Consider the following 71,302-nt stretch of genomic DNA (forward strand, 5'->3'; position numbering starts at 1 on the left):
TGTAAAAAAACAAATGGAGGACGTATAATTCCCTTAATTTTTATCACTTTCGTTTTCTTTTAAAATTTTACATCAATATTAAAATTGGGGTTGTCTAAATGACCATGATAAAGTTTGGGTTAAATAACCCACCATCCAATCACATTGGAGATAAGTGAGTTGAAATTTCTATATTTTATTTATTAATTTATTTTCAACTCATTTATCTCAAATGTGATTAGATGGTGGGTTATTTAACTCAAACTTTATTATGGTTCAGTTAGACAACTTCTAAAATTAGGTGTGTAAAACATAATCTCACGGTTAAATTGCTAAATCAAATAAAGAGAAAAAAAAAAGGGGAAGAGTCATGAGTGTCAGGGTAGTTTAGCTTGTAATGCCTGAACCTTGAAGGAAGCTGCTGAGTTCTCTGCATCCTCCAACCAAGACTTTTTCAACCATGTGTGGTGTTTGACATTATGAACAGAGCATAATGTTGCATTCTAGTTTGGACCAATTTTTCATCCTACAATTTAAGCTCATGTAACTTTTGTTTAATTGGCTGCTTCCATCTCAAAGGTGCTTCAAATACACATTAATAAGTATATGCACACAAATTGATCGCATTTGTATCAACCCAAAGTCATTCTTTAAGCTTGTTTTCCATTTTCTTACTAGTTTCATGCAAATGCAATTGTTTTATATAATGTGATAGTTCCATACTCGGTACTTAAATAACTAAGGATGAGGTTATGTCCTCTAACTCCCTGCCTCAAGAAGTAATTACCTTAATTAAGTGGCACTTAGCTATTCATGTTCTTGTTGTTTATTTCCTTTGTATCCAAAAAAAATTTACATGCTCGAGAGATTTTCGGACATCGGGATAAATGTTTGAAAAAAATGTCCTTCTCATATATCTCCGCGTAACAGGTACTCTGAAGGGTCATCACTTGTAAGAACCACGCATTCTGCAGGATATATGCAGCAACCAGCAAATGTAAAATCTTCATACATGCCTTGATAGCTTCCAATGGAGCATGTTTTGAGATGCAATAAAATACATTCTGGAACAGGTTCTGTGTATGCCCATTTCTTTTTGTAAAATTCCCTGTAAGCACTCTGTTAAACATAGAATAATATCAGATTAATGAAAAATATGCTCAGAAGAGGGCAAACAAAAATGACCATAAACGCCAGAAACCTTTTCAATGACAAGATTTTGAAGCTTGGGACAATAACGGAGCACTTCCCCTACCCCATCCCAGCCAGGAAAGCAACCAAAGCATATCTCAATTTTGATTAAGTTTTGAAACACGGGCATTTCTATGGAGTAGGAGTTGATGTATTTTTCAATGGCCCGACGCTCCATCTGCAAAATTTTGCCATGATCTCAAAATGAAATAGAAAATTATGTGATCACATCTCATACACACACCCAATATACATATATATATATATATAGAAATAAAAGAGAGCGAAATGAGTGATATCAAGGAAAAAAGAAAGTAGATATAAGAAGAGAAATTGAGTGAAATTAAGATGAACGATCGAGAAAGTCAGATATTGTTGAATAGTGCTGCAAATTTCTAGAGAATTCTGGTTGATTATAAATAGGTTGATTATAAATTTCTAGAAAGCGGCCGGAGAAAACTCTAGGTGACCTGAAAAGGAGGAACCATTGTTGGCGTAAGGAACAACCGTTGGCGTCTGAGAGCTGGAATGGGAGTGTGGTCGGCCATAGGATGGATCAAGAAAAAAGAAGAAGAAAAATAATCATAATTAAAAAAAAGTTTTTTTTTTGGGATTGCTGTTGAACCGGTCTGAAGAGCGGTTCAGGGTTTGCTGATTGAACCAGACGAGGTTTGGCTGAACCAGTCTGGAGAAGGGTTCAGGTTTTTTTTTGGGTCAAACTGGGCTAGGGTTTGGATGCCTGGTGGGTCGGGTCTGGGCGAACAAGATCCGCTGGAGATCTGGGTCGTTTGCGGGTTGATCGTAGTGCTGCATGCGACTGGGTTGGTCGCAGACGGCGGGAAGACCAGTGGAATGGCGGCGATGGTGGTGAGGCGGTGGCCGGTGTTGCAGGCGAGATAGGGTGGCGAGCATAGAGGAGGAGTGGGCCGGCGGAGCTTGCAAGAAGAACCCTCAGTATAGGATAACACAGACTGAGGGAGCACGCGAAAGGAGAGGCTTGCTAGGGCGCAGGCTGGCGGCGCGATTGGGCGGCGCGGCGGCTGTCGGTTGAGCGACGGCGGCGCTGCACTCAGAGAGGCAGAGGGGCGGCAACTGCTTTGTTGTAAGAGGAAGGATTTTTTTTAAAGAGAGAAGAAGAAGAAAAGAAGAAGACGAGAAGAAGAGAAGGGTCGGCAGCGACGGCTCTCTAAGAGTAGAGAGCGCTAGTCACGGCGGCTCAATCACGGCGAGGATCGCACGTAAGAGCGGCTCAATCACGACAAAGATCGCACGTGAGAGCGGCAGCGGCACTCAAAGAGGAGAATGGCGAGGGTCGCGCACATGAGAGCAGCGGCGGCGGCAGCGCTCTAAGGATAGCGGGTGGAGGCGGCACGTTCAGGAGAAGGTGCGGCGGCTGCCAAAAGAAAAAAAATAACAATAAAAGTAAAATAAAAATTAAAACTAGGTCATAGGATCAGAACTAGCTTCTGATACCATGAAGTAATTGTATTCCGTGAATATTAGTTGAACAAACACTCTATTTATACAATTACATTGGTAATCAGGTTTAGATTTGTTTAGCTTTTATTATTAATCAACTATGTAATTGTATAAATAGAGTGTTTGCTCGACTAATATTCTATTATATTCTAACACGTGCTACCAGATGAAGCAACTAAGGAGATCCAGCTCAAGTATGCAAGTCAGTAGAGCACACTAATACTTGGAGTCATGGAAATTTGCATCAAGGAGAGGGGTGAATGGTGCTGCAAATTTCTATGCTCTATCTCTAGCCAATGTGAGACTTCTAACACACCCCCTCACGTCCAGGACTGAACAACCTGGAACGTGAGATCAACAATAACGGGTGGCCCAATTATGGGAGGTCTCCACAACAAACAACAAATGGATCTAAGATAGACTCTGATACCATATTAGAAATTGGGAGACCTATACTCAACCACAAAAGCTAGCTCAAGAGTTGAGGGTTGCTCTATCCTTTATAAGCACTTGGTTGGCCACATCTCTAACCAATGTGGGACTTCTAACACATCCCCTCACACCGAGGGCTGGAAAAACAGAGGACAGCAACAGAGAAACATGGCAAAATGCAGGAAACAGAAACAAAACGGTATAACCAAGAGCAACCAAAAGGAGCAAGACAGCAGATATTGAATTTACCTATATATGTAGGCCATTTGGAATCACTAATAGTTATTCTTTGGTACATCATCAAACTTCATCAGTTGTGTGAAATGAATTAATTCTATAAAAGTAAAGAAATGAATCTAGATCTATAGAGAACTATTTCATAGACCATATCATATGAGATCATTCTCTTAAGCCACAAGAGACCGCTAACAAACAAGAGGAAACCCTCTATGGATTTGAAAACCCTATCTTTCACCAAAAACCTTTAAGCATTAGATAGATGTATGAGTCCTCTTACTTATAAAGTGCTCAACACTCCCTTTTTTTCTTTCAATGTGGGACTTACTCATACATAATATTATCACAACACTTACTCCTTCAAGTTTGAGTCTATCTCAAGGGGAAGCATCTAAATACCTGCACTGTTGTTGGCTCCTCATGAACGGAACACGCCGCGTAGCAATCATTGTCAGGAAGACTTTAAACACAAAGAGTTGTCATCATGGTCAAATCAACCATGGATTCTGATACTGCTGTTGCGAGATGAATAAAACTCCCGGGGATTGGACACCACATCTCCACCTAAAACCTTAAGGCATTAGATGTATGAGCTCTCTCACTTATAAAATGTTCAAAACTCTTTTTCTTTCAATATGAAACTTAATCACACTTAATATCACAACACATTCACTTAACCCAATTAAAAATGGGGGGCATTGTATTATACTAGCATTTTTATTAACACAAAATTAATTCATTAACAAGAGAAGTTTGGCGAAGCAATATATAGTCAATAACTAAGTCCATATTATATGATAGTAATATAAGCATTAAGCAGCATCATCATTCTCCAAAATTTGTATAAGGAGACGAAGACCTTATTCTTCAAATCATCAAATCTAGCATTCAAAATTACATGCTCAGGATATTAATCACACTTTGAGGAAGGAGTGGGATATACAGCTTCCTCATATCAACATTGAGTGTTACTATGCTCCTGATTGGCTGGCTAAGAATCCGTTTAGTGAATACATTAACTCAGGGACGGATCCAGACTTTAAATATCAGTGAGACTAAACATAAAAGCAATTATAGACTAAAAGAGAAATATTATAGATAAAGAGATAATGAAACCATCAAAAACCAAAATAACATAGCAACAATTTGCATTAGATGTAATCAATAATGGAATGATAGCTATATTATGTTACATTCCATCTCATCTTATTTTATTTCATTACAACTATAGCAACAATTTGCCAAAACAGCACCTTGCAAAAGTCCAGCAAATTACTTAAACCAACAATAACAAGAGTCCAACAATCCTGTCAGTTCTACAATAATGAAAGAGATCCCACATTATATTCATCCATGTAGAAAACAAATTCAACATAACATTCATACATCCCCTGCAATTAATCACTTTAGCCGCCAAGAGGATCAAATGAATAAAGTGATAAAGTAACCTTGGTCACATACTATACTCTTCACCACCATATACAATCTTTAAACAATAACAAGATACTCCCAAACCATCCACGAGTTAACAGCCACCCCAGTGGTATCAACAGACAAGAGAAATAATCATTTTGTTTATGCACACTAGCAAGGAACAGAAAATAGCACCCACACCAGTTGAGAAAACATCTCATATCAGGAACTTTAAGTGGCATCCTCTAAGAATAGTATTTCAATAACTATTTCTGCAACCCCAACATACGAAATGCAAGACAAACCTCAAACATAATCACACCCCAAAACCAACACCAAACATCAGACAAGTAGATGTCCAACAATAATTCAGAAAACCATTTTCCACATATCAATTTCAGTTTCCACATATCAATTTCAATTTCCTCAAACCCTAGAACAAGAATCCAAAGTCCCAAACCCTTTGAGTGACTGAGAGTGAGAGACTGAGAGCATTACCTTTTGAGTTTTGACTTTGAGTGAGTGACTGAGAGTGAGAGCTTCAATCAGTTGAGAGGGAGAGGCACTGTCGTTGTTGGTTCGTTGGAGAGCACTGAGCACTGAGCTTCGTTGTTGGTTCGTTGGAGAGCAGGAAGAGGCACGAACGAGAGAGAGATCCAGAGGCGTGCGCCGCCGCCGTGCGGCCGTGAATCGACAGAGAGAGGCGGAGGCGTGACTCGCGTGAGAGAACAGAGTGCTGCGTGTGAGACTGAGAACAGAGAAGAAGCGTGCGTATGTGAGTGGTACTGGTGATAGAAAACAAATAATTTTTCTTTTTTTTTAACCATATAAATTTTTTTAAAAAAATAATAATAAAAACCGGTGTGGCCAATGCCACACCAGGCCTCTGAGTGGGTCCGCCCCTGCATTAACTCCTTTCACTATGATTGAGTTACCTCCGTTAGAACTTGCTAGGAATACCTCAAGTGGCACATATTAGCTCTTCAGGTTCTTGTTGATTTATTTCTTCTGTATCTAAAAATATTTTACATGCCGGAGAGATCCTCAGACAATGGGATAAATGTTTGAAAACCCGCTTGCTTTTCATCTTCCTTCGTATAACGCTCATTGTGAAGTGTCATCACTTGTAAAAAGCTCGCATTCTGCAAGATAAATTCTACAAATTTAAAATCATCATTCCGGCTTTGATAGTTCTGAATAGAACATGTTCTAAGATGTAATGAAAAACATTCTGGAACAGGCTCTGTAAATGCCCATTTTTCTTTGTTATATCTCTGGCAATCATGATGTGGCTGTTAAATAGAGAGAAAATAATAAGATTCATGAAAAGATATGCCATGAATATGAACAAAAAATGACCATAAACAGCACAAACCCTTTCAATTACAAGAGATTGGAGCTTGGGACAATAAGGGAGCAATTCCACTACATCATCCCAGCCAGTAAAGATATAAAAGCATAGCTCAATGCTTATTAAGTTTCGCAACACGAGCATTCCTCTGAAGTGGGAGTTTAGGTCTTTCTCAATGAATCTCCGTTCCATCTGCAAAATTGTATACCAAGGTCATACTCAAAATGAAATTGAAATTGAATGAATATAAGAAGTAAAGAAGTAATTAGTAAAGAACTCATGCTATCATATTTGATTTCATACCAATTCTATGCGTAGAAACTCAACATTATAAATTGTAGTGAAAGGAACATCCAATGCATGGAAACATGCTTTCTCCAACATGGGCAAGGTTGCATACCCTCTAATGTAATTGTAGTCTACAAAGAGAACTGGAGCATACAAATCCACAAGGTTGGGACACCCAGAAAGAATTTTGTTGAAATCCTCCCTTTTATTAAAAATAGCCTTTCTCAAATGAAGAGTTCTGAGGTTGGGAAGATGAATCGACCCAAAATCAAAATCACGAACACCCATGTGAAACCGGTTTATCTTCAAAACCACTATGTTTCGTGAGGTGAAAATGCTGGGCGACAAGGACACTGGCCACTCTGTGGTCAGCTCGAGGTTCTTGACGCCCCGCCGTTTCGCGGCTTCAACCCACTCGTCCACATTGAACCGGTAAAGGTCAAAGACTATGTGTCTAGACCAATGCATGAGGGAAAACGTTTCGATGGGACGGTGCCGGGCGTGCGGGGAGAGCAGAACTGTGTCCACGAATTGACAAAAGCGACGGTAGTCCTCTTTGTCTTTTACACCTTTATCATCAAAGCGGAGGCTCGTGAGCAAGTGACAGAGTGAGATCCATCTCTTGGATAGAATGCTTGTTGTGAATGCAAACTTAGTTGGGAGAAAAGAGAGTATGTGTATTAGCATTTCGTCCGGTAAAGCGCTGATCCGATCAATTCCCGGTGGCAGCATGATCTCCTGCCGTAGAAGAAGATGAGAGCTAAAGCTGTAGATTTTATTCAATTTAGATCTTGGAACTGGCTAAGAGCGAAGCGAGAATGAAGGGATTTACATTGGGGTTCTGTTACAAATTGGATTCAATTAGATGCGCTGTACCAGGATTTCTTATTGCTATTTTATAGAACTTTCTCAAGCACATGTGGTGATGGTGTATCACTTTGTTGTTATCATCTGTATCAGTTTGTTACATTTTGTTTCAAGCACGTATGGTTCTGTTATCACTTGTATTAATTTGAAGTACCTTGTACTTCTATCTAGTATGTTTTGAATGTTTAGTCTGGTTTGATTTAAAAAACTACGATTTGTTCCTTAAAATCCTTCTAATCCTTTTCTTTTTTCTGATGGCTGTTTCACACTTGCAAAGTAGGCGTGGCTTATTGGAAAATTGTTGAAAAATTGGTGGGTCTGAAATTCCCATTCATGGCCACAAGGAAGCATTATATTATATAAGGGAGAATTGGTCAGCCTGACTTTAGGGATCACTGCCTTATAATTAGAATTCTTTTGTTGTTTTCTTTTGTGAGTTAGGATCTTTAATTTATCTCTATTTTTGTTTCCTTTTGATGGGATGTTTTGTTGTTGTTGTATGCGGTGGTTTCTTAGGTTTTTTTTTCTTTCTCTATTTTCCCTTTTGAGGGGTTGTCCTCACATTTTGATTAATAATAAATCACTTTATTTCTATTTTTTATTTCAAAATGATAAAATACAAAATTAAAATGTTAAATACAAAGTTATGGATTTTTTTTTTGAGAAGTAAATGAGATATATTGAAAACTGGGTAAAAACCAGTAAAGTCAAGTACAAGCAATAACTGGGCAAAACTGCAAAGGCTAACAAATGAAGATAAAGAAGATAAAAAAGAAAAAACTTAAAACTAGTAAGTAGTTCACATAACAGCAAGTTGCAAAATAAGGGACAACAGAAAAACAGAACACGTGGAGTAGAGAAGGAAGGCTGATGCTCCACGCACAAGTTCTTTTTGGTATTGATAAGGACAAGATACGATAAGGAAAAATGTATCAAATTTATATTTGAATAAAAAATACATTTAAAAATTGATCATTTCTATCAGACTATTTACAATGGTTTGTTTAATTTAGGCCCCGTTCGGGGTGGTTTTCGGTTTTGAGTTTTAAAATTTCTACGAACCGAAAACAGTTTTTAGTTTTTAATTTTTGATTTATAGCTTTTTGGTTTTTAAATTCAAAAAGGTGTTGCAAACTTGATATGATGAAGCTGCTCTACATAAAGTATCATATATTAAGCCTATTTTTAAGGAAACCAACTCAACGTAAAAGTAACAAAAAAATACTAGAAATCTATAGTACTGGAAAAGATTAAAATAAAATATAATAATATTAATAATAAAGTTTATAAAATATATAAAAATACAGTACAAATATGAATAGTTTCGTGTGAGGTTTGTCTAGATATAAAAGATTGCAACATCACAATAAAATACTAGACTAGTGATAAAATCTAAAGGGAACCAAATACTGGTGTATATCAACACTGAAGACGTCTGAAGTTCACTTATGATATCATAAAAAGATTGGACACACCAAAGATTTTATGTAATTGGCATATTGACATACATAGTCTGCTAATGAGAAAAAATCAATCACCCTGAATGTCCATAAATCACAACACAACCAAATTTATAGATAAATTATTGTAATGACACTTAAAAAAAATCAAAAACTGTTAACGATCCAAGAAAGAGAGAAGTACATAAGGCTAATGAAATGCCATAGTTTTTCAAATTCACTCCAATATAGCTACGATGTTGCATTAGTTGCATCCCATAATCGTTGAGCCAAACGATCTCGAAATGCAGCCATTTGACGAAAAGATGTTGTAGTCACCTGTGGTGGCACATGTTCCTCTGTGTTTCCATTTGCCGCTTCATCTTCTAATTGAACATTTTCATCTGCATATTGTGTAAATAAAGGATCGTCCTGCATCTTCATTTTAATAAAATTATGAAGAACACAACATGCAAGTGGTATATACTTTTGTCTTTTCAATGCGTATGGCATCATGGACTTCAGGATAGGAAAACGTGCTTTTAAGACCCCAAAACACCTTTCAATCACATTACGTAATGAAGAATGAATGTAGTTGAACAACTCCTTTGGTCCTTGCGGTGCTCGTTGACCTCTATAATCACGTAAGTGATATCGTTCTCCACGATATGGTGAGAGAAACCCAGGCATATTGGCGTATCCAGAGTCTACAATGCAATATTTACCTGTTGGGGGAAAAGGGCAACAACACATCATATTGATAGTGGGATCAATTTTTCTCCCACGATATGGAATCTGCTCATCTTTTGGAATGCACGCTGAAATATGGGTACCATCAATTGCTCCTACACAATGCTTTATAAAATAAAAAAAGTATTAATACATAATTTTAAACAACACTAAAACATAATTTAGCATAATTACCTTGAAAAAAGGATAATATCTTGGATTGAACCGTATCTCTTGAGCAACTTCATCAAAGGAAGGAGGAACAATGAAGTATTTGGAAAGAGAGCAAATGGCTTTTAGAACTCTTTTGAAATGCCTATGAATAGTGTCCCCTGAGTGTTGAAATCGATCAGCTGCAAATCTAGTTCGCACTGTTTGGCAGATAATGAGTAGAAATATTGCAACTTGCTCTTGAACAGTTAAGAACCTAGTATCCTTCAATTTATTTCTTTCTTTCAACAAATCACACAGTTTAATGAATTGAGGTGGTGTCATTCGAAATGTATCATAACAGTTCCTTGGATGGCCAGTTAATATTTCAACTACCCATTCATGTCCTTTCAATTTTGAAAGCCTTTGAGGTTTGGGTGTTGATTTAAACAAACTATTATCTTCCATGCTGATATAAAAACCAGCACTAGTTAGAAACTCTTCTTCCTCATCATCATCAGAGTCATTAACAAAGTTCTTATTTATCACATCCATCACCACAATCCTGCAAGTTAACAATATTTTCATAACAGGTCATGAATAATACAAATTATTAATTGTCTAAACTAAAAAGTGACACCATGAATAAATAAGATGAATAATTCTAACAATCCATGTCATCATGTTCACAAAAGGTACCGGCAATTATCCAACATGTCAAAATCAAAAGAAAAGCATAAAGATGCAAAATGTCAAAGATCATAGCCAAAGAAAATACAATGAACAAACTAAACAAGATTCAGAACAAAGTCTTTCTTCCGGTCATCATTTAGTTCCATAAACAAAGTTCTCCACATAGCATCTTCTTTCAATAACTTCAAAGCCTTCGAAAAAGAAGCACCATCAATGCCTTCAAGTCCTTGAAGGACCCTTAAACAAGTCACCGTTTTTTCCATATCCTGCTCACTACTCTGGCCAACTGCTTCTGTGGAATTAGTTGATGGTCCAACCTGACTCTTGTCCATCCTCTCCATCTTCTTTTTAGTATGTTCTCCAAAAATTGTCATAGCATTAGCAAATGCCACTTGAGCATTCTCTCTTGCATTCCTTTTCCTAGTGTCCTTACTAACATGTGCTTTCTTTTTAGGTTGCTGGTCATCTTCATCCTTGTCAAAGTCTCCTTCACTATCATCATCATTACTACTTGAAGGACTTTTGGTAGAAGGGTGCTGATTTGCACCAGTAGCAGTAGTGTCCCCATAAATGACACACAATTTTTCATAATTCAAACAACCTTTCTTCTTAAATTGCTTTGCAAACTTGTACTTCTGAAAAAGAAAAATAATCACTTCATTAGTATATTGTAAAATGATAACACAATAATTTATCAAAATAACTAAATATCAAATTGGAACATACCTCACACAGTTTCTTCCACTCATCATCTGTGGCAATAATTTTTCCAGTGGCTGAGTTGTATCCAAGTCCAGTCTCCATTTTCAACAGATTATTAAAATCCTTCCATTTTCCCCTTAATTGATTGAATTTGTTCTTAAATTGATCATATGTGTATTCCTTGCCAAATTGGATTTTCATCTCCTCCTTGATACGCCTCCATGCATCCCTTGTTAGAGTAGTGGTTTGTCTATTACCCTTCTTAACTTCCTCCTCCATTAAACCAATAAAGTAGGATTCTATGTTTGGAGGCCATATATCTTTTTTGCATCCTGTAACGGTAACCTCAACCACCTCATCCCCAACATCTTCATTCTCATTTGCCATCTATCAAAAGTATAATTTAGAGAAAGAACCTAGCCTAAACAAAAAAGAATAGTTGAACCTAGCCTAAACTAAACCGTTATGTTTCATCACCAGTTAGAAATAGAAAAGAAAGCAAATCATCATATCTCTAATTGAATGTTCAATAAAATTTGTCTTATCATTAATATTATGCAGCTTAAAAGTATAACTACAATCAGTGACATAATAACACAAATTTGATCAAACAAATTTGGAGGAGGATATTTCTAAGAAGCTGTGAAATGAAAGGATAGTTTGACCGTGGAAAATTTGCCACCATGTACATTGTTAGAGTATTTTTTTTTTGTGGCGGTTTTAATTAATGTTTTTGGGGGTCAAAGCTCGTGGGTTTGACTGGATGGCGGCGACACTAGGATATGCTTCTTTTCTTTCTTTCCTTTTTGTTGTTGTGTTTGTGGAAACTGCAATATGCAAGGTGCAAGAGATTTCCTTTTTGCAAATTAGGCACGGTTCATATATGTCTTCTTCATTCATTCCATAGTGGGTAGGACTTAGGAGACATCCAAAAATATGAGTGCAGCTTTAGCAAAGAATAATTTTTTAGTGACGATTTTAGAATGTACTTCTAGATGCAAAAACATTGTCTGGGGTTACATTTAATTTTTGGTGTCACCCATTTTAGGACTCTAACCAACCACTTTTATTTACAATGGTTTGTTTAAATTACACACTCTCAACACCACTTTTTCTCTTCTCAACACTCCACATCATCTTCTCTCTCCAATTCAACACTCATTCAACTTTTACCCACTCCAATGGTTTTTCATTCAACACCAACACCCTACCCCACCACTTTTTTATTTATATTTTTATATAATTTTATATTTTTGTTTTTATGATTTACATAAAATTACAATTATCGATTTAAATTAAATTAAAACAATAAACACTTAACAATTTAATTTTTTTTTAAATATAGACAATAATTTATTTTATTTCCTTAACTTATTTTATTTAATTGTTGGGATCCATTTCAAAACAAAGGCTAATAGAAGATAATAAAAATAATGAAAAATTTGGTTTTTTTTTTTCTGTGTCCAAATCAAACGAACCAAGTCTCTATTTATAGAGGAAAAAAAATCATGAATTTTGGTTAAAAAAAAAATTTCCATAAATTTTTATTGCAATGAAATAATTGAGTTCAAAAGATTAAGATGATAAAAATCCGGACAACGAACCAGAACGCGCCACATGGCACCTATTACCCCCTCTCAACATTGTTGAGAACTCTCAACACTTCTCTCCTCCACCTCATCTTCAACAAACCTCAACCAACCACTACACACCCTCAACAAAATTCAACCCCCTCTCAACAAACCATTGTATTTGGTCTTAAATTTAATTTTTTATACATTTTCATGAATGAGTCTATATTTGAAAATAGCTAAATTAATTTGAATACTATTAATTAGCCTATTTTTTTTTTGAAGATAGCCTATATTTTAAATAAAATTATACAATTAACCAATTGGTTTTCGCTTAGTTGTGACACATGATAATTAACAATATAAAAGTTAACTAAGAATATTATTATTTCAAAAGTACTTTATATTTAAATTATAAACTATTATATAAGTAGATAAATAATTTTAAATAATAGGAGATGAAAATAGAAAATTAGTTTATTACTATTAAAAAATCAATATTTGTAACCAATTGGTTTTCACTTAATTGTGACACGTGATAAATAAGAAAAATTAAATAAATTAAACATACGAGAGCTTCAAAAGCCAGCATAAGATAACCCAGGCTTTGGTGGCCCAAACAGGGGCAAATCGAGCCCATGAGCAGAAAACCGAGAGGACCAAAAAATCTTATCGAAATTTTATTAGAGAAAAGTGTGATGAAGGGTAAAGGATTTTGGCCCCGTTTAGAAGTGTTTTTTTTAGCTTATTTGATAGCATAAACGCTTGTGTAAGTGTTTGGGAGAGCTTATGCAAACCGCTTATGATCTGTCATAAGCTGTTTTGAGTTTATTTTCATAAGCTACATGTGCGTCTGTCGCGCTTTGTGTTAGAAGTCTCACATTGACTAGAGATAGAGCATAGATAGCCTTTATAAGGGTAGTGCAAACCTCAATTCTTGAGCTTGCTTTTGTGGTTGAGTATAAGCCTCCCAATTTCTAATATGGTATCAGAGCCTATCCTAAATCCATTTGTTGTTTGTTGTGGAGACCTCCCATAATTGGGCCACCCGTTGTTGTTGATCCCACATTCCAGGTTGTTCAGTCCTGAACGTGAGGGGTGTGTTAGAAGTCCCACATTGACTAGAGATAGTGCATAGATAGCCTTTATAAGGGTAGTGCGAACCTCAACTCTTGAACTAGCTTTTGTGGTTGAGTATAAACCTCCAAATTTCTAATACTTTGCTTTACTAAAAAAAGAATATAAGTCGTGTTAGCTCTTTAGTTTCCCAATAAGAGAGGAGCTTGAAAAAGAGATTATGTTTATATGTAGTTTATTTTCAATTTATTTCAATAAATTTTAAAAAATAACTTATAAATAATCGCTTATGTCATAAGCACTTTTAACACTTAATTAAGTTGTTTTTTCCAAACGGACCTTTAACATTACAGGCAACACCCAATTGGAAGTGTTCATATTTATTGGTAAAAAAGATAATAGACAATATCACTTTATATTAGGAAACAATAAATTTAGGAATTATATTCATATTTCATTATATCAAGATGATATCCCTCATGTTATTCATGGGATCCGATCTCTCCTTTGACTATGGAGTTGACCCTGGTATTGTAACTCTATATATGCTGTACAACAGTACACCAATATCATATCTTTCTCCTCCATTTTTACAAAGGAACCCTACGTACCTGTGTCATCGTATAATCAAACTCTTCATACTTCATTTCATATCCTCCTCCTCCGAGTCCAAAAAGTGTCACAACCAGAGATGATGCCACCGATGGGGGTTGATCGAATCAGCGCCTTATCTAACGAGACGTTAATACACATACTCTATTTTCTCCCAACCAAGTCCGCTTTCACAACCACCGTTCTTTCCAAGCGCTGGACGCCACTCTTCCACTCGCTCACAACCTTCTACTTTGACGACGAAGCCGTACAAGACAAAGAGGCCCACCTTCGCTTTCGTAGCTTTGTGGACTACACACTTCTCTCTCGGCGCCACCAGCATCAGCCCATCAAAACATTTTTCCTGGTATCTCGGTCTGAAGTCTGCGTACGTCTTCCCTAGCTCAACGTGGACAAGTGGGTTGAAGCCGCGAAACACCGCGGCGTCGAGAACCTTGAGCTGTCCACCTCGCGGATGATTATGGCCTTGTCGTCGACTAGCTTTTTCACCTGACCTCACTAACCCTCGTGGTTTTGAAGCTGAATCGATTTTACATGGGTGCTCTTGATTTTATGTCGGTTGATCTTCCCTTACTTAAAACACTTCATTTGACAAAGACTTATTTTCGACAAAGGGAGGATTTCTGTTCGAAAATAGAAAATAGATTGGGTTGTGAACTTAGTCGTGTGGCTTTCATCCATTATATAGAGCAAGTACACATGGTGGTGGGGATGGATTAGTGATTCTCCACACACTCAATTGCAATGCTTTGATCCCATAAATATAGGCAGTGTTCTACCGACTTAGACATGTCGGTTTACATTTTTTTATTTTTGGTTGTTTCTAGTTGTTTAAACAACATTCTAGACTAGGTAGCAATCTAGATTTCTCTAGAAAATTGCAGCACTTTCTAACACTCCTCTTTGATGCAATTTTCTTGTGACTCCAAACATAGCTTGTAGCTCTTCAAATCTTGCTCTGGGCAATGTCTCTGTGAATATATCTGCTAGCTGATCTTCAGCTTTGCAATAGTTGAGCTTGATCTCTTTAGTTGTCTTTGCTTCCACCGTTGATGGTGCAATTTTAGCTGGCTTCACTTTTGAACCATTCTTCTTGCCTCCAACCCATTGATGTGAGACTTGTTGTTGGCTATTTCATCACTCTCATCAAATCCAACTAGAGTCATTTTGTTGGACATGGATTGCCTGGGCATGTACTCAAGCGGAGCCTCAGAGGTCGTTGTCATAGTCAGGCTTGTGCTCCTTCTAGATGAACTTGAGTCTCAGAGGCATGTGGCTAGTTTTTTTAGATGATAGATTTCACCAAAAATAGAGATGGTGATAGATGAAGGTCGAGTGATATTAGCCAAAGCTTAGAAAAAGTATAGAGATGGGTTAAGAGTACAAGGGTAGTTTTTAAAATAGTAGGTGAGTAGTATCACTATGCCCAGTGTATGACCGAACGCAGCTCTGATACCACTGTTCGAAAATAGAAAATAAATTGGGTTGTGAACTTAGCCATGTGGCTTTCATCCATTATATAGAGCAAGTACACATGGTGGTGGGGATGGATTAGTGATTCTCCACACACTCAATTGCAATACTTTTGATCCCATATATATAGGATGCTAAGGCACTAGTTAGAGAGGAAGTGGCTTTATTAGTTTGCAGTGATTCAATTACAAAGTCTGAAGGCCTATTTATAGGCTCTTCATAACCGACTATACAATGTCGGTAAACATTTTTAATTATTTACATACTTTTAGATAGTTTCTAGAATTTACAAGAGATTTTAATGTCTAGATTTTTCTAACCCTATATGATGGTGTCCTATATGATGGTGTCATGTAGAAATTTGTAGAAATTTGCAGCACTTTCTAACAATTTCAAGAAACTTCTTTCTGGATGTCCCAACCTCGTGGAATTGTGTGCTCCAGTTTACTTTCAAAATGGTGACTTCAACTACACTAGAGGGTATAAAACCTTGCCCAAGTTGGAGAAAGCATGTGTCAGTGCCAGTGCATTGGATGTTGCTTTTACTGTGATTGATAATGTCCAGTTTCTACGCATAGTGCAGGTATATATGGAAATTTGGTTACATGATCAGTTCTTAATTACTTCTTATACTCATTCAATTTCATTTTGAGTAAAATTTTGCAGATGGAGCACATGAAAAGTGGCACAATTTTGCCCGTGTTTGTGTTTCGAAACTTAATAAGCATTGAGCTATGCTTTGATAACTACTTTTCAGTCTGGGATGGAGTACTGGAAGTTCTCTCTTACTGTCCCAAGCTTCAAAATCTTGCCATAGAAAAGGTTTCGGTCTCTTATGGTCATTTTTGTTTGCTCTGACCATATTTTTCATAAATCTTACTAGTTTGTCTATGTTTAACAGCCTGCTTTCAAGGGACTTTACAAAGATGGGGTACTGGTAGAGCTCCCTTATCGTCCCATGCTTCAAACTCTTATTGATATGGTTTGTACTGTACTGCTGTTTATGGTCATTTTTGTTCGTCCTATTCTAGCCATATCTTTCCATGAATCTTATATATTTTCTTTATATTTAACAGCAATTTCACAAAGAGAAGTGGGCAGAACTTGTTCCAGAATGTGTTTCATTACATCTTACAACATGCTCTATTCGAAACTATCGTGGCTGGGATGATGATTTTAAATTTGCTGAATTTATCTTGCAGAATGTGAGCTTTTTACAAACGATGACACTTCACAGTGCCCCTTCCAGAAAGGAAGAAAAGCAATGGGTTTTCAAACACTTATCCTGGTGTCCGAGGATCTCTACCGCATGTAAAATATTTTTGAATGCAGAGAAAGTAAACCAACAAGAACATGAAAATCTAATAATTGCCCCTTGAGGTATTCCTCAGCAGAACAGTTTCAAGTTCAACAAGAGCTTTATCTTTCTGTACATGTTCAATTGGCTTTTGTTAGAGGAAAAGAATATTTTTTTTGAAATGATTCAGGAGTTCGTCTAAAGAAATTGATCTAGGAGAAAAATAAAGAATTTAATTGGAGTTACATTTTTAGTATATTTACTGCCTTTGTAATTTCTGGAAGTAGTGGTTCATGGTGGAGCTTAGTCAAAATGATAAGGTAAAATGCTCTTAAAAATTGACATATGTTTGCATCATAGTAGTAATGCAGAGTATAGTTAAAATGTTATCTTTTCCATCTATCTGGATTATGGGTGTATGCCATTTTCTAATTAGTTTGATTTGGATATATATATTTGGTTTTGTTTCCTCTAAGATTTGAATGAAGATTTAATATAGTGGCCTAAAACATGGTTGCCCTGTATCATCATACTCGCTCTGCCTATTTATTCTTCTAGAGGAACATTAGATTTCTATAGCATTCTCAAAGTTGGCAACAAAAATATACTCTTCTAGAGAACTAGCAAATATCTATTAAACCAAATAAACTACTTTCATGCTGAAATATGATCTAGTTGGGGTATATTGTTTGCCACTATTTAAATGGCCGAATTATGAACTCATGATATGATATGTGCTTGAGAACTACTAAAAACAGTATTTAACTTCTATGCGATTTTGGGTTCATTTGGCTTGTTTATGCTTGATAATTATAGGCTATAGCTCAAATCCATTCTTATGAGATTTATAAAAGTTCTTATGTGTTATGGGAATGGATGATTGTGAGTTCCTGATTTTACCTTTGTATACATGACATTAATCTAATCTAATCTCTTCAGCCTTCTCCCCTATATATATTGCCTTTTCTGTATAGAAATGTGCAGCTAGCAAAGAAAAGAATTTTCCTGTTGAGTGGATTTGATTATCCTTTTTGTATATAGAGATATGATTATTCCTTTGTTGTTATACACTAATTTTGTTGACTGGTACAAGGTCTTCTTTTTATTGGTTTATGAAAGGTCTTTTTACACATTTCTTTCCAAAAGGCTAAAGTAGAAAACCAAATAAGTGTGAAAATAAAGAGAAAGCAATTATTTATGTTGTAATTCACTACTTGCCAAACTGGAGAAGCTGAAAGGGAAATAGAACATTGAAAAAATGATGAATGCAATATTGGTAAGTACTTTGACATTTGATAACTTATGGTGAAAGGCTATTTTAACTGCATATGTCTACTTTGATTAGGATTCCTCTATAAGAAAACGAAAAAGACACCCTACGAATTTTTGAAAGGCCCTGATTGAAATATTTAAAAATGTTGGGGCTGTGCTGTTTCAAATTTGTAGGACTGGTATTCCTCCTTCTCCACGAAGTTCCTTTTCTCATCTTGGTCATGACTTGGGATTTGCTTTTGGTTGCTGAATTATTATTCTGCCTCTGCTAGGCATATTTGTTTCTTCTACTACAGTGGCTGCAGTGGATAACTGTTATAAAATCACACTTATCTAGAAGTCTTTCATCCAAGACGCGGCTGCAGTGGATGTATTCCCATGGAGTCTGCTTTTACCAATTGCGAAGAATTTCCATGGCTTAGACTGCAACAATAAAGAATGAAATTGAGTAATTTAAGTGGAACTAGCTGTGCTGGCTGTTGGTTCTTTTTGCTACCTGTGAACATAATGCTATTGCGAATGATATTCAAAAGTCACACGGCGACAATATCATCTTTAACGGTTGAGTGAGTGAGTCTTGTGCATGGAGCTTTTGGAAGTTTGGTCTTGTTTTGCACTTGTTGCAAGCATTTTATATATTTGCACATGTTGAGTTTGCAGCGGTGTTCGTGGAAGTTGCAATGTTGCACAGAATACTCTCTTCTGCATTGGGTCATAGATGCACCATTAATGAAATAGATCAACATAGTTTAGAGGTCCAAGATTGCTTCAATTTTTTTGAAAGAGATGCTTAAGAAGCCAGAGAAGACAAGGTTCCAGTGTTCTACTAATCCATCCCTTATAAGAATAGTGGGAGAATGACTTGAATGCTTTTAAGCTCACTAGTGTGTTAGCGGTTCTATTCTAAATGGCTAAATTATGAGAGCTAAAAGCCGCATATTTCAGTCAACTTTTGTTAACTTGTCCTCATGTCCCTTGTTTAATTTGTTGTTTGATGCTATCTTTTGTTGCATTCATCTTCTGATTTGTATCCGGGTAACTAAGCCTCTATGTGAAATAGGTTGGGGTATGCTGAGAAAATAGCTGATGTCTGGACCAAAGTTGCTGAAGAGACCGATGGATACGTGAACGAAAGCACTTAAGCTCTGGCTATTAATTTGATTTTCATCTTTATTCATTGATGTAGCATTCCCAGGAAATATGTAGTCATGACAATAAACACAATGAAGCACTTTGGGGGCTTTTCCTCACTTGTATCACAAAGAACATTTCTTACACATCATTCCAAGGATACTTGGTTGTTGTACATTACTTGCTATTTGTTTGGCTCCTGCAGCTTTTCCAAGGTTTTTGTTTACTACTACATGTTTATATTTTGTTTTCCGATACTCCAAAGCAGTGGGTGACAAAAATACTCATTTCTTTCACAAAGTTTGCAAGGTGCATGACGGAGGTTAGAAATAATGTGGCAAATCTAACCTTTAAAGGGGGTTAGCTTATCAGATCCCGTAGCTATTAAGGTGGCAATTTTCAATCATTTCCATGATTTCTTTAAAAGGAACAATGTTTGGGAGGCTAAACTGCAATGTGACAATATGGTGAGAGTAACACACTACTACTAACACATGGTGATAAGCTTATGCTGGAGGAGCCATTCTCAAAGGATGAAATCTGGACTTCTATTCAGTCTTGCAATAAGAATAGGGCTCTTGGGCCCGATGGCTTTAATCTTAACTTCTTTAAAGCCTTCTGCGAGCTAGTGAAGGGTGATGTTATGCTGGTCTTCCAAGAATTTTATATGCATGGTAAGCTGGTGAGAGGCCTTAATGCGGGCCTTCATTGCCCTTATTTCTAAAAGTGGGAACCCTTCATCGGTTGCTGATTTCCGACCAATAAGCTTGATAGGGAGCATTTACAAGCTGATTTCCAAGGTTCTAGCAGCTCGCCTCCAAAGGGTTATGCCTCTAATCATTTTGGAGAACCAATTTGCCTTTACCAAGGGTAGGCAAATTGTCGATTGCATTATGTTAGCCAATGATATTGTTCATGCAATGGGTAAGAGAAGTGAGGGTGGTTTGCTCATCAAGCTGGACTTTGCCAAGGCCTACGACAATATAGATTGGGATTTTCTGCTTGACTTAATGAAGGAAATGGGGTTTGGGAGAAGATGAGTGCAGTGGATAGAAAAATGTGTCCCTAAGGGTTCCCTTGCGGTTCTTGTGAATGGCTCTCCAACCGAGTTTTTTGGGATTGAGAAGGGCTTGCGTCAAGGAGACCCGCTTTCACCCTTGTTGTTTAACATTTGTGTGAATGGGCTTTCATGCATGTTGAACCAACTACTTGCCTCTAAATCCCCTTGTGGATTCCGGTTGGGGAAAGGCTTTTGGGTTAATCATTTGCAATTTGTAGATGATACACTGATTTGTTGCGGTAACAAGGTGAATCCGTTGGAGAGCATTGCAGCGGTATTGTAATGCTTCGTAGCCATTTCGGGCCTCAAACTGAATTATTCCAAGTCCCAAGTTTACGGGCGAGGACTCAGCACAAACATGTTGCAATCGTAGGGATCATATGCACAATTTTATCCAGGGAGGGACCAATCTCAAACGACCATACAAAGACCAAGACCAACTTGATGATTAACCCTTTAATTTGGGTTTTTTAAAGTAAGAAAAAAAGATTAAAAGCAACAGGAAAAAAAGATAATTGGTGTTTAAAAGAAATTCCAACCCCAAAGTTATCCCATTTATTTGCACACAGTTAAAAAGTGTTTTATATACCAAAAGTATTACTCATACGTATAACTGGTAACTGGTAAGCACAGATGGGCGGTTGCACTGGTATGACTACTGATCCGACCCCTAGTCATACATATAACCAGTAAGCAGCACCGATGGACTGGTGACACCGGTATAGCTACTAATTTCCGGCTTGTAACCATATGTATAACTGGTATGCACCGATGGGCTGGTATGTCTAGTATGTCTACCGATACTCGGCTCGTAGCCATACGCATAACTGGTAAGCACAGATGAGCGGGTATGTCTACTGATACTCGGGCCGTAACCATCTGATTGGTTGCCATGGTGTTCACTTCTCTCGTCCTTCATAATCTCGTCCCACCTCGCAAACTCTAAATTGTTCATGGTCACAACTTTGGCACCATCCTTTGCAAGGTCAGCACCAGAGAACCCATTTGTTTTTTTAGCAATGATCATTAAATCGACATCATCAGCCTTGAGAAACTTTGACATGTGAGATTCCAAAATCTGTCGCCTTGCTTCTACATCAGGTTTGGAAACAATGGCATAGCGATCAAATCGTCCAGGCCTCAGCAAAGCCTCATCTATTGACTCTGGAACATTAGTAGCTGCAATCACAATTATCCCATCATTTTCCTTGACTCCATCAATCTCAACAAGCAACTGATTTTGACCTGCTCCAATAGCATCAATAGCATCAATGAAGATTATACAAGGTGACTGCTTTTTCGCAGCAGCAAAAAGATCACTCATCCTTCTTGCGCCAGCGAACTTATCTTTAAATTCACTTCCACTACATGAGAAGAAAGGAACCCCAACCTCGCCAGCAACAGCTCTTGCCAACATCGTTTTACCCGTGCTCGGCGGGCCAACAAGGAAAAAACCCTTTGGGAACTTCCCACCAAGATGAGTGAAGAACTTAGGATCTCGGAGGTAGTGAACAATTTCTTTTAGTTTTGCCTTTGCCTCATCAATACCAATTATATCACTAAATTTAGTACTTGAGTACTCCACATTGGGCTGCACTTCTTCATTCGATTTTATACCAACATAGCTTGATTGGAATCTCTCATGGGAGTAGAAAAGCCTTTTATTCCCTGTAAAGCAATCAAACTTATTAATGGACAAATAGCTTCTAGCCAACAAGTTCTTGACCATTCCAAATTCTGATTGAAGCCTTGTAATAGTCATCAAACGCTTCCAAGCCATGTCACCAAAATCGACCCTATGCTGTGGAGAATAAAGATCGGGAACAAAACACAGAGAAGGATCGACACTCTATTCTTGTCAGCCCTCAAACAACATGAAAGTGAAACCGCCGTTAGGGTTGCGCCTCTGATTTTAATAAGGTTATGACTTATGATTTGTTTTTTTTAATCCTCAATCAACACGTATTTCTTAAGATCTTTCACATTGATAAAAATTTATATTTTTTTTACAGTTGAGTGTGTATCCCAAATTTGAATAAAAAAAATCAATATAAAATTTAATTTAATGAATATGCACTGTCAATGTAAAACAATTTTCTTTTCTTATGTAACTAAAAAAAAGTGTAAAACTATTTTACAATGACAACCAATGCTAGCAGTCCACGTAGGTGGAATAATAACTTTCACCTTAAATTTTTAATTAAAATAAGAATATATTTATTGTAGTGGCGGAATTCAATTGAGTGACTGTATAGTTTACACGTACAGTATACACATTAAATTCTATAACATTTACTTAAAAAAAAAATACGAATTGTTTTGTTTTGAAGAAAATTGCATCGACCTCCTCTCAAATGAATTTTCAAAAATATTTAAGGCTTAATTGCAACTTTGGTCCCTGACATTTACTAATTCCACAATTTTAGTTCCTCACCTAATTTAATTACACGAATGGTCCCTGACTTTGCTGCCCGTCTGCAATGTTGGTCATGTCGTTTATTTGTTAACGGAGGAGGCTTACGTGGATGTCCAATTGAAGAGAGAAAGAAGGACTGAAGAGAGAGTGAAGCACGTGAGATCTGCAACGGTCATCTTCTACCCTCTTCCTCCTTAAAAAACAGAGCACCGTGAGGAAGATGTTTCGAAGCTTGAGATTTAGCGAAAAGGGAAGAGATAAAGAACGAACGAGTACCTAGAGGCGAGGAAGAAGGTTGAATCAGTTGCTGGTCTCTTTCTCTCTCCAATTCAACTTCCACATCAGCTAAGTGACCATCCACGTAAACCTCCTCCATTAACAAACAAACGGTAGGACCAACGTTGTAGACTACCAGCAAAGTCAGGGACCATCTGTGTAATTAAATTAGGTGGGGGACTAAAATCGTGGAATTGGTAAACGTCAAGGACCAAAGTTGCAACTAAGCCAATATTTTAAAACCGTAAACAGGTGTGAATATGTCTACTAGAGGATAAACAGACTTATCCTAGGGGATATTTCTGTTAGTTCATGGGGTAAATTATGAGTGGTTGTGTAGGTTATATTTCGGGTAGTACATGTACTCTATGTTTTGAGTCCCTTAGAAATTGTCTACTTAGATGGGAAAGCATGTTCCCATCAGGTTTTTAGTATCCAATAATAATTCAGCGCATTCAAAAAAAAATATGTTTGCACAAGTAAATAGAAAATTAAAATAATAATATCAAAACATATTATTGTACCCATATTGAGAGGGGATATTTCTCAATTATATCCTTATATTATATCAATCTTTCATTTTCCAAAAAAATAAAATCAAAACATATTGTATTTAAAAAATGGCTTAATTACAACTTTGGTCCCCGACGTTTACCAATGCCACGATTTTGGTCCCTTACCTAATTTAATTACATGGATGGTCCCCGACGTTGTAGGTCGTGTGCAACGTTAGTCCTACCGTTTATTTCTTAATGGAGGAGGCTTACGTGGATGTCTAGTTGGAGAGAAAAAAGAGATCTGAGGAGAGAGGGAAGCACGTGAGTATCACGTGAACTCACATGAACCTTATATGAACTCATTATACCCAAATCTGAAACCCTAGGGATCTAAATCGCGTTACATTCTTCGTTCCAGGGAGGTCAGGGGTTTGGGTATAATGGGTTCAAAAAAGGGTCAGGTGATACTCACGTGCTTCCCTCTCTCCTCATACCTTCTTTCTCTCTCCAACTAGACGTCCACGTAAACCTCCTCCATTAAGAAATAAACGGTAGGACTAACGTTGCACACAGCCTACAACGTCGGGGACCATCCATGTAATTAAATTAGGTGGGGGACCAAAATCGTGGCATTGGTAAACGTCGGGGACCAAAGTTGCAATTAAGCCTTCAAAAATTCAGTGTTGTTTTGACGGTTAACTTTTTTTTTTATTCACAAAATGTTTTGACGGTTAACTAAGGAGCAGTTGAGCTTGATTAATCATACTTTGACAGAATTATGTGCATCATCTGGAATGAAAGTGAACCTGGATAAGTCTCGCATGTTCTTCTCAAAGAATGTCCCTCAAAGGAAGCAACGGGAATTGGCTACTCTTACAGGCATCTCTAGAGCTGCCAATTTGGGGAAATACCTTGGTATCCCATTGTTAACGGGTATAGTGAAGCGTGATCACTTTGCTCCTCTCATTGATAAGATCACAGCGCGACTCGTTCCTTAGAAAAATAATCTCCTTAATAGAGCGGGGAGAGTGTGCCTTGCAAAGTCCGTCCTTAGATCCTTGCCGGTTCATACTATGCAATCACTATGGTTACCCGAATCAGTGTGTGAGCATGTGGACAAGCTTGTTCGGAATTGTGTGTGGGGTAAAGGAGGCAATGGCAGGAATTGGAATCTAGTTTCTTGGAAAGAGTTGACTCAACCTAAAGCCAAAGGAGGACTAGGGATAAAGAGCGCAAGGGAGAATAATAAAGCTCTCTTGGGGAAAATGGTTCACAACATGTTGCATGAAAAGGATAAATTATGGGTGCAGACCTTTACTCAGTAATGCATGCACAATGATTCAATCCTGACGGTCCAGAGGAGAGTTGGGTCATCTTATGTGTGGAATGGGATTTTGAAGGCCAGGGATGCAGTAGCGCACGACTTTGGACCAAAATTGGGGGATGGTGCGTCGTTTTTATGGTATGCTAACTGGCTGGGCACAGGGTCGTTGGCGTGTCGAGTTCCGTTCGTTCATATAACGGACACACAACTAGCAATTGCTGATCTGTGGAGGCATGAAAGCTGGAACTTTGATGTTCTTTACACACAGCTACCGCAGGAGATCAAGGATGAGATTATGGGGGTTCCAGTTCCATCAGTTCAGGTTGGAGAGGATAAGATCTTGTGGCGTGAAGCTAATGATGCCTGCTACACGGTGGCCTCAGCGTATAGCCTTCTGAATGATGATGATGAGCACGTGTCGAGGTTCTAGAAGCTCATTTGGAGGGCGAACGCACCGGAAAAGGTTCACTTCTTCCTCTGGCTAGCTAGCAAGAATGCCTTCCCGACGAATAGCAAGCGCCATCGTTGTCGTCTTGTGAGTTCGCCAGCTTGTACCAGGTGCGGGGCAGCAGTGGAGGACGCTGATCATGTTCTTCGTTGATGCCCGAGTTCAGTATGGATATGGAGTCAATTCGCAAATATACTACCACGGGTTCAGGCGGCGCTGCAACTTAGGGGTTGGCTTTACGCTCATCTTCAAGTTCATCATCATGCCATGTTCTATGCGATTGTGTGGAATATTTGTAAATGGAGGAACAACCGTGTTTTTTATCAAGATCAGTGACAGCCCATGGAAGTTTTACGGAGGATTCACGTTGATACTTTGAAGTTTCAGCCGTGGGGAAGTGGAGTGGTTGATCAAGTGCCGGTGGCGGTACAGGGAGGCGATTACGTGATGTTAGATACTGACGGAAGCTGGAGCCAAGGACTCAATGGAATGGGGGGTGATGGAGTGATCTGTGACAGTTTGGGTAGGTGGGTGTTTGGATTTACCATGGCAGCAGGTGCAGGTAATGCATTTAAATCTGAAATTGCAGCAGTTCATAAGAGGCTTTTACAGGTGTGGGACTTGGGGTTTCGCCAAGTCCGGTGCTATGTGGATTGCTCTGAACTGCAGCAAGTTCTAACAGATGACAGATATGTCCATAACTATTGGCATGGGGAGGAGATCACTCAAGTTCGTTATGTTTTGGCTAGGAATTGGAACGTGACTGTTGCTCATGTTACTCGTGATCGGAACGTGACTGTTGCTCATGCGAGTGAGGATTGGAAAGCTTGGAGGTTCCCACCTTCAACTATGGTCAGTGACGGATCCAGGAATTTTATGTTGTGGGGGAAAAATTATTTTCACACTTATAATAGATTTCTATGTCGTAAGCATTGATATTACAGTTAAAATGGCGCAGCAGATCATGAGACTTTGCATAGACTAATTGAAGGTATGAAAAACGGTAGAAAGGGGGGGGGGGTTTGAATAACGTTTTCAAAATAAAACTTCCACCTTAAAGATTTTAACAAATCTTTCAAGAACTAAGTGCTTAAGATAAGAGATAGAAAAGCACACAAGGATTTTTATCCTAGTTCACTTGATAAATCCCTCAAGCTAATCCAGTCCACCCGTTAAGGTGATTTCTTCCTTCTTAGAATGAAGGCAATCCACTAATCAGGTAAGTGTTACAACTGCACTTGAAACCTACAAGTGACTAACAATTACACTGACTTAGCTCACACTAAGATTCACTCTCTTAGTCTTCTCTAGGATCCGATCAAACTTGATCTCCTAAAGGTAACTAAACAACTGTTTAAAAAGGAATGTTTACAAAGGATTTGCTTCTGAAAAGCTAATAGTAAACACAATGAATTCAGATGAAAGAATGCTTAGAAGGTTTTGAATATAGCTTGCGCGTATGTAATTCTTCCAACCGCATCTTTCAATCTTCAGCCTCTATTTATACTCCAAGGATTAGGGTTTGAACGCTGCATGGAAATGCTACCGTTGGAGGGCAGTTCTGGAAATTCCAACTTCTGCTGTGGCTGAGAATGTTAGGTAGGTCGTTAGGATAGTACATTTGCTTTTGTACTTGGATAGTGACTTGACCTTTAAACCTAGTAGACTTCTGATCAGGGGAATGCTTCATGTTGGAACTTGTGAAGCCAGTTGATCAGAGTCAGAGGGAAGCACATATCCTCTGACCGTTGTATCTTCTGATTCTGAACTCAGAGGGAAGTACATGGTCTTCAGAGTCCTCTTGCTTCTGGACATCAGAGTTTCCACTATTCAGCTTCTGAATCTTCAAAGTCTTCTACACCATCAGAAAATCTGACCCTTCAGAGTTTCTTGGTTGTCAGAACTTTTGGATCTTCAGAACTTCAAGTAACTGAGTTCATATCAGAGCTTGTATGACTTCAGATCTTCTGAAGCATTTCTACTGTTCAGAGTGAACATAGATGTTGCGAAAGCGTTGCTTGGGTCACTCTTTATGCACAGTGCTTCTGATTTGTGTGAGCTTGAATTGAGGTCAGAGCCTGTAAATAGCACACTCAGAAAAACACGTTAGAGTACCATAATTGTTCATACTAAAATGTTAACTTGTAATCATCAAAACATAGAGTTGTACTACACGATCAAAACTTGATCTTACAATCTCCCCATTTTTGATGATGACAAAACTAAGTATTTTGATGAACAATTCTTAAACAATAAACTGAATTCACTCAGAGTTTAGAGATATAGAATAAGACTTATCCTGATGTGAATAGTTTATTTTGCTCATTCTGAATCCAAGTCAAAGCTTGATTCTGAGCATTGCTCCCCCTGAATCTAAGACTTAATGAAAACGTTAGAAATGTCTAGATTCTGAGCTAAATAATATAAGAGTTCAGAGTGATGGCGCATGACATAGATGAAATGAAATAATCAGAGCGCATAAGTATTCAGAGTCAACGATAAGTGGTATTAGAGTCAAATAGAATCACTTCAGAAGAAGTGAAATGTATTCCTTGTATTTGCCCAGTGACACATCTATGGTCATAAAAGTGGAATTCTTAAATTCTCCAAAATAAATCACACACACATCAAAAACTAGGTGTACTCCCCCTTTTTGTCATAAGCAAAAAGTATGGGGGTGTGAAAAACACAGCTTGAAGTACAAAGTACTCCCCCTCAGAGAAGGTCTGAGTGAAAAGATGGAGAAATAAACGCTGTAGGAAAGAGAGTTACGCGAATTAAGGAAGGGAGTTAATGCAAAATAAGAATCGTTTACCACCGGCCACGGGAGTAAAGAGAAGCTTTAGTTACCAAGGACTTAACCTCGAGAAACTGTAGGAGCAATAACTTCCAAGGAGAGAATGAAGCTTATATAAAGCGATTTAGAAGAGGGTAAGCTTCACAACTCGATCAATACATTAAAAGGAAATGGCATCATACATGGTTGCTTTGGAAGAGCTCAGAAGGAAGGCCTTCGAGGAAGACATGTTCCTTAACATCCGGCACCCTGAGGGTACACGAACGATACACGACATGACGAAGGCACTGCTTGATGAGGACCTTTGTCCAGAGCTGAAGAAGGATCTGAAAGAATTCCTTGCCTTTGTGGAGGAAATTCAGGAACTCAGCCAGCTTGAGCTGAGGTTGGTGGAAGAGAAAGAAGCTATGGAAAAGAGACTCAAGACGACATAAGATAGTCTGGAGAGGGATGAGCTAAACGTCAACCTCAACAACATCCAGTATTCATTGGATCGTCTGGAGAAAGAAAGGGTAGAGCAGCGCCAAGAATGCAGAAGAATGAGGAAGGATCCTCCATTCTAGATTTTAGGGAAAAAGAAATGTATGATGTAAAAGCATAATTGATATGAATAAAGAAAAGAAAGTTTGCAATCACAAAGTTATAGATATATATGTGTATGTGCAATGATAAACGACAACTAACAAAGCATAACAAATAATGCAAATTAAACAAAATAAAGTAGAATTAAAATTAAATTAAGTTAAGAAGGAAAACGAAAGAAATCCTAAGACTAAGGCTTGTCAGAGCGACGCAGAAGTTCTTGAAGAATTTGCTTCATGTCCATCAGCAGAGTCTCATGAGAATCGAGACGTTGTTCCATGATATCAAGTCTGGAAGAACTTGACTGTGTAGAACTAGAAGGAACATTCTGAGCAGATTGATGAGCTGGAGTGGAATCAGAAGCAGCAGGAGTAAAAACCACTGGTGCAAGAGCTTGGCATCTAAGAGCTTCAGCTTCAGCTTCAAGTCTCTCAGCTTCTAATCTTGCATGTTCAACTTGTGCAGCTGCTTGACGTGCAGCTTCCTCTGCTTGCTCTTTCTTTCTTCTGGCCTCTTCAACAGCTTCAAGTAGCTTATTTCTTTGCTGTTGTTCATGCAGAGCCACTCTTCTTGTAAACCGTTGCCTAGCAGCCTCAATCCTCTGATCCCTTTCTGCAGTAAGATGACTCATCATAACAGGAACCTGAGCAACTAACCAAGTACTCAGACTATTCCATTCTTCAGCAACAGAGTCAGCGTTCTCACTCAGGTCAGTGTGACCTTGCACATTGCGTAGCATCAATGAAGCTTCATGATTAAAAACACTGATGCACTCAGAGAGAGAGGTTGGCCTGAGGTTTGTGTAGGGAACAATGGAGAGGTTGGTTTCAGGAGAGGTTGGGTGGTTGCTGCTGTTTGCCTTAGAGGCACCTTGAGGAGAGCCAATATCAAAAGTTTGGACATTTGGTTCAGAGGCTCCAAGGTTTGGTTAAGAGGTTTCAACCTGAGGATGTGGTGATCTAACCGAAGAGTGGTTAGACACAGAGTTTTCTGGCTCTGGTTGAATGGGCTCTTGATGAACTGGGTCAGGTTGGACTTGTTGGGCTAAAGGGTCTGCTTCATGCAAAGGGTCAGCCTGGATAGGATCATCTGGGTCAACTAGACGTTCTGGTCTAGGTCCAGGGTATCTCCTAGGGCTTGGTACTGTAAGGTAGTACTCTGGGATGGCAGACACTTTTTCTTTCCTGACTTCCATAAATTTACGAAGTGACTCAGAGTTGTTGGAAGGTGAGGAGTCAGCAACGTTGGTAGGAAAGGATACAGAAGTATAGGGAGTGGAAGAATCTGTATCAGCAGTTCTACGATCAGGACGTTCTGATGCTCTAGGGACAGAGTGATCAGACGTTCTGGGTTCAGGTTCAGAGGGTTCAAGAATAATGGGTTCTTGTTGAATGGTAATGGGTGAGGTTGGTTCAGAGGGACGTGGAGTCTGAAGCATATTCCACAGAGGCGCTTCTTCTTAGGAAGGTTGGAAAAATGAAGACCTTGGGGAATTAGGTGGAGATGTGGTTTGGGCAGCTGGTTGAGACTCTGGGATAGAGGTGAGTTGGGTGGCTGTGCGGTTAAGAAGAGTAGAGATGGGGAGTGCATCAATTGAATTTAAATCATCATCAGATTCAATGACAGCAGACTTACTTGATGTACGCACGGCAGACCGAGTCACTCTGGCAGAAGTCTCCATTCTGATGACTACAGCAGCAGGTTCCACACGTGTAGGCTTCTCCACAATTCTGACTTGTTTCTTCTTCTTCTTGGGAGGAGAAGGACCATCTTCATTATCACCATCATCACCATCATCAGGCTTGGTGGTTTCATCATGCTTCCTCTTAGGCTTGTCAGCTTTCTTCTTCTTCTTCAGAGGAACATCAGACTCCTCAGAAGATTCCTCCAAGACCATCTTTCTCTGAACTTTCCTCTTGGGAGGAGAGTCAAACTCTGGAGCTGGTGGCAATCGTCTGAAGAACTCATCTACATCAATCTCAAACCCTTGTTGCTTCAGATCATCAATGTAGCACAAAATAGCTTCTGGGTTGTCTGCTTGGGTCCACAGAGGGAAATCATTCAGAGGCACCCTTCTTTGTCTTACTTCATCAGAAGTATCTTCATGAGCAGGGGCTATCTTCTTCTTGACCAGTCCCATCTTCTTCAAAGATGTGGCTGTGAAGACATCACTAACAATTGTAGACAGATCCTCTGTGCATCCTGCCTTGATCAGATCTTCGACGAATTTACTCTCAATGAAGAGATCTGAAAGCAGTCTCCCAAAGGGGATGTACTTGATGGCAGACTTGATGGAGGCAGTGGTTCTGGACTTCCTGATGCATTCTTTCAGGTAAGAGAACAAGAAGAAAGGGAGGCAGATCTTCCTCTTATCCTGAATGAAGAATAGCATTGCCTTCTGGCAGAAGTTGATGTAATCAGGAGAGCTACCCTTTGGCCTCTGATTGATGCAGTGAAGCAGAATCTTGTGCCAGATTCTGAGCTTGGGATGAAGATCCACCACCTTGTAGTCGCTCTTGCCAGGTTTGTAGGTGGTGTAAAGAGCCTTGTTGGTTTCATCCTTGGTTCTGAGTTTCAACTTTGATTCTGTCAGTTGGAATCTATACCCAGTTCCAGTGTTTGCACCCAGCAGATTCACAATGGACTTCTCAGTGATGATTATCCTCCTTCCAGCAATGTAGGAGACCACTTGTGTATCATCACAATCCGCGTGTTTCCAGAATTCCTTGACCAATTTGTCATAAATTGGACCTCTAAGCCTGTTGAAATACTCTTCCCATCCCTGAGCTTGAACTTTAGGACGCAGGTCATACCCATTTGCAGCTATATTATCCAGGTCGAATCTTCATTCAACAAGCACTTGGAGTTCTTCCGGAGCATAAACGCAGTGAACGGCACAGCCCCGTTCTGCAATTGGAATCATCTTCTCTGAAGCTTGACCTTGATTTGGATTTTCAAGACCCAATTGGCCTGTAGCTTGACCTACTACCATATGAGGAAACCTGGTTGCATCTGCAGCTTCGTTTCTGGTTTGTCTCACCATCGTGAAGTCGGTTGAAGGTTTTGGGTTGAAGGAGAAGGATGAATAGAGAGAGAGAGATCGTGGGTAGGAGGTTTTGAAAAACTGAAGAGAGAGAAGGCAAAACCGTAAGTGTAGGGGAACGTGTGTGTATAGTGGGTTTTGACAAATAACCGTTGTTGATTCAAAAAGCAATTTAAAATCAACGGTTAAAAATTAAAGATAAGATAGTAACAGTAAATACACCTATCACACGCAGGAGAGAAGCACATCAACACTCATTACAACAGACTGTCAGCACGGGCACAAGGAGCTATGTATCATAGATACTGACACACGTTTACTGTCTCAGCTTCAGAGTCAGCACCAATGGGTACATAAACTCTGATAGAGTTACCTTCTGGACTAGACATCTTCTGATGAAGAAGCATCATAGTCAGAGGTTCTGATCCATCTTCATGCTGGACAAAAGTCCATATTCAGATTTTTCAGAATGAAATTAAATCTATCCTCTGCTAAGGGCTTTGTAAAGATATCTGCCCATTGATGGTCAGTATCAACAAACTTCAGAAGAAGTACGCCCTTCTGTACATAATCTCTAATAAAGTGATACTTTACCTCAATGTGCTTTGCCCTAGAATGTAAGATAGGATTCTTACTCAATGAAATTGCAGCAGTGTTATCACAATAGATTGGAATATTGCTCTCTAGGATTTGATAATCCTCCAGCTGATGTTTCATCCAGAGCATCTGAGTGCTGCATATTGCTGCTGAGATATATTCTGCCTCAGCAGTAGATAGTGCAATGGTTGATTGCCTCTTGCTTGCCCATGAGACTAAATTGCTTCCTAGAAATTGACAATTTCCAGAAGTGCTTTTTCTCTTTGTTCTATCTCCAGCATAATCAGCATCACAATAACCTGAAAGCTTATACTCTGATGTTTTCTTATACATCAAGCCAAGGTTAGTGGTACCTTTCAGATACCTTAGGATCCTCTTAACAGTAGTTAAGTGGGTTTCCCTTGGATCTGATTGGAAACGAGCACATAAATGAACACTAAACAATATATCTGGCCTAGATGCAGTTAAGTATAGAAGTGATCCTATCATACCACGATAGAGCTTCTGACAGACTTTACCACTTGCATCTTCTTTCTCCAGAATGCATGTAGGATGCATTGGAGTCTTGGCAACTGTAGATTCCAGCATATTGAACTTCTTCAGAAGTTCTTTAGTGTATTTGCTCTGATGGATATATGTTCCTTCCGGTGTTTGATCAACTTGTATTCCCAGAAAGTACTTGAGTTCTCCCATCATACTCATCTCAAATTCAGCATGCATCATCTCAGAAAATTCTTTGCATAGAGATTGATTAGCAGAGCCAAATATAATATCATCAACATAAATTTGCACAATTAAGATATCATTTTTGTAAGTTTTGCAAAAGAGAGTTGTATCTACTTTACCCCTTATAAACTTATTCTCCATAAGGAATGAGCTGAGTCTCTCATACCATGCTCTAGGAGCTTGCTTCAGACCATAGAGTGATTTCTTCAACATGAAAACATGGTCTGGGTTCTTCTCATCCTCAAAACCTAGGGTTGATGAACGTAGACTTCCTCTGATATGTATCCATTTAGGAAGGCACTCTTAACATCCATCTGATGTAGAATTATGTTGTGATTCACTGAGAAGGAGATCAACAGTCTGATTGCTTCTAGTCTTGCTACTGGAGCAAATGTTTCTGTGTAGTCTATTCCTTCCTGCTGGCTGTAGCCTTGAGCAACTAGCCTTGCCTTGTTTCTGACTACATCTCCTTTCTCATTCAACTTGTTTCTGAACACCCATTTTGTTCCAATTACATGGACACTTTGAGGCTTCTTCACTAGGCTCCAAACATCATTCTTGGAAAATTGATTCAATTCTTCTTCCATGGCCAGAATCCAGTCCTTGTCCTGAAGAGCTTCATCAATTGACTTGGGTTCAATTAAGGACACCAATCCTTTCAGACTAAGCAGGGTCTCTTCAGAGGGTCTGAAGGCTGATCTGGTTCTGACTGGTTCGTCTTTGTTGCCCAGAATCAATTCCTTAGGATGAGCTGCAGTGATTCTGCTCTTCTTCAGAGTTTGTGAATCAGAGGGACCAGCTTCTTCTAGTTCATCTTCCTCTGGATCAACTTCCTCTGGAGCTTTGCCTTTGTCAGAAACACTTATACTTAAATCTGCAAATTTCTCAACTAGCTTTGACTGGTCAGAGTCAAGCTTATCGTCAAATCTAACATGAATATATTCTTCATTTGTTTTAGCATCAGTATTATAGAATCTAAAACCTTTAGATCTCTCAGAGTAACCAAGTAATAGACATTTAGAAGACTTAACATCAAATTTATGCAATTTATCCTTAGTATTAAGAACATAACAAACACAACCAAAAGGATGAAAGTAAGAAATGTTGGGTTTTATGTTCTTCCACAATTCATAGGGAGTCTTATTCAGAATTGGTCTCACAGAGATTCTGTTCTGAATGTAACACGCTGTGTTTACTGCCTCTGCCCAAAAGTGCTTAGCCATGCCAGTTTCTTGGAGCATGGTTCTAGCCATCTCCTGAAGAGTTCTGTTCTTCCTCTCAACAACACCATTTTGTTGAGGAGTTCTGGGACAAGAGAAATCATGTGCAATTCCATAGGAATCAAACAGACTCTCAAACTTGTCATTCTCAAACTCTCCACCATGGTCACTTTTGACACGCACAATCCTACAAGCCTTCTCGTTTTGCACTTGGGCAATGAAGGTAGAGAACACAACATGGGACTCATCCTTGCGGGTTAGAAATTTTACCCATGTCCAGCGGCTATAGTCGTCAACAATGACCATCCCATATCTCTTGCCACCTATAGACTCAGTTTTCACTGGTCCAAATAGGTCGATATGCAGAAGTTCCAAAGGCCTTGAGGTTGAGACAACATTTTTTGCCTTGAAAGGGACTTTTGTGAATTTGCCTTTCTGACATGCTTCACAAAGAGCGTCTGAAGCGAACTTCAGAGTGGGTAAGCCCCTGACAAGGTTTAGCTTGCTCAGTTGAGAAATCTTTCTCATACTGGCATGCCCTAACCGTCTATGCCATACCCATTGCTCTTCATTAACAGACAGAAGACACTTCACATTCTGAGCCTCCAACTCAGATAATCTGATCTTATAAATGTTGTTCTTCCTCTTGCTGTTAAATAGAACAGAGCCATCGATCTGACTTACAGCCCGGCAGGACTTTTGATTAAAGATAACATCATAACCCTTGTCAGCTAATTGACTTATAGACAATAAGTTATGTGTTAAGCCGTCTACCAACAAAACATTGTCAATGCATGGACTACTATCTACACAAATAGTACCAGTACCAACAATTTTACCCTTTTCGTTGCCACCAAAGCCAACTTCACCTCCAGGCTTAAGTTTTAGCTCTTGGAACATACGCCTTTCTCCCGTCATGTGACGCGAGCATCCACTGTCCAGATACCATGACTGGTGTTTCAGTGGAGCTATCAAGGATATCTCATTTTCATCGTCTGAGTTAGGATCTCCTTCTGATTCTGAGTCAGAGTCAACAACATCCTTTGACTCTGCTCCTTTGTCTTTGACAATGGCCATGAGTCCTTGGACTTCACCATCAGAGTCAACATCCTCTGACTCTGATTCATCAAAAGTCACCATCAGACTTTTCTTGGTCTTGAAGTGCTTCTTTGGCCTCTTGTCCTTCTTCAATTTTGGACAGTCACTTTTGTAGTGCCCTGATTCTTTGCACTCAAAGCATGTGACTTCCTTAATTGAGGACTTCTTCTGACCTGAGGATTCAGACTTTCCTTTGGCCTTTCCAGAGCCTTTGTACTTGCTCTGCCTGTGCTTCCAGATACGGTTGAGTCTTTTAGAGATCAGAGTCAGCTCATCTTCATCAGAATCTTCTGATGCTTCTTCAGATTCTTTTGCTTCAGCTTGAAGAGCTTTTGACTTCTCTGCTTTAGCCTTCTCAGATTTGGATTTTAAGGCTATTGACTTCTTCCTCAGATCTTGCATCTCTGAGCGCTTCAGCTCATGACACTTCAGTATGCTGATGAGTTCTTCTAAACTCATACGCTCAACATCTCTTGTAAGCTCTATTGAAGTCACCAAGGGCATCCAGCTGTCAGGAAGACTTCTGATGACCCTTATGACATGATCTTTTGTTGTGTAGCTCTTGTTGAGAGGTCGTATTCCAGCTACAAGCAACTGAAATCTGGAAAACATTTCTTCAATGGACTCGTTTGGCTCCATGATGAAGGATTCATACTTTTGGATCAAAGACAATGCCTTTGATTCTTTGACTTTCTTGTTTCCTTCATGAGACATCTTCAGGGATTCAAAGATGCCTTTTGCATACTCACGATCTGTAATCTTCTGGTACTCTTCATAAGAGATAGCACTTAGAAGAATTGCTCTAGCCTTGTGATGTTGTGAGTAAAGCTTCTTTTGATCTGCAGTCATCTCTGACCTTGGGATTTTCTTGCCTTCTTCATCAACTGGACGCTCATAGCCATCCACAATAATATCCCAGAGATCTGCATCAAAACCCAGAAAGAAACTTTCAAGTCTATCTTTCCAATATTCGAACCTTTGACCGTCGAACATGGGAGGCTTTGCATTGTAACCATCTTTTTGAGTTTCACTGGTGGTAGCCATTGTTTTTCACACCGGCCCGGATCACTGAACACTGTTAGGTGTGGTAATCAGAACTTGCGCTCTGATACCAATTAAAGGTATGAAAAACGGTAGAAAGGGGGGGGGGGTTGAATAACGTTTTCAAAATAAAACTTCCACCTTAAAGATTTTAACAAATCTTTCAAGAACTAAGTGCTTAAGATAAGAGATAGAAAAGCACACAAGGATTTTTATCCTGGTTCACTTGATAAATCCCTCAAGCTAATCCAGTCCACCCGTTAAGGTGATTTCTTCCTTCTTAGAATGAAGGCAATCCACTAATCAGGTAAGTGTTACAACTGCACTTGAAACCTACAAGTGACTAACAATTACACTGACTTAGCTCACACTAAGATTCACTCTCTTAGTCTTCTCTAGGATCCGATCAAACTTGATCTCCTAAAGGTAACTAAACAACTGTTTAAAAAGGAATGTTTACAAAGGATTTGCTTCTGAAAAGCTAATAGTAAACACAATGAATTCAGATGAAAGAATGCTTAGAAGGTTTTGAATATAGCTTGCACGTATGTAATTCTTCCAACCGCATCTTTCAATCTTCAGCCTCTATTTATACTCCAAGGATTAGGGTTTGAACGCTGCATGGAAATGCTACCGTTGGAGGGCAGTTCTGGAAATTCCAGCTTCTGCTGTGGCTGAGAATGTTAGGTAGGTCGTCAGGATAGTACATTTGCTTTTGTACTTGGATAGTGACTTGACCTTTAAACCTAGTAGACTTCTGATCAGGGGAATGCTTCATGTTGGAACTTGTGAAGCCAGTTGATCAGAGTCAGAGGGAAGCACAGATCCTCTGACCGTTGTATGTAACACCCTCTAAACCCCGCATAATAATATATCATAAATTAGAGTAAAATGCATAACACAGAGGGTGTCACACTTATTCTCCAGAAACATAAATCAAAACACCTGTCATGCTCATAATAAATATATAAATTTTCCAACTTTAATGTCGCAACATCATATGCATAGCACAGCGGATTTATTTCAACTCCAAAATTTAACATAAAGAGAGTTCATAGGTAACTCTTAACATCAAGGTACAAAACTAAACGTTTCCCGGTGTTACATAACAGAGCATGACTCCCCTAACTAAACCGTAAATGAAAGACTAGCTCCTCCAGCTAACCCTCGCGAGAAGCTCTACTATCTTCAGTACCTGAGCGATGTCGCATAGAACATCATTCCAACAGAAGGGTGAGAACTCATATCATATGGATAAGCATAATAATAAATAATGTAAAAGCTTATCTATGCTCCACATAAATTACTCACATTCACTAACAAATAATAAATTATGTAATTTTAACATAATTAATCAAGTTCACAGTTATGGCAAATACTCCATAAATTATAGCTCAATTAGAACATATATAATAGTCTCTAATTACCACCACATCAAATCTCTCCAAAAATATCACCATAACACATATGACTCAAGTGAGACTCGTGCAAATGCCTTTGGTACCAAAGTTGTTATCCTTAGCGGTATCACCGCGTCCACTCCAGACAGATAACCACCAATAAAGCCCTCGCTCTAGGCTTCAAAACCACTCCAGTTTTGGGACAAGTCACTAGCCTCCACGAGAACTAGCAAACATTGCCTCTTGACAACTATGCAGTGTATTGTGCAAAACTCCACTAACATATGCATATTCAGACCATCTCCAAGTCCTAATTATTTTAGCATATTCATCACCAGTTGCACAAACACACATATTACATGTTATCAATTATACAACTTGCAATCACAACAACTTAGCATCTCAAACATAACATCAATTCAGAAACAACATCATATAATGATTATTAAAAATAGATGTAAATTAAATATAATTCATATATAACAGGTTCTGCAACTATTTCCTAAAGACTGGATTTCTCTCTAAATTTTCCCAAAAACTCGCGACATGCTCATGCTCGCCATCTCGCGACATCTCACTGCACAACTCGCCATGTCGCGACATCTCACGACATCTCCCTACGCAACTCGCCATGTCGCTGAATAACTCGCCATGTCGCGACATCTCACGACATCTCCCTACGCAACTCGCCATGTCGCGACATCTTCCTGCGCAACTCGCCATGTGCGCGCACCACACATCTAATGAACTATTAAACAGATGTAAATTATCAAATATACTCAGAAAAATCTAATATTTTTATCATGGTTCCATATACATGTTTTGTAAACCTCTATAAATTTTCAAGTCACAATTCAAAGTACAAAAATCAGGAAAAATCGTACACTAACCGCAGTTCGTAAGAAACTGGACAGCTTAACCTATACTCACTAAAATACACATAACTCGAGCTACAGACGTCGGAATGACGTGAAACCAGTGGCAAAAGTTTTGTAACAGAAAAACCTACAACTTTTATGAAGACTACTTCTTCAAATTCGGCCATTAACATAGCACGAAAAATGGTACAAGAGAACGTAAATTTCTGCGCATCATGCAAGCCTATCATCTACCCCCAAAATCATCTAAAAACCAAACCCTAACTATTTCAATTTGGGAATTTTTGCAACCTAGGGTTCCTAAATCATGCTTTCTATCATTATCCACTATCATACCAATCCATAAAACATGAATTCAAACCCTTACCTCTTGTAGATCAGTTCTAAGTTTTCTCCTTTCTCCTCTCCTTCTCTGCTTTCACGTGTTTCTTGTTCTGCTTCTCTTCTAATCCTTATTTTTTTTCTTTTCTTTCTTTCTATTTCACTCCTAACCCTTAAATAGCCATACAATGGGCCCCACTCTCAATTACTCACACTAAACCCTAAAACCTTATTTATCTATATCACATAATCACTTAATTATCTAACAAAATCACTTAATTGCCATATACCATAATACTAATTAAAATAAAATAATAAATAACCTAATAACAGAAAATGGGGTGTTACATTGTATCTTCTGATTCTGAACTCAAAGGGAAGTACATGGTCTTCAGAGTCCTCTTGCTTCTGGACATCAGAGTTTCCACTATCCAGCTTCTGAATCTTCAGAGTCTTCTACACCATCAGAACATCTGACCCTTCAGAGTTTCTTGGTTGTCAGAACTTCTGGATCTTCAGAACTTCAAGTGACTGAGTCCATATCAGAGCTTGTATGACTTCAGATCTTCTGAAGCATTTCTACTGTTCAGAGTGAACATAGATGTTGCGAAAGCGTTGCTTGGGTCACTCTTTATGCACAGTGCTTCTGATTTGTGTGAGCTTGAATTGAGGTCAGAGCCTGTAAATAGCACACTCAGAAAAACACGTTAGAGTACCATAATTGTTCATACTAAAATGTTAACTTGTAATCATCAAATCATAGAGTTGTACTACACGATCAAAACTTGATCTTACACTAATGGCTAAAGAGAAAGTTTGGGAGTTCACCAAATACATTATTCTAATTAGAACAAGTGATTTGAACATCATCTTATAAACATATCACAAAACATTAAAGCAATGTGTGAGTGAGTCATTCCACTTATAAATTACTCAACTCTTGATTATCTTTCTAATGTGAGACTTATTTCATCAATACTTTGTTCATTCACGTTTGTACTTCAGCACCTCTCTTTTCAAACATTATATATTTTTTAGAATTTAAGAAGGTAAGAGGAAGAAGGAGAAGAGAGGAAAGTAGAAAAAACCAGAGGCATTGTACAAGAAGGTGTCATATTTTAAGGTTTTCAAAAAATTGAGTAATTAATTTGTTAAACTAAAAACATAAGAAGGTAAATGAACATGGGTGGGTGGGAGGCAAATTTCTAAATGTATTGTTGTGTGGGTAAAAGATCTCTAAGTATTATACTTCCATTTATTTAGTGGGGGCATTATTAGTTACTGGATAGTATAATAATTAATACCTGAATATTTTACTATATTACTAGATATTATACCCGTGCGTTGCACGGGTTTACTTACAATATTTTTAAACATTATATATACATTATTATAGTTTAAATAAATAAATAAATATTTTTTAATTATAATTGTAAATAAACTGTGTTAAGACATTTCAATAAATATTATTAGATTTTTTTGTATAAATAATTAATATTACTCAAATTTTATTATTGATATTTAATTATTAGCATAGAAATGATTTTTAGAAATAAAAAAATTTATGAAAAATTATTAAGTTAATTTGAAATATTTAAATTACGTAAAAAAATGTTAAGTGCTAGTGTCATGAAATAAAAGTCTAGTAATAGCCTAATCCTTTAGAATAAATGCCGAATGATCCTTTGCAATGATCATAAAGTCCCCTTTTATAGAGGTTACATGAAACCCTAACTTTGCCACTAATGGGGCTTGTTGGGTCGTACCTCACTCGGCCCAACTCCCTTACATACATCAACCGCCCCTGGCGCTTGCCCTAAGGGGGTCCCTAATCTCCTAAGTCCTTTCTCTCGCCCCTAGCGAGTTCCTCTCTTTTAGGTCTTGTTCGTCCCTGGGCAAGTTCCTATAGGGTGTGGGGGGCTCGCCCAATCTAACTTTTTACGAAGAAAGTCATTTGTTGTGACTTGTCAAGGTCAAGAAGAATAAATTAATTTTAAATTTTAGAATTATGATAAGTGATAACATAAATAGCTTAAAATATTATCAAGCGAATTTAAATTTATTTAACTTATTTGGTTTCCGAATGTTTTCTCAAAGCCGATAGCCAAGAGACTTATAATCTCTCGAGGTTCTACGATCACATTAAATGGATATGCCTCTCACAACGAACATTTATTCAACTTTGACCATTATTATTTATCTCTATTATGCTTCCTTAAGTAATTTTTTTTTACAACAAAATATGAATATTATTAATAGAAAATGATTCATGAGAACAACCCTCTCATGGATAAGTAGTTTTTACTAATATATCATAGATCAAAATTATTATTAGATATTTTTTCAATAATGCACATATATGTTATAGTTAACTTTAAATTCATTTTAGCGGCGCTTTTTAATTTTAAAACTATTTATCTACATTATTTATTAAAAATATTATTTTATTATTAACTAATTTTAATTTTCAATATTTGTCAAATGCAAAACTAAAGAAAATTTCAGTTTTTTTAACAAAATTAATTTTTAATATTGACAATAATTTTTTTTAGTTTTTAATTTGAGAATTATATGGTTTAATGCATTTAATACTCTTTGCTAATGAGTTTAATGCAAAAGCTCAAGTGAGCTTTACATATATATATATAGATTAGTAACTTTTATCAAAATCGCATAGGGGCATTTGACCCATGTTAAACAACATGGATCCGTCCCTGACTATAGTGTCCTTATTTTGTCAGGATGTAGTTAGCTAGTTTGGTTGTTTTCTTTATTTTCCATTTGTAACAAAAAAAAAAATTGTTATATATGGTTGATTGTTAACTATTTTGTTCTGAGGTATGATTTATTTAAAAACAGTAAATAGGTTCAAAAATGAGAGAAAATCAGTTTAAATTAATTAAGTAAATATTCGTAAACTAGTTTTTAACCCGTGCCTTGCACGGGGAATTTAATTTTGGATTTTTTTTATTTTTATTGAACAATTAATATCTTTTTTTATTTATTCTATATAGGTATGTTTTTTTTTTTCGTTTTTTGCACATTTGTGTTGTAGGTGTTTTTTTTGCAAAGTAATGTGTTTAAGGGTCGAAAACACATTTAAATTGGCTTATGCACGAAGATTTACAAACATAAAACGATTTATAGAATATTTTAGTAACATGGTCAATATACGAAGAAAAAAAAAGTTAAAATGTTTGAAAGTGACCACCGAGGTCAATTTACCAAAAAAAGAATTGTCAACGTGGGTAAAGACATAAAAGTGAAATTTTAGCACAAAGGCTATTTATTTGTAAACAATCTTAAGGAAATGCTATTAATTCTTTGAAACCTTGATCTTTTTCAACATTTCTGCATCTTTACTTCCAACAATTTCTATTATGGAATCATCGTCTGAACGACGTTTAATATGTGTGTTGGAGTCTTCAACTATAGCTGGAGGTGTGTTTCGTTTACCACTTTTAGTGATTGTCTGCAAAACAAACCTATTTTATAATAGTGATGACCAATGTCTAAAACAAACCTATTTTACAATAGTGATGACCAATACCTCAGTCAGAGATTTTACATTTGAATCGGAAATATAAAAAATCATGATGAAGATATAAATAATCATTATTTAGCAATAAGAGTTTAAAATTTTACCTTTGTTTTGAATTTTGAAATTATTTGTGGGTCCTTGTAAATTTTCAAGACGTTAAATGCTGATTTAAACCACCTTCCGCATCTATCCTTCCCTTCAACTTTGAAAAGAAATTCCTTATGCACTAAATCTAAAATTTCTTGTGAGGGGTGTTCCATGCAGTCGGTCTACATTGCATTTAAATTAAAATGAAAAAATTAGTATATTATGAGTTAAGTGAGCAATGAATATGTACCTTTTTTTGACATGACTATGTTTACCTTTTCCATTTTTTCCAATATCTCGTTGCCTTTTATGTTTATCAGATAACAACCTTCGTGATCAGAAACGGTAAACGTTGCATATCCACTATTATCAACAACATTAAGCAACAATTTGTACCTGATGCAAACATTAATAATTAAATAAACTGAATATTATACAAATTAATCTATTTATGCAATCTGGAGATTATTGTATGGTAGGAGTGATATGCTTGTTACATTTTTCACAATAATATTGTGCTCCGTCGGAGTATGCTGCTGAATGACATTCACAGTCATTGCAATACCAATCATTTGTGCTCTCAATTTTCTTAATCGCGGCATATATAATGAATATTGTACGTTGAAGAAATGAATAAAATGCAAAAAGAAAAATTTGTAGTTACAACTTATTGTTAGATTAATAGTGATAATAACATATGTAAATGTAATACTTTTAAATGTACATACTCAGTAACATGTTTTTTTAAATGAGAAATGATTGTACTTGATTTTGTTGTTATTTTTTAAGAAAATAATTTATATATAGAAAAAGTAATTAAATTGGTATAGTGTAAACTTTATTTTTATAAAAGGAGGGATTATAGTGTCTACTGTTTTTATAACTGAATATAAAACACTCTATGTAAGATGCATTAAATACATTTATATAAGAGTTTTTATATTTATTAAATGATAATTAATATACTCGTTAAAAGACCTTTAAGTTGCTGAACTTTTTTATTTCCTTTTTAAATACGATATATATTTTTAAAGATTTTTTTTTTCAATTTATTAAAATTTAAGTTTTTTAAAAAACATTAAATAAGTGTTCCAGCATTTTTTTTACAAAACAATAAAAACGTTTTTTTTTTAAGAATTGAATATAGTAGTTGTTGTTTTAACTGTTGACTTTGAATTAATCTTTTTTAAAAATGTTCAAAACGTGTATCAAAATATTTTTTTCCTATTATGACGTTATGAATTTAAAGCAATTAAATTCAATGAAAGAGTATAAGAGTTTATGGTCTAATTAATTGATATTTTATCCTATTATTAATATGTTATTAATTTCCTATAATATGTGATTATTAATTTAGTTTAATAAGTATTTAATTTTGTAGTTAGTGTTTAAAAATCTATAACCCCATGAAAACATGAGGGGTAGAAACATCGACAAAAATAGATAGGGGCAGAATTTGCACAAACTTGGAACATCAGGGGCCAAAAATGCTTTTTAGCCTTTTTATTAAAAACACATTTTTGTTTAGTGTAATCCTAACATCATATGTTTATTTACTAATTTAATAATTTATTCATTAATACTAATTTAATAATATAATAGGTAATTATTTATTTAATTAAAACGTTGAATGAAAATCAATGTCTTTTTTTTTTATTTATAAAAAAGCAATGTCTAATAAATTAAATTAAAAGTGATGAGAACATACCGATCTGCTTAACCAAATTTTTAATCCTTGTGCTTGGAAAAAGTGTTAGAAACTCATCTTTTTCAGTAACGTTTAATCTTTCAATCACAACGTTCATTACTTGAGTATGAACTACGTCACACTCAAATAATCTGCGAAGAAACAAAAATTATGTTGTTATTTGTCATATAAATTTGTTCAAAGTAATATGAAATCCACAGTACATACATACCTTTTTCTGTAGGACACTGCTTGTGGAATGTCAGGATTGAACATTACTTTAGTGCAGTTTAAGTGTTTAACCCATCAGTTAGCTTATATTCCCGTGAAAAAAAAATTAGCAATCGATTGTAAGTTTAAGTTTGAACATGTTGATTTATTATATAGAAGTTTATGTTTGTTCGTTGCTCAAAATAATCAAATGTATCTTGATGAATTGTTACTACTCCTAGGGGTGAGCAACGGTCGGGTTCGGTCGGGTTCGGGTCCAATCTAACCCAACCGCCAAGAACCGAACAGCTTAAAATTTGGACCGATTTCGACCGTGGGCCAAATCGGTTTGGTCGGGTCGGTTTATAACGGTTAGGCAGTTTAGTCGGTTCGGTTTGGACGGTTTGGGCCTTAACTGGGTTGGACTTTTTTTGGCCAGTTTTTTTTTTTGAAGGAAAAATGAGATTTTTTTTTATAAAACGTGGGTCAATAATAAGCCCACCAACAATAAGCCTAACATCAATAAAACATCACAAAGCTAATTAAGACGCCAAATGGCCAATAAATCAATAATAACCTATTGATCAATTTTACCAGCCAAGTAAAACACATCACAAATTGGTTCTATTAGAACTTAAAAGCTCAATAACCATAGTCAATAATAACATTCACATAAACTTAAACTGGATTGTATCTTAACTGCCAAATTACAACTAAAACTTGAGTCTTGAATCACACTAAAAGGGTCTTCGAGTAAGCCACAAGTAGCAGCGCATTAAGGCATTAACAACATTGTGTCTACTACGAAAGTTTAGATTTTAAATCATATTACAAGACTTTAGACTTGAAATATCCATAAAGAATGAAAACTGAAAATAAAATCATGTAGGATTCCCTCTTCAGCATGTCTATGATCAGCACACACAAGAACCCAACCAAATCCTGCAAGATTGAGTAAGCTAAATGGATTAAAAGATATTATAGGAGAGCAACGATAATTAAGTTCTATAATCACCATTCACCACACAAAAATGTGCAGTGAGAGTTAGATAACTGAGGTTTTGGATTGATGTCCAGCAATCAGTTGTGAGTGTCACCCTATTGCAATTAGATTTAAAAAAACCTCTCAACCTCACTTTTTCATCAAGGTAGAGTTGGTAACAATCCCTAGTCACAGTAAATCTAGAAGGGACAGTCATTTGGGGCTGAATTTTGTTAATGAGTAATTTGAAACCAATACCCTCAACTACACTAAAAGGGTGTTCATCTAAGATGACAAACATGGCCACAGCTTTCCTACATGTTTCCGCATCATATCTAAGGCTTGCAGCTGTCAACTCACCAGTCATACCAGGGGTAAATGCAAGGACTGTTTGGCTAGAATCATGACTGATTGCATATGCATACTTAACACAAACTTTCAAATGAGCCCACAAGTTTGATGTACCATGAAGCTTAGAATCAGCTAAATACCTCTTACCACAATAATTACAAGCTGCAGTCGTCTCATCAACCTCAATATCAGGTACATGGGTGAAGTGATCCCATATAGAAGAAGACTTCCGAGAGCCACTAGCATTTTGTCTTCGCTTCTTTTTACTTTTAGGAGCGGGATCAGTTATCGTAGCTTCAGCAGTAGATGTTTGCTTCTGTTGAGTAGAAGGCTGATCTCCACCAGAAGCACCTCCTTCAGCTAGGGTGGAATTGGATGGCTGTGTAGCAGTTGGGGGATTATCGGTTTCAGTTGGTAAAGGCATTGGTGCCGTCAAACGCTGCCTAGATTTCTTCATTTCTATGACAAAGAAGAAATCAAAGTAAATGAATGACTTTAATATTTAATGATTGTAAAACTAGAAGCTGAAGAATAAATTACAGAATACATGACACAAAATTAGCTTTTGAACAAAATACATGCCATCAAATTAGCCATCAAATTTCACAAATTCATGGAGCACCAAAGCAAACTCACATTATCACAACCAAAACACTTATTATCACAGCCAAAATAAAACCTACAGTACAAAGAATACCCAATAAAAATATGAAATAAGGATCTTAAAAAATACCAGACAAAGTGCTCTCAGAACTCAGAAGTATGAAGTCTTCAGTCAAAAGATGATATCCTTAGCCCTTGCTTCGGTTACCCTCCTAATCACATGAACCATACAAATATTAACATATTATAGAAACAGATTTCAGTAGGAACAAGGGGACGGGTTTCAATTTCAAGCATATTTCAGTGAGAAAGAAGATGGAGAGAGGAGAATTAGAGAAGTGAGAACAATGGTGAGAGCTGAGAAGATGTCTTACCAGAGAGGAGAGTGGATGAACGATGGAGGGAGAGGGACGAAGACATGCAGCGCAGCAGCGGCGAGCTAGGGTAACGATGGAGGGAGAGTGAATTGAATTGGCTTATATTCTAGGGTTAAATTTCAGAGAGAGAGAGAGGGTAATTGAAATGTCAGATACTCAGAGTTTGAGTGGCTAGGGAGCCTCCTCACGAGATTTCAGTCTTTCAGATGGTCCTACTATACTGATAATCATATCTGCAGTGCTATGTCGGTTCGGGTCGGGTATCGACGGAATCCAAAATTCCCACCGATTCCGATCGACTGTAGCCGCACGTAACCGCCAGCCAATTTCGCCTGTACCCGTGGCCCGACCCGACCCGACCGCGGACATGATTTTTGAAACGGGTAGAGCGGGTTCGGTCGGGTTCGAAATTTCTGCTCACCCCTAACTACTCCCAACAATATGATAATAACAACATGTTTGTTGTCTTCTGAATTTAGAAGTGCATCCAATTCGTCGACAAATTGGCCGTATAAAAAACATTTAACTTTTTTGCTGGGAAAAAATTAAATAAAAGTTGTTAATTTTCTTTCGTAGGAATTTAGAGAAATTAATAATATTAATTTGTTATTGATAAGAGCAAACTTACCCTTGAGATTCAATTTCAATGTCTATGCTCTGCGTGTGGACTCAGTTCCGCTCAAATCCGTTGTAATTTCCGACGTGCGTTACTTCACCCATAACATCTGTTTTAATGGTAATGTCAATTCATAGATTAAAATCTCAGTTTTAATTAGAATACGTAAAATTTCATTATGCATTGATTTCGTTTTTTGAAAATTCAAATTATTTCTACTTTAACTGTATGAATAATTTATTAGTATTTATTTTTGGTTAATTTCGTATTCTGATTTAAAGACTCACGTTTAGGGTTATTTCGTATACTATTTGAAGACTTTATAGAGTGATGACATTAATTTTAAATATTTTCGTACTGTCTATATCACAGAACAAATGGTGAAAAAATATTGAATAAAAACAAATTGTAATTTCTTATGCTGCTGAAATTAAAAAATTTGATTACATACTTTTAAAAAGATAAAATACAAATTTCATATATTGTCAAACACTTCTTTGTAAACTACGTTCTTAGTAGTTTTTGTCACTTTTTCTTCCTCATCCAGCACTAATAATTTAAGTCCTTTTCTTTATCTTACCCTGGAGAGAGCCACGTACAGTTGGCCATGCGTGAAGACCGGGCGAGAAAGATATAGGCTAACGTGGGACAATGACTGACCTTGACTTTTATTTATAGTCATTGCAAAGCATAGACTGATCGGAAATTGACGTCTTTCAAACTTAAACGGGTAACCTGAGTCAGATGGAACCATGTCCATTCTTGGAATGAAAAATGTCTTCTCCAATGTTGGTTCATGTTATTACACTGGCCTTTATAACATTTGTTCCAAGATCAGCCAATATTAGTCGCGTCCCATTGCATAAACCGACTGCTTGATCTATATTTCTCAATAGCATTATCGGAGCACCTTCCTTCAATGTTATTTTGTGATTTGGTATTCCTGAGCATGTAATATCATTTAAGAATTATGTAGTAAACCACTCTGACTGTAGTTTAGTGTCCTCGTCAGATTTTCAAGTGTTATCTGAGCTTAAGTACTCTGTTGTATTACCTGGTAATAAATCAAGAATAAAATAATTAACCTTCTCAACACATTCCAATGTAGGACACAATATGCATCGTTCTTCCAAAAAAAATTCAGTCTTCATATTCTGCACCAAATTGGGATATGCAAAATCAACCGGGTCAAGAAGTGGATTTTCATTATCCTGTATCAAAAGATCTTCAGGAATTTCAATATCTGATTCACCAGGCTCATTTGATTCGAAATCACCATCTCCGATTTTGAGAATCCAGTCAGCAAATTATTTTATTTCTGTTGCAAGCTCTGGTGAACCTGATGTGCTTAATCTCATGTTTCTAGTGAGCTTTAAAACTTTACAGTGTTTCCAAAGATCAGAAGAATTTATTGTAGCAGATACAATGTCTTGTCTTCCACCTTTTGGAATGACTGGAAGAATTTGTCTGAAGTCACCATCAAGAACTACAACCTTAGCGCCAAATGATTTGTCCATGTTGCTTTCATCTTCCTGTCTCATGATATCGCGCAAAGTCCTATCAAGTGCCTAAAAAAAATTCTTATTTAACATAGGAGCTTCATCCCAAATGATCAATTTGGCAAGGATCAGTAAATTTGCCTTTAAGCTACCTTGTTTGATGTTGCAAGTAGTTGTTTCATCGGTCTGCAATGGAATGCAAAATCTAGAATATGCTGTTCTACAACCCGGATACAACAAAGAAGCAATTCCACTTGAAGCAACATTCAGAACAATCATACCCATTGAACGGATTGCTGCAGATAATGTATTCCAGACAAAAGTTTTGCCAGTTCCTCCATATCCATACAAAAAGAAAAATCTGCCACTATCAGACAACACCGATTGCATTATGTTGTCATATACACCCTTCTGTTTTGTTGTCATCATTGTTAGATAGGATGTATGTTTATTTGTCATTTCTTCTTTGTTGTAGCCACATCATCAAAAATTGGATAGGGCAGACAACTATGTTCTTTTAGAGATTTGTCATTTCTTTGAAGTATTTTCTCTATCTCAGCCAAACATAAATTTTGCAACTGGTCATCTTCAATATTTAGTCCTGAAAAAATTGTAAAAGTTGATTTTTAATTGCCCATGAAACAATTTATCATTAATCCATTTTAAAATTAGTAGCTGCGTGTAAATATTAGTTCAGTAAAAAGTAATGTAGTAAAAAATTAATACATAGGTATATTTAAATTTTTTTAATGAATGAGATATAGTGTTTATTCTTTATGGCATTGTGTAAAAATCAATGAATAAAAATCAAAGTATTTAAAATACCGTCCCTAACGTGTATTAAATATGGTAATATTTATAAAAAAGGAAATGAATATGTTTTTATTAATTGAGTAACATCAATTTATTAAAAACCAAGCTATTAGTGTTTTTATTTTTTCCCCCTTTTTTTTGAAAGTAAATTGATTATTTTTTTTGTTTTTATCATTTAATATATATTAATGTTTTTACTAACATTAAATGACAATCAACTATATATAAACGCGGTTTTTTTAAACGAAAAATATACCGGTTAATATGTATTTATAATTTTGAATTAAAATCATTAAAATTTGAGTATTAAAATCCTTTTTTTAAGCGTTAAAGAATATTCGAAATTAAAGTTTTGATCATTGACTAACATTAATGTATTTTAAACACAATAAATAGGTGTTGAAAATACGTTTCTTTTTAATGAACGGAAATTTTTTATTAGTTTTTTATTATTATTTGACTAATAATTAATTATTTTTAAGATCATTAAATAGGTTTATTAATGTTTTTTATCATTGACTAAAATTTGAATGTTGTAAATCAAATTAATTTAATGTATACGTAATTTTGTTGAATATATATATATATATACATATTAATGTATTTACTAACATTAAATGACAATCAATTATAAACGCGGTTTTTTTAAATGTAATCAATAAAGGAGTTAATGTGTATTATAATTTTGAATTAAAATCATTAAAAATGATATTTAAAACCGTTTTTTTAAACGTAACAGAATATTCGAAATTAAAGTTTTGATCATTAACTAATATTAATGTTTTTTAAAGTCAACATTAATGTATTTTAAACACATTAAATAGGTGTGTAAAATTCATTTATTTTTAAGGAACGGATTTTTTGTAGTTAATGTTTTTATTATTAATTGACTAATAATTAATGAATTTTTAAACCATTAATTAGGTGTATTAATGTTTTTATCATTTACTAAAATTTGAATTTTATAAAAAAAATTAAAGCAAATGAAATTATAATTTTTCAAAAACCTGGTATTTGAAGTCTTCTTCTTCTTTCATGCAAGATTCCATCAGCAAGTAACCTCCATGTAACATTCCAAACCAAGTCTGGTATACTCATTGTGCACATGAATAGCAAAGTAGCGAATAACCATCTTAATTGGTGACCAGAACCTAGCTCGCTTGATTCCTTAATTGCATCTATGAACTCCTTGTCATCAGCTAGCAATCCCAAAGCATAACATGCATCTCGGAATGTTTCAAATAATTGCCCATGAAATGTCTTCACATCATTGAAACTCGTACATCCTTTCTGAATAGTGAGCAATAGTCTCATGTAGAAAATTTCTCCGCAACCAAGAGGGATATAAGTCAACCTTCCAATTGCGAAACCTTGTTTCCTGAGTTTCCATAACCTCGCATCATGGTCGTAAACGAACATTTAAGGAAATTTTGCGTGTGTTAGATTTCGACCAGCTGGATATTTTTTGTTTGCTTCGAACCATGCTAAAAACATGGTATCAAGAGTCTCACTTCGTTCAACAACCCTGTCTATTCTTTCGTAATCCCTAAAGGTAATTGACTGCTCATTAGGTAGATGAAAGGCTAGCCTATGAATTGGGGGCCACTTGTCATGAATATAGAAATGGAAAATTCTCCACACTGCTTCACATGGAGACAAGTACCTATAGTCATAATACTGCTTTATCTCATCTACAACCTCGTCTTCGTTTGTGTCTTTTCCATGATTAGAAATTTCAACAGAAACTCGATCAGGACCCTTGTTCACATACTTGAACAAATATTTTATTGCAATATTCAACGTTGATATGGGCCTGATACCTCATAAGAAGTTGTGGGTTGTAAGGCATAACATATCTGTTATCCAAATTGACCCATTTTTTGCTTATAGTTATTCTAGTTTGCCTTCGCTCGTACTTTGGATACCCATCCTCGTCAATCCTTGTTGCATCTTCGTAGTCCTTTGGGAAAAATTTCTTACAACGCCCAACTTTCATACATGGAGATGACTTGTTTGCTAAACCGCATGGTCCGTGCAACATAAAATTTGAAACAACATTTGATAATGAAGGATAAAATGTAGGGTCCGATAACTCTGCTGATATAATTTTGTCAATGTCGCTCCCTGTTCTCAATTTTGCACCCTCTGACAACCATATCAAGATATGAGCATGAGGTAGCCCTCATTTTTGAAACTCAACTATACACATACCTGTAACAAATTGACTAATTAATTTATTTTTATAATTAAATACGTGAAAGCAATAAGTGCATACAAATTATTTGAAGAATAAGTTTATTAATAAATTAGAAATAGAAATTTAAAATTATAATTATGTGTTGAAATTAATGCGCATCGTTTCTTCATCTTACTTTTGAATTTTAATAATTAGCATTAAAAAAAATTAATATAATTAAGTGGGTTATATAAGGAAATTGAAGGAAATAAATAATTAATTTCGAGTAGTGATTTTCTTAAATAGATAGCTAATGAATTTTATAAGTAATTAATTATTAAAAACTTTTTTTATTTTAAAAATGGTAATTATTTTAAAACAAAAAAATACGGGATTCGCGTCATTAATTTTTTATATAAGGAATTAGAAGGAATTAATCAATTAATTTTGAATAATAATTTCCTAAAATAAATAGTCAATGCATTAAATTGTAATTAATTATTTTAAATGAGGTTTTAAAAAAAAACAAATATAGCATTTAATGTCTTTTATGAGTTGACTACAAATTAATATAATTAAGTGGTTTATATAAGGAAATTGAAGGAAATAAATAATTAATTTCGAATAGTAATTTCCTTAAATAGATAGCTAATGAATTTAAAAAGTAATTAATTATTTAAAATATTTTTTTTCATTTTAAAAATGTAAATTATTTTTAAAAAAAGAAAATGTGATTCACGTCATCCATTTTTTATATAAGGAATTAATAAATTAATTTAGAATAATTATTTCCTTAAATAAATAGTCAATGCATTAAAATGTAATTAATTATTTTAAATGAGTTTTTTTAAAGTCGCGAAATAAGCATTAATTCCATATAGAATTTAATGTCTTTTATGAGTTGACTACAAATTAATATAATTAAGTGGTTGATATAAGGAAATTGAAGGAAATAAATAAATAATTTCAAAAATTAATTTACTTAAATAGATAGCTAATGAATTTAAAAAGTAATTAATTATTTAAAACATTTTTTTCATTTAAAAATGGAAATTATTTTAAAACAAAGAAAACGTGATTCACGTCATTAAATTTTTATATAAGGAATTAGAATGGATTAATCAATTAATTTAGAATAATAATTTCCTTAAATAATTAGTTAATGCATTAAAATGTAATTAATTATATTTTACTATAAATAAGTCAAGAATTAAAAAACAATTAAGACTAATCCATTTTGACAATTTTGACAAACAATTAATTCAATATCAATGTTTTCAAATTTGAATAATTATCAATTGTTTTGCGAAATCAAAAATTTATAATTTGAATCACTAACCAATGTCGTTATTAATTTTGCTATAAATAAGGAAATGAATTGAATACATTTAAAATTGATTAATAGCAATAATGTCATGTTCTATTTTACTATAAATAAGTCAAGAATTAAAAAGCAATTAAGACTAATTAAATAATAAAACTGATAATGGAAGAGTTATTGCTTAATTTTGACTAACAATTAATTTACTATCAATGTTTTCAAATTTGAATAATTATTAATTGTTTTGACGAAATCAAAAATTTGATATTTCAATCACTAACCAATGCCGTCATTAATTTTTCTACAAATAAGGAAATGAATTGAATACAATTAAAATTGATTAAATAACAATAATTTTGTGTTTTATTTTACTATAAATAACTCAAGAATTAAAAAGCAATTAAGACTAAAATATGTGATTTATACTTTTACAACGAAATTGGTGAGATCTGCACATTATAGCTTCGAAACGCCCCATATTGCCATAAACATCACAATCCGAAATTTCAATCATTAGAGTGCATTGTTCCTTTCTGTCGTGATATCTCGTCAGTTTTACTTTGCCCTGTGGAGTAAAAGTTATGGTAGCAAATGCAAATTGATCAGCAAAATTGTAAGTCACATAAACCTCCATTAGTGAGTTCTGTACATTACAACTTCCAAAACGATATCAAGATCTAGGAAGATACATAAAAAACAAAATTAAAAGAACATCAAAGAGATCGAATGAGGAACTGAAAAAAAAAAATGAAATTTAAAAAAACAAATCTCCAAGATCCATTGTTATGAAAACTGCAAAACCTGAAAATAAATAAAATAGAAACACATAAACCGGAAACGAAAAAATGTATACGAATATGTGAAAACGTCAGAAAAAACGATGGTAACACAATGTAAGTGAGATCGATCGTCAGAAAAAAATAGAAATGAAACACAACAACATGAAAATAGATTAAGGAGAACATGTATGGAAATAATGATTAGAAAAATACCTTTCAATCATGAAGAATAGTGAGAAGCTGCAAAAAAAAAAACAGAGGAAGACAGAATTGTGATGACAGTGATAAAATGATGGAGAGAGAAAGAAAAAATTGGAGAGTCTTATATATGGTTTTTAAGAAATTAATAAACACCATGTACAACTTGTAGTCCCAAACCTTGATCTGGTAATCATCACCTGCAATTGAAAAAACGCTCAACTTGTTAATAGTTAACGAAAAAGGTTCAGATCTTACCGGTCGATTAAATGAAAAATGAGGATGAATACCGAGAATCAATGGCCGAAGACCAAGAAATGTTGAGAGTTGTGAAAATAAGATGATGGAGATAGATTCAAATTATGGAGAGATGAATGATGAATTAGAGTCTTATATAAGCTTTTTCATAGAGGGGAGTGTAGGTTAAGAAGAAGGGTGTACATTAATAGGAAAGGAGGAATGAATGCCATGTAGGATTTTTATTGAATTTAGCCAATCATTAGATGCCACGCACGCGATGACTGGACCTAGAAAAACCCCTGAATGTATATATTATGGATTTAGAAGATGGGAAATAAAATAAAATGTCTCCATATATGCTGGAAATTTCGTGCATATATTTTTTTTTTGGAAAAGGTGGATATGGTTGGACAGAAAGAGAGAGTTATTTTATGAGTTTAAATTAATTCGGATGGTTAATCCTGAAGGGTCCATGGTTTGAACTTTGAGTATGACTAATTTACAAACATTACTGACAACTAACATTTTCCTATTAAAAAAAATAAAAAATAAAGATGTACTCTTGTACCAAACCTAGAGGTGCACATGGGTCGGTCAACCCAATGAAACCATACAACCCAATCCGATCCAATGATAAAAATGCGGGTTGGGTTGGGCAAACAGGTCAATCGGATGGATTTTATTATGATCCAATCATCTTTGGATCGGATACCGGATTCCATAATTATCATCCAACCCAACCCGAAATCCAATCATATAATAATAATATATTATTTAATAATTTTAACTTTTACCGAACCTACTAGTGGTATGTAATTTATGGAGACTTGTAGTCCTTCTACTAGAGTAATTTTTAGGAGACTTGGAGACTAATTTGTTTGTAATTACTTGTCATATTTAAAGACTTGAAGTACTTGATTTGTTGTATAGATGTGTGTAGATCGTAGTTATGAACTTATGATGTAATTACATGTTAGAGACTTGGACTACTTGTTTTTTAATATTTTTCAATATTCCTGATTTATTTTTATTTTAATATATTGATCCAATCAATCCATCCAAACCAATCCAAAGATTGTCGGTTTGGGTTGGTTCGGATTCGTAGGTGAAAACTCACGAAATCCAACCCAACCCAAACAGTTTTGATCTGTTTGGATCCTGATTAGCCTGAAAATTCATCCAACCCAACCCATGTGCAGCCTCCAAACCTTAACACAATTTTTTTTTTGAAATTAAAGATAAGGAAAATCTTCTTCTAAATTCATAAATATATCTGAATTGATGAATATTTATTTTGGAAAAGAGTAAAAGATTTCTTTCAGAAAATTTTAATTATTTCCCTAATTTATAAATTATTTTCAAAAATTGACTAGAAAAAGAGGGAAAATTGGTTTCTTGATGATAAAGTTTGGATTGAGCAATCTTTTGAGTTCAAAATCCTGTTCGCCACTACAAGAAATAAGCTAATTCGCAGCGACTTTTTCCCAAGATATTTAGGTTGTTGCTAAAGATAGCTATATGGCAACAACATTTTCGAGTTGTTGCCAAGAGAAATGTTTTTCGCAATAACACTAATATTGTTGTTGGAAAATGTACTTATCCCAACAACTTTACTGGTCACTGCGAAATAAGCTAATTCGCAACGAATTTTTCCCAACGACATTAAGGTTGTTGCTAAAGATAGGTATTTTGCAGCAAATTTGACGTTTTATCTTTCAAAATAGAAAGTTTTATTCAATCTTCACGATAGGTTGTAACTCGTGGGGACTTGAATTTCGTTGGCTTTTTTATTGACCAGGTTACTTTACCCATGTTGTTGAGATGAGTTGTTTCGAGTTGTTTCTCAACATTTCTAAATATATATAGCAGGCATACCAGGTGAGAGGAATAGTTTATTGTGAGAGGTGGGAGGATTAAATTATACCCATTATATCTTTATCAATGGTTCAAATCAAACTTTAATTTTAACATTGTCATGTGCCTTTCGCAGTCCCAATTCCATCATCTCCCCGTGACAGAGTTGTTCCTGTTTCGGCAACCCTCGCGTGCACGGCCAAGGCGAAGCCAACCCGTTCTTGTGGCTTCACGTGCATGTTCATTTTCCAGAATTCTTCGTGCGCACGACAAAGGCATCTCGCACGCGAACGACAGTTTTCGGCGACTCTAGTGGAGTCTCGGTTAAGTGGGTTTTGTCTTCCTCTTTATTTTATTTTGTATTCTGAATTTTACCCTTAATGGAACTAGGCATGGGTTTTCCTTCTTTCAATTTTTTTGGATTGATCTCATATGCATCTCACTAAATAGAACTAGAGAAAAATATACCCAAGATGTGGGAGAAGAAAGAGATGCAGATTAAGGAGACGTCTTCAGGGAGGATGAAGTGAAATAGTCAGAAACCGTCATCGTAGAGCATGAATGAGGATGATGGGCCCAAGAGAAGGTGAAGAACGGATTCATTCAAGACCAGGGAGATGAAAAGTGGTGGAGAAGGATGAGTGTGCTGGAAAACCGAGTCACGTGAGTGTTTAAAATTAAGAATGAATCTGGACCCTTTAATTTCATCCAACAGTCATTAACTATTCATTTCGCCTTTCACCATAAACCACTGCTCTCACCTGATATGCCTCTAAAAAAAGGAGGTAGCAAAACAAATAAGCAATCACCCTAGGATGATGAATTCTACGTGTATAAAGCCTAGGCTAAGGGCTTGGGACTCTTTTTTATAATTAGAGGTTACTGTTGGGAGAAAAACTCATAAACCTTGGAGCTGCTTTCCCTTCACATAAAAAATACACCTGAAAAATTATCAATCTCAGGCACCTTTCTTATATATTTATTCAAACCCCTCTTCCATTCCCTCTCTATTAATGAAGATGTTTTCTTCTTCAAAGAGTCAAGGTTAGATCATTCTTCTCGAACTTTTTCCTTTACACTTATCTTTCTAGTAGACAATTCCCCATCTCAAAACATCTTTAAAAGATTCTTCTAAAAACATGAGTTTTTTTCATCTTGATTCTGGAATTCAAGAAAAATCCCTCCTATTTTCTTGTTTGGGGCCGCAAATTTTACAAGGGTTTTGTGTGTCAAAAAAGATTTCGAAAACTGCCTTTTCTTCTCCTCTTAGCCGCAGTTTTTCTTTTGAAAACAAAATATATAGATATAGATAACGTTGAGAAACAACCCCTCTTAACATGGGTACAATAATACCAAGCCAACAAAAACAGGTAAAAACTCATTTACTACAACAAAAACCCTCCAAAAACCTCTAAGACACCCACAAGATTTACCACCAAACCAAACAACCCCTAACGTGTATCCATCGAAAGAGGTCCTCATTTGAAATCGAAAACAGCGACAGGTTCAACCAACACGACCGGAATACTATCAAGCCGCACGATACCTGCTAAACAGAGATCCAACCCAATGTGCAAACCAAAGACCTTGGAGAAAAAACCCACAAATTCCATGTAGCTGAGATCAAATCCTAAAGAAACAAACAATAAAAAACAGAATTAAAAAAACAAACAAAGAGTCACGGACAACAACACCAACACTACCTTTAAACCTCCTAAACCATTGCAAACACCCTCAAGGAGAACAAACTGTAAAACCTGCAAGAAGTAAAACGCAGAAGCCGGAAGGTAAGCGTAGCCTCAACGACCTTCACGGAGATCAAGACCGAGCTTAGACAAGTTCAAACACTGCACCACACCCTACCAACTACCAGCCAATACGGCAACCTCACCCCTTGAAAGCTCCTTCCACCGCCGAAAGCAACGTCTGAGAAAAACCAATGACCAAAACCCAACAGCCAATTACCCCCATGCTCAGACACCCACCACGGCGGTGCCCTAACCAACAAAGACCCAAAAAAGACGAGCTTGGGTGGCGAAAGGGAGAAACAGGGACGACCCAAGGGTGCTAGCAAGACAGAGGGAGAGTGCAGACAGTGCTAGAACACCGGCGGCCGCTGCAACATGAGTAAAGATCGGAAAACGAAGTTGGAATAAGAAACCACACCCAAGAAGCTCGCTACGACCTAACCCACCTCACTACCACGGTGAAAAAAAGTGAGACTTCAGATTTGAGCCGATCTGCTCAAGACAGGGGAGGTGCCACCGAGGACGGCCCACAGGAGCACTGAAGTAGGGGTCGAAGGTCGAAGGAGCACGACGACGGCCGGAGACTGTTGCTCCAAGGAGAAAGAAGAGACCACTTGCTGCCACGTCTATAAAAAAACACTAGAAAAGAAGGAAGAGCCCAAACAGAGGGAGGGCGGAGATAGGAGGAGGCAAGAGAGGGGGTTGCCACCGTGCTGAAAGCGGCGCGGCGGCCACCCAAACGAGTTCATATCTAGGTCGAAGTTAGTGAGAAGTGATCTCTTAGTAAGGATGGCAATGAATTCGGACCCATTGGGTACCCGCTAAAACTTCCCACAATGGGTAGGGTAAAACCCGTTAAATGGGTATGAGGTTGGGTATGAGTAATTACCCCCAAAAATAGTGGGTACAGGTGCGAGTATGAGTACTATAGTACCCAACCCGCCCCACCCACACACACTTTTTTAATTATTTTTTTATATATATACACACTTGGAAGTATATATATTAACAAACTTAATTGAAGTTAGTACTTTCTAACTTACTCTGTTTTTTTTTTAAAGCAAAATATATTGATAGATAGTGTTGATAAATATCCCCTCTCAACATGGGTAAAATAACCTAGACAACAAAGCAAGCCGGTAAAAAACCCAACCAAACAGAAAAACCCAAAAACCTCAACTGGAAACCCACAAGCATTACCACATGCTTTAATGCCTAACATTACATACCAAACCAACCCCCTAAGGGCAACAAAATCGTACAAATTGGGAATCACCATTCATCTTCAAAGACACGAACCACCGTGACAGGAGCAACGATCAAGAGATAATGCCAAAACAGAGAAAACATAGAACTCGGCAAATCAGATTGCACAATGTCTCAATCTACTCTACCTCACCTAACCAGAAGCAAAAGGAGCATAAAGGAAAGCCGCTAAAACCAAACAAAATCTGCAACACCAAGTGTCTCAAACCCAATGTCTTGCCAAGGATACAGTTCAGTCGTTGCAACCTATGGAATGGCCTGGGGGAGACCCCAGCCACACCCAAAAACACCCAACAATGCTCACAGTAAGGACTCGGAAGCGCACAAAGAAGAAGAAAACGAATCCACTGCAGACGATCTTAGCCACTGCCAAAGGAAGAAACAAGCCTGAACCCACTTACCAACAAAACTCAAACGGGAAAACGCCCACCACATCCAGTGGCAAACCTACCTTCGATCATCAGCAGATCTGGACACAGCGGAATAGGAAGGAGATGATACAACCAGATCTGTGCGGACCACTAGATGGAGGACAAGGGAGCTTGAGCAGCGGAGGAACAGGAACGACGGCCGAGAGAGAAAAGCACCTATTGCAGCGAGGAAGGGCACCGAAAGGGGCCGCCACGCCAAAGGCCGACAAAGACCACATGCAACCAGCATAACCCTCTGAGATCCCAATAGAACAGACGAAAACAACAGTGAGCGTTGCATGCGGTCGTCGGGGCGGTTATGAAAGCTGAAGGGCGGCACCAGCACAGAGGAAAAGAAGCCGCTGAAGCAGAAAAGGGATGAGAGCCTTAGAAGGAGATGAAGAGGGGATAAGCCAGGAAGAAGGATTCAATTGAAATAGAAACAAAAGCAGGCTGGGGGTTGCCGCCACGAACGAAAGAAGGCGTCGCGGCAGCCACCTAGAGAAAACCCTAACTCAGGACTCAGAAACGATAGAGAGAGGTAGTGAGAGAAACGATAGAAGAGTTAGAGTCTGTTATCGGTCACATTTTTTCTAACTGACTCTTTTAAAATGAATGATTTTACTTGTTAAATATTTGGATAGTCTTTTGTATTTTTAAATAATGCTCTTTATTTTATAATAGTAGTTATATTATTTTCTATTGGAGAATGAAAAATTGTATTTTCGTTAACTACATTGCGGGTAAAGGGTATGGGTAAGGGCATATAAGTACCCAGAGGGTACCAAGACGGACATTCAAATTGCTATCCACGCGGGTATGGAGATGAGTACGGGTAACTTTTGAAAACGCAGGTACGGGGATGGGTACTATAGTACCCTACCCATTGTCATCCCTACCTCTCAGCCGCAGTTTGTGTAATGGTTTAGGGGCTGATTTTCCTTTTGTTTTGAACTCATATTAATAAGGATATTTTTATGTGTTCTAGGTCTCAATCGTTTATGCACTACTACTGTTTTTGGAGGTATAGGTAACTCGGTCCTAGAGCGTCGAATAGAGTCTTGTGTGCCTTTCTTAAATTTACATGAGATTGATACAAAGTTTTTAATTTTAATTGATTGATTTGTGTTGGTTATAGCATGTTCTAGTATATTTGTTAGCTTGCTGAAAATTTATGGTTGAATTACATTGTTTGATTTGTTGTTACTCGAGTTTTGCTTGAATTACTTATGTATTTTATTTGCTGAATTTTCTGTGTTAATCTTAATAATATATAAAGTCCATCCACCAAAGTGGGCCATGATGCTTTATAATTTCCACATGTCATGTTTTTATTGGTTGTTTTACATGATTTTCCACATGTCCATTTTTCATTGGTCCAAATCCTTAATTTTTTATTGGTCGAAATTAATTACAACATTAATCATTAAATAAGTAAATTCATAATTTTTTGATGTATACATTAATGAAAATCACAAATATGGAATTTTTCAGAATGGTCCACAATTTAACCGTTAATCATGCTATATTACATTTAATTTTTCATAGTCAAAAACAAAAATTTATTAACCGTTACATTTTCAGATTTTTTTTTTACGAAATCAGTGTTATGTCGATCCCCCCTTAATTTCAGAATTTGAATCAATGCAAGATTTATGTGATTGTGGAAATTTCTTTCAAGGCCTCATTGTTTACAAAATAATTATTAATATTGGTTTAAAATTTGAATCAATTACATATGTGATTACAATAATCTTTAATGGCACATTAATAACATTGAATAAAATTGAAAATATAACACAGTGGTCCATTTTTTTTCCACGCGTTTACAAGTTTTACCTGTTTAACTTTTTTTTTATGTAAAGAAAATGGTTTTATTACTAAAAGTCAACAACAATAATATGTAGCATTGTTAAATATGGAAAATAGCTAACGAAATCAGTGTGTTTTTGATTGAAAAAATTTAAATTTTTTGTTTCAATTAATCCCGCCTTTACGTAATCAAAGTAGTATAAATTGACATTATCATAACAATTCAACCACCAACACAATACCCATTACCTTTGAGAAAACCTCTTCTTCTGTGTTTTAGTTTTTATGGTTTCAGAAACCATGAGGATTTCATGGTTTAGTTTATCATATTGAGATGTATTACTAAAATGTATTTGGTTCATTTCTTTATATTGAATTGCTAAGTTTAAAGGAGTTATTTTTTGCGGTGTGGATATATTTACTGCTTATTTGTTATTCATCATAGATTTTATGTGCTCTTTCTTTCATTTTTTATTTCCCAAAAACTTTTTGTTAGATCTATTTATAATCTCTCTTTCTTTCTTGCAGGGAATTGCAGGAAGGTCAAGTCGTTGTACCAATATTGGTGTAAAGAGAATGGGGCAATCTGACAATGGGCCATTTCTTAAAGCTTTGCGTGCGAAGCAAAGATATTCTACGCAGAAAGCTGCAACAATATGTTTTTTGTGGGAAATGAATCTGAAGGACCCCATTGGTATCCGTTCAAAATAATCACAATTGGTGAGGAATTAAAGGTGGACTTTATCTAGACTAACACATTTCTTAAACTTTGTTTGATGCAACTTAAATGCCACATGTTTTTCTTCTATTGGTTGTTAAAAAGATTTTTCAAATGTATGTTTTTGATTGGTCCATATTGATGACTTTTCATTGATCCAATTTGATGACTCAATAAATTAAAAAATTAAATCATTGACTCAAAATTCTCAATCCCCATTCAAATCCCTAAATTTCAAAATTATGCCTTATTATCCTATTCATTTTGGTTCACTTACACACTATATATTGAATTATTCTCAACTATATTGGCATACACCACGAGTGTTTTTTCTTCTAGGTACCTTTGTATTCAACTACTTTTTTGTTTCATGCATTTTAACCTTTCTTTTCGAATTTCGTTGAGTTTTTGCAGTCTTATTCTCCTCTATGATTTCTTTGTCCCGCGGCAATCAGACTTGCTTTTACTTCGGGTGCCTCTATTTTTCATTTCTTAATTTATGTTTTGAAATCTCACTCTTCATATTTGACTTACCTCATTTTCTAGAAATTTATGCTCATGTCACTTTCTAAGTCATTCATTTTTCCTCTAAAACAAAAAAAAACTCATTCCTTCAAAAGAAAAATTCTAACCTATTAATTTTGAGGTTTTTTTTTACAAGAGGAAAACATAAATTTTGACCATATTCAATTAATTAATCTAATTTCTTCGAATTCTTTCTAGCCCATTAATTTTGAGATTTATACTATTTATAATCGCATTGAATACATTAATATTTTTGTTTACTCCAAAATTTTCCAAAAAAATGTAAAATATTATTAACTCAAAATAAAAGTTTTTATTTTAAAGCTAGGAATTTTTTTTTTAGTTTTTTTTAACACTTCAAGCGTAAAACATAGTAATACTTTTAAAAACTAAAAAAGTAAGGATTAATTTAACTAAGTATTATTTTCAACCACTCCAAATTTTTCAAAAACATTAAAATATTATTAACTCATTAAGTGGATTTCGAATTTGAATAATTAATAGGTCATAAATAGCAGTTTTTTAATTAATAGGTTATAAATAGCATGTTTTAATATGTTATAATTATATGAAAAGTTTTTTTTTTTGAACAGAATTATATGAAAAGTTATTCACGTTATTTTTAGTCTGAATTTAATTGATTAAGAATCTCATTATTTCAAAAAAAAAATTCAATTTAATAATACTTATTGCAAAATTAGTCAACTAGACAGGTTTGGAAGATCATATTAATTAATGAAAAATAATTCAAATTCAAAATTATTTATAAAATTAATCATTAATAATTTTTAAAGAAAAAATTCAAAGAAAAAATAAATTAAAATTTTGAAATTAGTTACCAGGTTCCAATAATTTTGAAATTATACAGTTTTTTTTTAATTCAATACCTTTTGAGAAATTTGAATTTCACATGAAACATAATATTGAATTTCTCTCCACTCATGTATATGAAATTTGAAAATAGTAATTAAAAATAAATAGGAAATAATAGCACATTAATTATTTTTCTAGCCAATCAAGGATTCTTAGTTGAAAATATGTCAAGCTATAGAAGGGGGAGAATATGAATTTTAGATTTTAAAATTTGAATTTTATTAGTATATAATTTTTTTAAAATATAATTAATATTAGATTGGTTTTAAAATGGATATGATGAGCATATAAATTTTTGTGAATTAAATAAATATTAGTTTTTGATTTACAACATCATTATTAGTTAGTACTGTTGAACTTTAGTGAGCCAGGACATGAGTGTTCCTTCTGTTTTGCAACGATGTAGTATGAGGAAACAAGTGAGAAATCTAAAAATACTCCAAATTCGGAGTTTTCATTATGCTACTTAAAATGAAAAGGGCAACTACCTTTCTTGCAAAGACCACCTGATTTATTGTTTAGTCTAATGACTGGAGTCGATCCAATGTCTATACACTTCAAAGAAAATATAAGAGCATACAACAATCTATTTTCTTTTACGTCAATGGGTGGTAAAGTTGAGTCTCCATGAAATGATGGTGGTGGACCTCTGCAATTCATTTTGAGTGGACAAAATTACCACAAGATTGGGAGCTGTATATCTACGATACTCTTAACGAGACATTAAACAGATTGCATCATGTTAGGTTCGTTTCGTACCCTACAAAAATTAGATCAAAATTATACAATTTCTTGGTGTTAATACAGTGACTGCTTTGATTGTGAGAGACTTTAATAATTTAGACTGCGAACAAGATGTTGTTGTACAGGACATTACAGGTATATTCACAAGGTTGTACGAGAATCATGTTTCTTACACCCCCCTGCATTATCCTTTGTTATTTCCATATGGAGAATATGACTATCAAGTAGACTCCCGTACAAGGAACCTGTCGTGGAGGATCAATATAACAAAAGACACACGGTTACTCTTAAAGGCTTTATTGTTTTTCGTATTCAGGATAGATGCATTGAATATACCAGTGTAGTCCGCACTGGACGACTCTTTCAACAATATATCGTTGATGCATATTTCATGACAGAATCTCAACGGTTAAATTAGGTGAGATATAATCAAATTAAGATCAGATCTGAGGTTCATTATAGATTACATGAAGCGTTCTCTAGGGGCTAGACCGAAGCTGCAGCAACTGGAAAGCGCATCATATTGCCAGCTTCATATATGGGAAGCACGCGATACATGTTCAAATATTATCAAGACACTATGACAGCAATTTGCAAGAGATTTGGATACCCAAATTTGTTCATAACTATGACATGCAATACCAATTGACCAGAAATCAAATTGTTTGTTGAGTCAAGAGGATCTCGGCCAAATGAGCGTCCATATATTTTAGTTCGCATTTTTAAGATGAAAGTGAATCAGCTGATGAAAGATTTCAAAAATGGTCATCTATTTGGAAAAGTGGACGCAGATGCATTGTACATTCTCACTGCATTACTATGCCTCACTTATGATGTCTAATTTATCGCTCAGTTATCATGTTCCACGTGTCTTCTTCAATTTATCACTTTTGAATTATTCTACTCTTCGTCTTCTTTTGAGAAGAAGAATATGATTGTAATTTGTAATAAGCTAAAGATCATTTGAAGCTGTTAGATAAACTTTTTTAATCATTAATAAGCTAAAGATCAATTGAATTTCATAAAAAAGGACTTCCTCACGCATATTGATTTAATCACTCTTCTCATTGATTTAATCACTCTTCTCATTGTTACCTTCTAACTGACTTAAATTGCGTTCTCAATTTTTAAATTTTGCTATGGAAATGCTTGCAATGCAGTTTGACCCACACACATTAATATTTATATCTTGATGACAAGTTATGAGTTAATTTCTAGGATATAGGAATATGAAGAACAAACAAAGAGTGGGACATCAAAATCCATTTAATTTTTAAATTATAGGAATCCATACCAACCTATTAAATCTACACGTTGCACTGTAGAGAGCCAATATCGTGGTCTCCAATGATGCAGAAAGAGTAAATAATAATAATCCGTGAGAGGAGAAGAATTAGAAAAGCTCATAGAATAGGATAAGTGCCTCCTAACTGCACTAGAACAATAACCTTTCTTCTGCCAAATAAAAAGCACATGGACAGATACAATGCTTCAAAGAGGATGTAAAAATTAGGACACTAAGCTGCAAGAAGCAGCACAGATATTAGCTGCCAACTAACTTGAAACTCATTGCTTCGTATTTAGTTTTTTTTAATATTTATCCGATGATCTTAATTTACACATGAAAATAACTTATCAATTCTTATTTGTTGATCTTTAAATTTAGATGTTATAGGACATGACCTGCAGAAGGATGAATCAAAGGAGAATGACAAGGAAGGAGGAACCCTAAAGCGTATAGATGTAGTCCTAGAAGATTTGGAGTAAGTGGATCTCTATTCAACAATGTTTGTAGTTATATAAAAGTGTTTAATTTAACATATAAACCACTTACATGTAGGAAAAATCAAATAGTATGTACTTTGTGGAATCATTATGCCACCACATTGCTTGAATACCTTGAAAATGATGATCCAAACCATCTGGTTATCATCATACTGTGCAAAAGGAAGTCTTATTTTTGTAATTTAATAATCCCTTCATTTATAATGTGATTGATTATCATATATCCTGTTCTCATGTCGAAATTTCTTCAGATGTAAAAGGCATATCAAATGCATTTGATGGCACTGAATTGATTATCAATGAAGATGATGAACATATACATGATTACAGGAGAAGGTTAGTTTTCCCTTATTTTGGTGTCATGCGCTTCTTTCATTTTATACTTTAAAGTAGCATAAGTTACTAATATGTATTTTTTTTCTCAAGACTCGAAGAGAAAGCAATTCGTGTTAATCAAATAATAACACAGTCGTCTACACCGTCTTCAATATCAGTCAGGAGGAAGCCGTCAGGAAGTTGTGGAAGCTACTGTAAACTCTTCATCATTGTGGAAGCATTGCAAAGTCATGAAATTGTCTAAGCACATGCAGCTAACCGCAGCTAAGACGATTGATGAAGCAAAAAAAATCAAAGAGTTTGCAGATTGGATTCTTAAAATTGGAAATGGCGATCATCCTGATTCCGGAGCAGGAGAGTATGATGTTCAAATCCTGCCATATCTGCTCATCCCAATTAGTCTTGACCCATTAATGGAATTGATTAAATATACATATCCTGACCTTACGCACAAAATGAAAGACCCGCACTTCTTTCATGATAGAGCAATATTGGCCCCTACACTAGAGGTTGTTAAAATGATAAACACTTACATGTTTGACATAATAGCTGCACTAGAACATGAATATCTGAGCTCCGACTATGTCTTGCGATTTAATGAGGATTCTGAAATCCGAGGTGAGTGGTTTACCACAGAATTTTTGAACGACACTAAAAGTTCAGGCCGAAACCATAAATTATTATTGAAAGTTGGTACTTCAATCATGCTTTTGAGAAATATAGACCAAGCAGCAGGATTATGCAATGGAACCGAGTTAATTGTGGATGAACTTGGTGGACGTGTTATTGGTGCAACTATTATCAAGGGAACAAATGCTAATGAAAAAGTGCATATTTCAAGAATGGGCTTGGTTCCTTCTAATTCCAAATTTCAAATTAAATTCAGAAGAAAACAGTTTCCAATTGCAGTATGCTTTGTGATGACCATAAACAAAAGTCAAGGACAAACACTATCTCAGGTTGAGCTCTTCCTTTCGAGGTCTGTCTTCACTCATGGTCAGTTATATGTAGCTCTCTCTCTCTCTCTCTCTCTCTCTCTCTCTCTCTCTCTCTCTCTCTCTCTCTCTTTCTCTCTCTCTCTCTCTCTCTCTCAAGAAATGGTCTTAAACTTTGTATATTGGATGAGTCGGGCAAACAACATATCAGTATTGTTAATGTAGTGTTTAAGGAAGTTTTTGGAAATGTTTGATGTATACAACACAATTTCATTTATTTATTCCATTTTTCTCTTCATATATTATTATACGGTTGACTTATACACGATTGACTTATTTATAATTTAAAAATTACAAATATATGAAAACTATTTTATTTATTAAAAAAATCTCACATAAAATTCCGTGCAGCGCACGGGTTATCGCACTAATATGAATAAGTTCTAATCCTAAACATGTGATTTTTATGAGTTCCAATTACCTTTAAGCTCGCGGTAATTTTGGAAAAACAATCCCTTGTCTTAAAATTGAGATTTTTTACTAGTTTGGGAAGTTTTTTATTTGCTGGAAATTTTATTATTTCCTATCTTTATATTATTAAAAACGTGATTTTTGGCATGTTTGGTAATGATTTTGTTCGCTGGAATTTTTTGGAACATTAGATATTATCCTATCTTGAATTTTTGAACTTGAAAATTGATTGGATTATGACTAGGAGGGTCACGAATTTGATTGACTAACTTGAGCATTTAGGGCTTGGTTTTGAAGGGGAAATGTGAGAGTTATCTATTACATGTGATTGCCCCACCTCGTGGAGGTGTTTTGAATAACTTGAAGTGGCGATGTGGTCGGGTTTATCCCACATGATTATCCTGTCTTGAGAGACGTTATTGATCGATCCATATTGGTAGATACATTAGTAGATACATGTGGTTGCACTTGGAACTAACTTTGAATTGATGATGTGTTGTTGATGTATTTTTGAATTGTTGAGATTTGTTTTATCTTAAGTTTGTTGTTGATAAGTTATTCTAAATTTGTTGTCATCTTATCTATTTGGTATAAATTTAGATTCAATGGTTTGCTTATCTTGTTGTTTAAACTTGATTTATAATTGAGTTAAACCTATCTATTTGCTACTTGTTGTTTGGGCGCTTAAAGCCAATTTTAGATGATGGAGAATCACTTGGTGATCGAATGTAGAATTGACGGGAAGCTTGAGACCGCAAATTAAGATGGAGATCTACGATTTTTTTTTATGAAAAGGCTAAGATGGAGTTAAACCTTAGTTTATCATCTCGTTTGGTCACTACTTTGCTTAATTATTCTTTATTCTATCTTTTAGCGACGGAGTTTTCGGTCGCTATAATTTTCATCTCTAAATCAGTTGTTAATAAGTCAAAATTGGAGGATGACTAAACCGGGAAGTTTTTTTTTGGTTACATAAGGAAATAAAAGGAAAAACTACGGGATGTCGCCAGTAGCATCTTGCACCAGTAAAGCATTAACCCCAACAGGTGGATGTCGCCAGTAGCATCTAGGAGAAGCTTCCCGGGAAGCCTGCCGTGCTAACGAGTCCGCTGCAGAATTCTTCTCGCGAGGAATGAGCTGCATAACCACCCGCCAAACCAAACCGGGAAGTTTATTAAAAAACCACAAACTACTAAAAACAAATTTCCTTACCAAATATTTTAAAAGAGTTTTTAAACTAAATGAGTTTTAAACTAGCAAAATAAGTTTTAATCTAACTAAAATGTCTTGCCAAACAGAACGAAGTACTAGAAGAGGGCTTTGGTGGGTCTATGCGAGTTTTTAAAAATACCTCAAAGCTTCCTCTTATTTTAAAACCTCTCAAACAAGGGAAGAACTTGTCCTACGTGTCCTTCTCTTCTTTACCCTCCAAAACTCAACTCACAAGCCACAACACCACCATAGTATATTAACCTTCCTTACTAATACTCTTACTCCATGCAAAACGAAAAACCAAACATGGATAAACAAACATTGAGCAGCACCAATGTAAGGGTTATTATACTAACATTTTTCTATTCAATACCCAAAATTAATTCATACACAAGAGAGGTTTGGAGAAAATTAGTAGTTAATACTTAACAACAATGTCCATACTATATGATAGAAATATAAGCATTAAGCCGCATCATCATTCTCCATAACTTTAAACTGTTCTGCCCAGGAATACCTCAAGCGGCCCTTATTACTTTTTCATGTTCTTGTTGGTTTATTTCCTCTGTATCCAAATAAATTTTACATGTTGGAGAGAGTCTTGGGGAACGGGAAAACTGTTTGAGAAACAATTGCTTTTCATTTTCCTCCACGGAAAGGGCACTGCAAAGTTCCATTGCTTGTAAAAATCTCGCATTCTGCAAGATAAATTCTGCAAATTCAAAATCATCCCAGCTATCAAAGTTTTTAATTGAGCATGTTGTAAGATGTAATGAAACACATTCCGGTACAGGTTCTTTTGCATGTGCCCATTTCTGGTAAAATTGCACGTACTCATCACCCTGTTAAACATAGACAAAATCAAACATTATAAAAAGATAAGCCTAGAAGAAGAGGGAAACAAAAATTATCCATAAATTAACAACTAGAAACCTTTTCAATGGCAAGAGATTGAAGCTTGGGACAATAAGGGAGGACTTCAACTACATCAACCCAGCCATGGAAACTAGCAAAGGTTAGCTCAATGCTGATTAAGTTCTGAAAATCAGGCATTCCTCTGTAGTAGGAATTGATGTATTTGTCTTTGTATCTACGCTCCATCTACAAAATTTTACCAAGGTCGTATTCAAAATGAAATTGAATGTGTACGAGAAGTAATTCAGTGCTCATGCTATCATATTTTGATACCTGCTCTATGCGTAGAAACTCGACATTATAAATCACAGTGAAAGGAACATCCAGTTGAGTGATACATGCTTTCTCCAACTTGGGCATGGTTTTATACCCTGGATTGTCATTGTTCCGATCACTTAAAAATTTAACTCGAGCATACAAATCCACGAGGATGGGGCACCCAGAAAGAAGTTTCTTGAAATCTTCCTTTTGTAGAAACTCAGTATCTATCAACTGAAGTATTTTAAGTGAGGGAAGATCAATTGACTCAAAATCATGAGAACCCATGTAAAACCGATTCAGCTTCAAAACCACGAGGGTTTGTGAGGTGAAAAAGCTGAAGAACAAGCGCGCAGCACACCGCGAGGTGGACAGCTCTATGTTCTCAACACCACGCTGGTTCGCGGCTTTAACCCACCTGTTTACATTGAACCGGAGATCTTTGCAGAGTTCAAACCGAGTCAACATGAGGTGAAATGTTTTGATGGGCTGTTGCTGGACGCGCAGAATTGTGTCCACAAAGCGAATGAAGCGACCGCAAGTCTTTTCGTCTTCTACGCCTTCGTCGTCGAAGTAGACGGCGGTGAGCGAGTGAAAGAGTGGCGTCCAACGCTTGGAAAGAACGGTGGTGGCGAATGCAGACTTAGTTGGGAGAAAGGAGAGTATGTGTATTAGCATCTCGTCAGGTAAGGCGCTGATTCGATCAATCCCCAGCGGCAGCATCATCTCCGGCTGTGACCTATTAGGAGGAGGAGGAGACCTTGAAGTATGACGAGTTCGATTATACAATGAAATATTAGGAATCCTACTTCCTTGAAATTATTTGGTGATGAAAAAAAGGCTTTGACGTTAA

The 71,302-nt window shown here is 36.0% G+C and overlaps 7 protein-coding genes and 1 long non-coding RNA gene across 10 annotated transcripts; 2 read left to right on the plus strand and 6 right to left on the minus strand.

The window, feature by feature from the left end:
• Positions 1-707: 707 nt before the first annotated feature.
• LOC130731668 (uncharacterized) lies at positions 708-5,476 on the minus strand. Its single transcript, XR_009016778.1, has 4 exons — positions 5,230-5,476; positions 3,718-3,882; positions 1,181-1,348; positions 708-1,098 (listed from the first exon to the last, which is right to left on the minus strand). It is a non-coding gene; the product is annotated as an uncharacterized LOC130731668 (long non-coding RNA).
• A 280-nt stretch (positions 5,477-5,756) lies between these two features.
• On the minus strand, positions 5,757-6,658 carry LOC130728658 (FBD-associated F-box protein At3g52670-like). Its single transcript, XM_057580187.1, has 3 exons — positions 6,386-6,658; positions 6,107-6,274; positions 5,757-6,023 (listed from the first exon to the last, which is right to left on the minus strand). Exons 1-3 carry the CDS (start codon positions 6,656-6,658, stop codon positions 5,757-5,759), a joined length of 708 nt encoding a protein of 235 aa, XP_057436170.1.
• Positions 6,659-8,928: 2,270 nt separating this feature from the next.
• Positions 8,929-10,271, minus strand: LOC130728665 (uncharacterized). The gene is made up of 3 exons (XM_057580198.1): positions 10,255-10,271; positions 9,601-10,120; positions 8,929-9,531 (listed from the first exon to the last, which is right to left on the minus strand). The coding sequence occupies exons 1-3, from the start codon at positions 10,269-10,271 to the stop codon at positions 8,929-8,931; spliced, it is 1,140 nt and encodes a 379-aa protein (XP_057436181.1).
• LOC130731669 (L10-interacting MYB domain-containing protein-like) lies at positions 10,090-11,496 on the minus strand. Its single transcript, XM_057583928.1, has 2 exons — positions 10,975-11,496; positions 10,090-10,883 (listed from the first exon to the last, which is right to left on the minus strand). Exons 1-2 carry the CDS (start codon positions 11,335-11,337, stop codon positions 10,344-10,346), a joined length of 903 nt encoding a protein of 300 aa, XP_057439911.1. The 5' UTR covers positions 11,338-11,496; the 3' UTR covers positions 10,090-10,343.
• A 4,402-nt stretch (positions 11,497-15,898) lies between these two features.
• On the plus strand, positions 15,899-19,571 carry LOC130733930 (uncharacterized). 3 transcript variants are annotated; one of them, XR_009017692.1, is made up of 5 exons: positions 15,899-16,266; positions 16,350-16,505; positions 16,585-16,665; positions 16,760-17,063; positions 18,427-19,201. XR_009017692.1 is itself a non-coding variant. In XM_057586221.1 (5 exons), the coding sequence occupies exons 2-4, from the start codon at positions 16,350-16,352 to the stop codon at positions 17,060-17,062; spliced, it is 540 nt and encodes a 179-aa protein (XP_057442204.1). In that variant the 5' UTR covers positions 15,901-16,266; the 3' UTR covers position 17,063; positions 19,313-19,571. The 3 variants fall into 3 exon arrangements, 2 of the variants coding, with proteins under 2 accessions (XP_057442204.1, XP_057442203.1); XM_057586221.1 differs by lacking the exon at positions 18,427-19,201 and adding an exon at positions 19,313-19,571 and having other exon boundaries at positions 15,901-16,266; XM_057586220.1 differs by having other exon boundaries at positions 15,903-16,266; positions 16,760-19,201.
• Positions 19,572-21,113: 1,542 nt separating this feature from the next.
• Positions 21,114-22,223, minus strand: LOC130728673 (ATP-dependent zinc metalloprotease FTSH 5, mitochondrial-like). Its single transcript, XM_057580210.1, has one exon. The coding sequence runs from the start codon at positions 22,221-22,223 to the stop codon at positions 21,114-21,116; it is 1,110 nt and encodes a 369-aa protein (XP_057436193.1).
• Positions 22,224-25,746: 3,523 nt separating this feature from the next.
• LOC130728678 (uncharacterized) lies at positions 25,747-26,372 on the plus strand. The gene is made up of 2 exons (XM_057580222.1): positions 25,747-26,256; positions 26,349-26,372. Exons 1-2 carry the CDS (start codon positions 25,747-25,749, stop codon positions 26,370-26,372), a joined length of 534 nt encoding a protein of 177 aa, XP_057436205.1.
• Positions 26,373-69,794: 43,422 nt separating this feature from the next.
• On the minus strand, positions 69,795-71,247 carry LOC130728687 (F-box/FBD/LRR-repeat protein At5g56420-like). The gene is made up of 3 exons (XM_057580234.1): positions 70,465-71,247; positions 70,210-70,377; positions 69,795-70,118 (listed from the first exon to the last, which is right to left on the minus strand). The coding sequence occupies exons 1-3, from the start codon at positions 71,173-71,175 to the stop codon at positions 69,795-69,797; spliced, it is 1,203 nt and encodes a 400-aa protein (XP_057436217.1). The 5' UTR covers positions 71,176-71,247.
• Positions 71,248-71,302: the final 55 nt, after the last annotated feature.

The sequence above is a fragment of the Lotus japonicus genome, chromosome 1, assembly GCF_012489685.1.
Source record: "Lotus japonicus ecotype B-129 chromosome 1, LjGifu_v1.2".
Lineage (NCBI taxonomy): Eukaryota > Viridiplantae > Streptophyta > Magnoliopsida > Fabales > Fabaceae > Lotus > Lotus japonicus.

What these genes read in the sequence shown, in the direction of transcription:
- LOC130728678 (XM_057580222.1), top strand. Translation starts at nt 25,747, where the DNA reads ATGGAAGTTTTACGGAGGATTCACGTTGATACTTTGAAGTTTCAGCCG. An exon ending in GGTTCCCACCTTCAACTATG is followed by an intron (nt 26,257 to 26,348) that starts GTCAGTGACGGA and finishes TTGATATTACAG; the next exon opens with TTAAAATGGCGCAGCAGATC.
- LOC130728673 (XM_057580210.1), bottom strand. Translation starts at nt 22,223, where the DNA reads ATGGCTTGGAAGCGTTTGATGACTATTACAAGGCTTCAATCAGAATTT.
- LOC130728658 (XM_057580187.1), bottom strand. Translation starts at nt 6,658, where the DNA reads ATGGGTGTTCGTGATTTTGATTTTGGGTCGATTCATCTTCCCAACCTC. An exon ending in AGTTTCTACGCATAGAATTG is followed by an intron (nt 6,275 to 6,385) that starts GTATGAAATCAA and finishes ACAATTTTGCAG; the next exon opens with ATGGAACGGAGATTCATTGA. An exon ending in AATCTCTTGTAATTGAAAGG is followed by an intron (nt 6,024 to 6,106) that starts GTTTGTGCTGTT and finishes TCTATTTAACAG; the next exon opens with CCACATCATGATTGCCAGAG.
- LOC130728687 (XM_057580234.1), bottom strand. Translation starts at nt 71,175, where the DNA reads ATGATGCTGCCGCTGGGGATTGATCGAATCAGCGCCTTACCTGACGAG. An exon ending in AGTTTCTACGCATAGAGCAG is followed by an intron (nt 70,378 to 70,464) that starts GTATCAAAATAT and finishes AAAATTTTGTAG; the next exon opens with ATGGAGCGTAGATACAAAGA. An exon ending in AATCTCTTGCCATTGAAAAG is followed by an intron (nt 70,119 to 70,209) that starts GTTTCTAGTTGT and finishes TATGTTTAACAG; the next exon opens with GGTGATGAGTACGTGCAATT.
- LOC130731669 (XM_057583928.1), bottom strand. Translation starts at nt 11,337, where the DNA reads ATGGCAAATGAGAATGAAGATGTTGGGGATGAGGTGGTTGAGGTTACC. An exon ending in AGTGGAAGAAACTGTGTGAG is followed by an intron (nt 10,884 to 10,974) that starts GTATGTTCCAAT and finishes TTTCTTTTTCAG; the next exon opens with AAGTACAAGTTTGCAAAGCA.
- LOC130728665 (XM_057580198.1), bottom strand. An exon ending in GATATTATCCTTTTTTCAAG is followed by an intron (nt 9,532 to 9,600) that starts GTAATTATGCTA and finishes TATTTTATAAAG; the next exon opens with CATTGTGTAGGAGCAATTGA.
- LOC130733930 (XM_057586221.1), top strand. Translation starts at nt 16,350, where the DNA reads ATGGAGCACATGAAAAGTGGCACAATTTTGCCCGTGTTTGTGTTTCGA. An exon ending in AAAATCTTGCCATAGAAAAG is followed by an intron (nt 16,506 to 16,584) that starts GTTTCGGTCTCT and finishes TATGTTTAACAG; the next exon opens with CCTGCTTTCAAGGGACTTTA. An exon ending in TTCAAACTCTTATTGATATG is followed by an intron (nt 16,666 to 16,759) that starts GTTTGTACTGTA and finishes TATATTTAACAG; the next exon opens with CAATTTCACAAAGAGAAGTG.